This window comes from Scardinius erythrophthalmus (assembly GCF_964197995.2).
Source record: "Scardinius erythrophthalmus genome assembly, chromosome: 20".
NCBI classification, from domain to species: Eukaryota; Metazoa; Chordata; class Actinopteri; order Cypriniformes; family Leuciscidae; genus Scardinius; species Scardinius erythrophthalmus.
The window spans coordinates 22,790,352-22,862,440 of record NC_138240.1 but is presented as its reverse complement, the minus strand read 5'-3'; positions in this window follow the sequence as shown (position 1 = coordinate 22,862,440).

Below are 72,089 nucleotides of genomic sequence, written 5' to 3'. Positions count from 1 at the left end.
AAGTTATTAGCAAAATAAAAGTGAAACTTTGGACAGGTGGTGGCGCTAGAGGGAATGACTTAGAAACACCAAAATTGGTGTATTTAATGTTGAGACGGTCCTCTATCAGAATGTCAAACCAAAACAACTTTCCCGCAATCGGTTCTATGGGCTGCCATAGACTCCCATGGCGGAAGAATAATAATAATAATAATAATAAATATAGCTGCAAGCAGCAATTACCGGGGCCAAGCAGAATAAGACGACAAGACATGCCAACATGTCTGAAAGTGTCAGACCAACTGCAACAATGAGCAATTAAAGACATTTAAAGAGGATTTTAGGCGAAATGGCTGAAAAATCATGTAAAAAGTGATTCAAAATATGATTTAATGGATTGTCACTTTTGACCAAAAGGTGGCGCTGTTACGAAATTGATGTGGTGTGGTCAGAGTAAGGAGACAGTGACACATACAAAGTTTTGTGTCAATATGTCGAGGCATTGCAGATATAAAGCCTGAATAGTCATTTTGGCATCATGCCTCAACTTTGCTGCTGTGCTATACGAAAACGGTTTCATCAATCGACACGAAATCCATAACTTTTTGTCGGCACAGTCTGGAGATGATACGATTCGATTTTGGTGAAAATCGGACAAACGGTCTAGGAGGAGTTAGAAAAAGTAGGTTTTGAATGAAAATCAAGATGGCGGACAGGAAGTTTGGCCAAATAAGGAAAACTTGGTATCTATGTTCTCGGCTTGACCCAAGGAATCTATTAAGACCCGTGGCATTTCAATAGCCAGATTTATTCAAAAGTTATTAGCCTTTTTGGAAATTTTGTTATAACTTTTGACCACGAGGTGGCGCTGTCTTGAAATATTTTGGTTGCCTTCAGGGGATGGTGCTGATGACACAATCTGAGTTTCGTAATATTACACCAATGCATTTGTTTAGTATAGCATTTTATTTCACAAAACTGTATTGAAGTCAATGGGAATTTCATATTTTGTTCAATTATAGCGCCACCAAGAGGCTCAGTCCCACAATTTTTTTTACGTGTCCTCAGAGTGAGCCCATACATATGTGTGTCAATTTTGGTGAAAATATCTCAATTCGCTTCGGAGTTATAGACATTTATATGAAAAAACACGAAAAAAATGACTGACACATGACTTTGATTGGAAATTAGTACCCCTAAACATCAATATTTTCGCATTTGGGCATTGGCGTATAGCTATCGACCTATGTTTCCAAACTTCTGACGGTGGTTTCGTCTCGATCGGACTAGCGGTTTCAAAGATATAGCCAAATGTTTTTTAAGCGCTAAATCACAACGCTACACAAACCGTAAGGCGAAACCTAGCATGTTTGGTATCGTAGGACTCGGCAACGATTCAGGAGTCTAAAAAGATGAGTTTCGTGAAAATAAGTCGACCACACCCAAAGTTATAAGCATTTGAAAAAAAAAATTCACCACTAGGTGGCGCTGTTTCGAAACTTCTCAGGCTCATTCAGGGCATTGTGCTGATGACCCATACCACATTTCGTAACAATCCGTTCATGCGTTCATAAAATACAGAATTTTAGCACAAAATTCAAAATGGCCGACAGCCAAAATGACCGATATGGTCAAATTGGATATCAGTCGACTCGGCATGTTGCCCTGAATCTAACGAGACCAATTGTATGATTTTTGGACAAACTGTTCAGAAGTTATAAGCAAAAATAGCCATTTTTCATATCTCCGGACCAGTAGGTGGCGCTGCGCCGAAACACAGCATGTAGCCTCAGGTCATGCTTGTGAGTACAAGTACCAAGTTTGGTCTGAATACGATAAACCGTTGCGGAGATACGGCCTTACGACTGTTTTTGCTAGCGCTACGTAAAATGTATTTGTGCGTTTATTGAAAACGGTTTGACGAATCCATTTGAATTCCATAACTTTTTGTCAGCACTACCTGAAGATGATCTGGTTCAATTTTCGTGCAAATCGGACAAACCGTCTAGGACGAGTTCGAAAAAGTAGCTTTTTTTGAAAATTCAAGATGGCGGCCATATTTTTATGACGGCAAATGACGTCATAGGGTGCAATCGAATCGCCATGAGCTCAGGAATCAGAGGAAAAAAGAATTTCGCTGATTGGCCTTACGGTTCAAAAGTTATTAGCAAAATAAAAGTGAAACTTTGGACAGGTGGTGGCGCTAGAGGGAATGACTTAGAAACACCAAAATTGGTGTATTTAATGTTGAGACGGTCCTCTATCAGAATGTCAAACCAAAACAACTTTCCCGCAATCGGTTCTATGGGCTGCCATAGACTCCCATGGCGGAAGAATAATAATAATAATAATAATAATAATAATAATAAGAAACGGAACAGATACAATAGGTGCCTCCGCACCTTCGGTGCTTGGCCCCTAATAATAATAATAAGAAACGGAACAGATACAATAGGTGCCTCCGCACCTTCGGTGCTTGGCCCCTAATAATAATAATAATAAATATAGCTGCAAGCAGCCATTACCGGGGCCAAGCAGAATAAGACGACAAGACATGCCAACATGGCTGAAGGTGTCAGACCATCTGCAACAATGAGCAATTAAATACATTTAAAGAGGATTTTAGGCGAAATGGCTGAAAAATCATATAAAAAGTCATTCAAAATATGATTTAATGGATTATCACTTTCGACCAATAGGTGGCGCAGTTACAAATGTGATGTGATGTGGTCAGAGTGAAGTGACAATGACACATACAAAGTTTGGTGTCAATATGTCAAGGCATTGCAGAGATAAAGCCTGAATAGTGCTTTTAGCATCATGCCTCAAGTTTGCTGCTATGCTATACGAAAACGGTTTCGTCTATAGACACGAAATCCATAACTTTTAGTCAGCACAGTCTGGAGATGATACGATTCGATTTTGGTGAAAATCGGACAAACGGTGTGGGAGGAGTTCGAAAAAGTAGGTTTTGAATGAAAATCAAGATGGCGGACAGGAAGTTTGGCCAGATAAGGAAAACTTGGTATCTATGTTCTCGGCTTGACCCAAGGAATCTATTAAGACCAGTGGCATTTCAGTAGCCAGATTTATTCAAAAGTTATTAGCCTTTTTGGAAATGTTGTTATAACTTTTGACCACTAGGTGGCACTGTCTTGAAATATTTTGGGTACCTTCAGGGAATGGTGCTGATGGCACATTTTGAGTTTCGTAATATTACACCAATGCATTTGTTTAGTATAGCATTTTATTTCACAAAACTGTATTGAAGTCAATGGGAATTTCATGTTTTGTTCTATTATAGCGCTACCAAGAGGCTGAGTCCCACCATTTTTTTTACATGTCCTCAGAGTGAGCTCGTACATATGTGTGTCGATTTTGGTGAAAATATCTCAATTCGCTTCGGAGTTATAGACATTTATATGAAAAAACACGTAAAAAATGACTGACACATGACTTTGATTGGAATTTACTACCCCTAAACATCAATATTTTCGCATTTGGGCATTGGCGTATAGCTATCGACCTATGTTTCCAAACTTCTGAAGGTGGTTTCGTCTCGATCGGACTAGCGGTTTCGAAGATATAGCCAAATGTTTTTTAAGCGCTAAATCACAACGCTACACAAACCGTAAGGCAAAACCTAGCATGTTTGGTATCGTGGGACTCGGCAACGATTCAGGACTCTAATGAGATGAGTCTCGTGAAAATAAGTCGACCACACCCAAAGTTATAAGCATTTGGAAGCATTTGGGAAAAAAAATTCACCACTAGGTGGCACTGTTTCGAAACTTCTCAGGCTCCTTCAGGGCATCGTGCTGATGATCCATTCCGAGTTTTGTAACGATACGTTCACGCGTTCATAAAATACAGCATTTTAGCACATAATTCAAAATGGCCGACAGCCAAAATGGCTGATCGGGGAAAATTGGATATCAGTCGACTCAGCATGATGCCCTGAATCTAACGAGACCACTTTTATGATTTTTGGACAACCCATTCAGAAGTTATAAGCAAAAATAGCCATTTTTCATATCTCCGGACCAGTAGGTGGCACTGTGCCGAAACGCAGCATGTTGCCTCAGGTCATGCTTGTGAAGAGATGTACCAAGTTTGGTCTGAATATGATAAAGTGTTGAGGAGATACTGGCTTGTGTCTGTTTTCGCAAGCGCTACGTAAAATTTGTTTGCGCGGTATTCGAGAACGGTTTGATGAATCAACACGAATTCCATAACTTTTTGTCGGCATGGTCTGAAGATGATCTGATTCAATTTTCGTGGAAATTGGAGCAACGGCCTAGGAGGAGTTTGAAAAAGTAGGTTTTTCGGAAAATTCAAAATGGCGGAACAATTATTATGACGAAAAATGACGTCATATGGTGCAATCGAATCGCCCTGAGCTCAGAAATCAGAGGAAAAAAGAATTTTGTTTCTAGCCCGTGTGGTTCAAAAGTTATTAGCATAAACATGAGTGAAATTTTGGACAGTTGGTGGCGCTAGAATGAATGACTTAGACACACCAAAATTGGTGTATTTAATGTTGGGACTGTCCTCTATCAGAATGTCAAACCATTACAACTTTCCCGCGATCGGTTCTATGGGCTGCCATAGACTCCCAGTCGGAAGAAGGAAGAATAATAATAATAATAATAATAATAAGAACGGGAACGAAAACAATAGGTGCCTCCGCACCTTCGGTGCTTGGCCCCTAATAATAATAATAATAAGAACGCGAACGAAAACAATAGGTGCCTCCGCACCTTCGGTGCTTGGCCCCTAATAATAATAATAAGAAACGGAACAGATACAATAGGTGCCTCCGCACCTTCGGTGCTTGGCGCCTAATAATAATAATAAGAACGCGAACGAAAACAATAGGTGCCTCCGCACCTTCGGTGCTTGGCCCCTAATAATAAATATAGCTGCAAGCAGCCATTACCGGGGCCAAGCTGAATAAGACGACAAGACATGCCGACATGTCTGAAAGTGTCAGACCAACTGCAACAATGAGCAATTAAAGACATTTAAAGAGGATTTTAGGCAAAATGCCTGAAAAATCATAGAAACAATAAATAAAAATATGATTTGATGGATTATCACTTTCGACCAATAGGTGGCGCAGTTACAAAAGTGATGTGATGTGGTCAGAGTGAAGTGACAATGACGCATACAAAGTTTGGTGTCAATATGTCAAGGCATTGCAGAGATAAAGCCTGAATAGTGCTTTTAGCATCATGCCTCAACTTTGCTGCTACGCTATACGAAAACGGTTTCGTCTATTGACACGAAATCCATAACTTTTATTCAGCATAGTCTGGAGATGATACGATTCGATTTTGGTGAAAATTGGACAAACGGTCTAGGAGGAGTTCGAAAAAGTAGGTTTTGACTGAAAATCAAGATGGCGGACAGGAAGTTTGGCCAAATAAGGAAAACTTGGTATCTATGTTCTCGGCTTGACCGAAGGAATCTATTAAGACCAGTGGCATTTCAAAAGCCAGATTTATTCAAAATTTATTAGCCTTTTTGGAAATTTTGTCATAACATTTGATCACTAGGTGGCGCTCTCTCGAAATATTTTGGGTACCTTCAGGGGATGGTGCTGATGGCACATTCTGAGTTTCGTAATATTACACCAATGCATTTGTTTAGTATAGCATTTTAATTCACAAAACTGTATTGAAGTCAATGGGAATTTCATGTTTTGTTCTTTTATATCGCCACCAAGAGGCTCAGTCCCACCATTTTTTTAATGTGTCCTCAGAGTGAGCCCATGCATATTTGTGTCAATTTTGGTGAAAATATCTCAATTCGCTTTGGAGTTATAGACATTTATATGAAAAAACACGTAAAAAATGACTGACACATGACTTTGATTGGATTTTACTACCCCTTACTATCAATATTTTCGTATTTGGGCATTGGCGTATAGCTATCGACCTATGTTTCCAAACTTCTGAAGGTGGTTTCGTCTCGATCGGACAAGCGGTTTCAAAGATATAGCCAAATGTTTTTTAAGCGCTAAATCACAACGCTACACAAACCATAAGGCAAAACCTAACATGTTTGGTATCGTTGGACTCGGCAACGATTCAGGAGTCTAAAGAGATGAGTCCTGTGAAAATAAGTTGACCACACCCAAAGTTAGAAGCATTTGGAAGTATTTGGGGAAAAAAATTCACCACTAGATGGCACTGTTTCGAAACTTCTCAGGCTCCTTCAGGACATCATGCTGATGACCCATACCGAGTTTCGTAACGATACGTTCATGCATTCCTAAAATACAGCATTTTAGCACATAATTCAAAATGGCCGACAGCCAAAATGGCTGATCGGGGAAAATTGGATATCAGTCGACTCAGCATGACGCCCTGAATCTAACGAGACCACTTTTATGATTTTTGGACAAACTGTTCAGAAGTTATAAGCAAAAATAGCCATTTTTCATATCTCCGGACCAGTAGGTGGCGCTGCGCCGAAACGCAGCATGTAGCCTCAGGTCATGCTTGTGATGACATGTACCAAGTTTGGTCTGAATATGATAAAGTGTTGAGGAGATACTGGCTTGTGTCTATTTCCGCAAGCGCTACATAAAATTTGTTTGCGCGGTATTCGAGAACGGTTCGACGAATCAACACGAATTCCATAACTTTTTGTCGGCATGGTCTGAAGATGATCTGATTCAATTTTCGTGGAAATTGGAGCGACGGCCTAGGAGGAGTTCGAAAAAGTAGCTTTTTCGGAAAATTCAAAATGGCGGAAAAATTATAATGACGGAAAATGATGCCATAGGGTGCAATCGAATCGCCATGAGCTCACGAATCAGAGGAAAAAAGAATTTTGTTTCTAGCCATTGTGGTTCAAAAGTTATTAGCAGAAACATGAGTGAAACTTTGGACAGTTGGTGGCGCTAGAGGGAATGACTTAGACACACCAAAATTGGTATATTTAATGTTGGGACTGTCCTCTATCAGAATGTCAAACCATTACAACTTTCCCACAATCGGTTCTATGGGCTGCCATAGACTCCCAGTCGGAACAATGAAGAATAATAATAATAATAATAATAATAATAAGAACGCGAACGAAAACAATAGGTGCCTCCGCACCTTCGGTGCTTGGCCCCTAATAATAAGAAACGGAACAGATACAATAGGTGCCTCCGCACCTTCGGTGCTTGGCCCCTAAATAGCTGCAAGCAGCAATTACCGGGGCCAAGCAGAATAAGACGACAAGACATGCCAACATGTCTGAAAGTGTCAGACCAACTGCAACAATGAGCAATTAAAGACATTTAAAGAGGATTTTAGGCGAAATGGCTGAAAAATCATGTAAAAAGTGATTCAAAATATGATTTAATGGATTGTCACTTTTGACCAAAAGGTGGCGCTGTTACGAAATTGATGTGGTGTGGTCAGAGTAAGGAGACAGTGACACATACAAAGTTTTGTGTCAATATGTCGAGGCATTGCAGATATAAAGCCTGAATAGTCATTTTGGCATCATGCCTCAACTTTGCTGCTGTGCTATACAAAAACGGTTTCATCAATCGACACGAAATCCATAACTTTTTGTCGGCACAGTCTGGAGATGATACGATTCGATTTTGGTGAAAATCGGACAAACGGTCTAGGAGGAGTTAGAAAAAGTAGGTTTTGAATGAAAATCAAGATGGCGGACAGGAAGTTTGGCCAAATAAGGAAAACTTGGTATCTATGTTCTCGGCTTGACCCAAGGAATCTATTAAGATCCGTGGCATTTCAATAGCCAGATTTATTCAAAAGTTATTAGCCTTTTTGGAAATTTTGTTATAACTTTTGACCACTAGGTGGCGCTGTCTTGAAATATTTTGGTTGCCTTCAGGGGATGGTGCTGATGACACAATCTGAGTTTCGTAATATTACACCAATGCATTTGTTTAGTATAGCATTTTATTTCACAAAACTGTATTGAAGTCAATGGGAATTTCATATTTTGTTCAATTATAGCGCCACCAAGAGGCTCAGTCCCACAATTTTTTTTACGTGTCCTCAGAGTGAGCCCATACATATGTGTGTCAATTTTGGTGAAAATATCTCAATTCGCTTCGGAGTTATAGACATTTATATGAAAAAACACGAAAAAAATGACTGACACATGACTTTGATTGGAAATTAGTACCCCTAAACATCAATATTTTCGCATTTGGGCATTGGCGTATAGCTATCGACCTATGTTTCCAAACTTCTGACGGTGGTTTCGTCTCGATTGGACTAGCGGTTTCAAAGATATAGCCAAATGTTTTTTAAGCGCTAAATCACAACGCTACACAAACCGTAAGGCGAAACCTAGCATGTTTGGTATCGTAGGACTCGGCAACGATTCAGGAGTCTAAAAAGATGAGTTTCGTGAAAATAAGTCGACCACACCCAAAGTTATAAGCATTTGAAAAAAAAAATTCACCACTAGGTGGCGCTGTTTCGAAACTTCTCAGGCTCATTCAGGGCATTGTGCTGATGACCCATACCACATTTCGTAACAATCCGTTCATGCGTTCATAAAATACAGAATTTTAGCACAAAATTCAAAATGGCCGACAGCCAAAATGACCGATATGGTCAAATTGGATATCAGTCGACTCGGCATGTTGCCCTGAATCTAACGAGACCAATTGTATGATTTTTGGACAAACTGTTCAGAAGTTATAAGAAAAAATAGCCATTTTTCATATCTCCGGACCAGTAGGTGGCGCTGCGCCGAAACACAGCATGTAGCCTCAGGTCATGCTTGTGAGTACAAGTACCAAGTTTGGTCTGAATACGATAAACCGTTGCGGAGATACGGCCTTACGACTGTTTTTGCTAGCGCTACGTAAAATGTATTTGTGCGTTTATTGAAAACGGTTTGACGAATCCATTTGAATTCCATAACTTTTTGTCAGCACTACCTGAAGATGATCTGGTTCAATTTTCGTGCAAATCGGACAAACCGTCTAGGACGAGTTCGAAAAAGTAGCTTTTTTTGAAAATTCAAGATGGCGGCCATATTTTTATGACGGCAAATGACGTCATAGGGTGCAATCGAATCGCCATGAGCTCAGGAATCAGAGGAAAAAAGAATTTCGCTGATTGGCCTTACGGTTCAAAAGTTATTAGCAAAATAAAACTGAAACTTTGGACAGGTGGTGGCGCTAGAGGGAATGACTTAGAAACACCAAAATTGGTGTATTTAATGTTGAGACGGTCCTCTATCAGAATGTCAAACCAAAACAACTTTCCCGCAATCGGTTCTATGGGCTGCCATAGACTCCCATGGCGGAAGAATAATAATAATAATAATAATAATAAATATAGCTGCAAGCAGCAATTACCGGGGCCAAGCAGAATAAGACGACAAGACATGCCAACATGTCTGAAAGTGTCAGACCAACTGCAACAATGAGCAATTAAAGACATTTAAAGAGGATTTTAGGCGAAATGGCTGAAAAATCATGTAAAAAGTGATTCAAAATATGATTTAATGGATTGTCACTTTTGACCAAAAGGTGGCGCTGTTACGAAATTGATGTGGTGTGGTCAGAGTAAGGAGACAGTGACACATACAAAGTTTTGTGTCAATATGTCGAGGCATTGCAGATATAAAGCCTGAATAGTCATTTTGGCATCATGCCTCAACTTTGCTGCTGTGCTATACGAAAACGGTTTCATCAATCAACACGAAATCCATAACTTTTTGTCGGCACAATCTGGAGATGATACGATTCGATTTTGGTGAAAATCGGACAAACGGTCTAGGAGGAGTTCGAAAAAGTAGGTTTTGAATGAAAATCAAGATGGCGGACAGGAAGTTTGGCCAAATAAGGAAAACTTGGTATCTATGTTCTCGGCTTGACCCAAGGAATCTATTAAGACCCGTGGCATTTCAATAGCCAGATTTATTCAAAAGTTATTAGCCTTTTTGGAAATTTTGTTATAACTTTTGACCACTAGGTGGCGCTGTCTTGAAATATTTTGGTTGCCTTCAGGGGATGGTGCTGATGACACAATCTGAGTTTCGTAATATTACACCAATGCATTTGTTTAGTATAGCATTTTATTTCACAAAACTGTATTGAAGTCAATGGGAATTTCATATTTTGTTCAATTATAGCGCCACCAAGAGGCTCAGTCCCACCATTTTTTTTACGTGTCCTCAGAGTGAGCCCATACATATGTGTGTCAATTTTGGTGAAAATATCTCAATTCGCTTCGGAGTTATAGACATTTATATGAAAAAACACGAAAAAAATGACTGACACATGACTTTGATTGGAAATTAGTACCCCTAAACATCAATATTTTCGCATTTGGGCATTGGCGTATAGCTATCGACCTATGTTTCCAAACTTCTGACGGTGGTTTCGTCTCGATCGGACTAGCGGTTTCGAAGATATAGCCAAATGTTTTTTAAGCGCTAAATCACAACGCTACACAAACCGTAAGGCAAAACCTAGCATGTTTGGTATCGTAGGACTCGGCAACGATTCAGGAGTCTAAAAAGATGAGTTTCGTGAAAATAAGTCGACCACACCCAAAGTTATAAGCATTTGAAAAAAAAAATTCACCACTAGGTGGCGCTGTTTCGAAACTTCTCAGGCTCATTCAGGGCATTGTGCTGATGACCCATACCACGTTTCGTAACAATCCGTTCATGCGTTCATAAAATACAGAATTTTAGCACAAAATTCAAAATGGCCGACAGCCAAAATGACCGATATGGTCAAATTGGATATCAGTCGACTCGGCATGTTGCCCTGAATCTAACGAGACCAATTGTATGATTTTTGGACAAACTGTTCAGAAGTAATAAGCAAAAATAGCCATTTTTCATATCTCCGGACCAGTAGGTGGCGCTGCGCCGAAACACAGCATGTAGCCTCAGGTCATGCTTGTGAGTACATGTACCAAGTTTGGTCTGAATACGATAAACCGTTGCGGAGATACGGCCTTACGACTGTTTTTGCTAGCGCTACGTAAAATATATTTGTGCGTTTATTGAAAACGGTTTGACGAATCCATTTGAATTCCATAACTTTTTGTCAGCACTACCTGAAGATGATCTGGTTCAATTTTCGTGCAAATCGGACAAACCGTCTAGGACGAGTTCGAAAAAGTAGCTTTTTTTGAAAATTCAAGATGGCGGCCATATTTTTATGACGGCAAATGACGTCATAGGGTGCTATCGAATCGCCATGAGCTCAGGAATCAGAGGAGAAAAGAATTTCGCTGATTGGCCTTACGGTTCAAAAGTTATTAGCAAAATAAAAGTGAAACTTTGGACAGGTGGTGGCGCTAGAGGGAATGACTTAGAAACACCAAAATTGGTGTATTTAATGTTGAGACGGTCCTCTATCAGAATGTCAAACCAAAACAACTTTCCCGCAATCGGTTCTATGGGCTGCCATAGACTCCCATGGCGGAAGAATAATAATAATAAATATAGCTGCAAGCAGCAATTACCGGGGCCAAGCAGAATAAGACGACAAGACATGCCAACATGTCTGAAAGTGTCAGACCAACTGCAACAATGAGCAATTAAAGACATTTAAAGAGGATTTTAGGCGAAATGGCTGAAAAATCATGTAAAAAGTGATTCAAAATATGATTTAATGGATTGTCACTTTTGACCAAAAGGTGGCGCTGTTACGAAATTGATGTGGTGTGGTCAGAGTAAGGAGACAGTGACACATACAAAGTTTTGTGTCAATATGTCGAGGCATTGCAGATATAAAGCCTGAATAGTCATTTTGGCATCATGCCTCAACTTTGCTGCTGTGCTATACGAAAACGGTTTCATCAATCGACACGAAATCCATAACTTTTTGTCGGCACAGTCTGGAGATGATACGATTCGATTTTGGTGAAAATCGGACAAACGGTCTAGGAGGAGTTCGAAAAAGTAGGTTTTGAATGAAAATCAAGATGGCGGACAGGAAGTTTGGCCAAATAAGGAAAACTTGGTATCTATGTTCTCGGCTTGACCCAAGGAATCTATTAAGACCCGTGGCATTTCAATAGCCAGATTTATTCAAAAGTTATTAGCCTTTTTGGAAATTTTGTTATAACTTTTGACCACTAGGTGGCGCTGTCTTGAAATATTTTGGTTGCCTTCAGGGGATGGTGCTGATGACACAATCTGAGTTTCGTAATATTACACCAATGCATTTGTTTAGTATAGCATTTTATTTCACAAAACTGTATTGAAGTCAATGGGAATTTCATATTTTGTTCAATTATAGCGCCACCAAGAGGCTCAGTCCCACAATTTTTTTTACGTGTCCTCAGAGTGAGCCCATACATATGTGTGTCAATTTTGGTGAAAATATCTCAATTCGCTTCGGAGTTATAGACATTTATATGAAAAAACACGAAAAAAATGACTGACACATGACTTTGATTGGAAATTAGTACCCCTAAACATCAATATTTTCGCATTTGGGCATTGGCGTATAGCTATCGACCTATGTTTCCAAACTTCTGACGGTGGTTTCGTCTCGATCGGACTAGCGGTTTCAAAGATATAGCCAAATGTTTTTTAAGCGCTAAATCACAACGCTACACAAACCGTAAGGCGAAACCTAGCATGTTTGGTATCGTAGGACTCGGCAACGATTCAGGAGTCTAAAAAGATGAGTTTCGTGAAAATAAGTCGACCACACCCAAAGTTATAAGCATTTGAAAAAAAAAATTCACCACTAGGTGGCGCTGTTTCGAAACTTCTCAGGCTCATTCAGGGCATTGTGCTGATGACCCATACCACATTTCGTAACAATCCGTTCATGCGTTCATAAAATACAGAATTTTAGCACAAAATTCAAAATGGCCGACAGCCAAAATGACCGATATGGTCAAATTGGATATCAGTCGACTCGGCATGTTGCCCTGAATCTAACGAGACCAATTGTATGATTTTTGGACAAACTGTTCAGAAGTTATAAGCAAAAATAGCCATTTTTCATATCTCCGGACCAGTAGGTGGCGCTGCGCCGAAACACAGCATGTAGCCTCAGGTCATGCTTGTGAGTACAAGTACCAAGTTTGGTCTGAATACGATAAACCGTTGCGGAGATACGGCCTTACGACTGTTTTTGCTAGCGCTACGTAAAATGTATTTGTGCGTTTATTGAAAACGGTTTGACGAATCCATTTGAATTCCATAACTTTTTGTCAGCACTACCTGAAGATGATCTGGTTCAATTTTCGTGCAAATCGGACAAACCGTCTAGGACGAGTTCGAAAAAGTAGCTTTTTTTGAAAATTCAAGATGGCGGCCATATTTTTATGACGGCAAATGACGTCATAGGGTGCAATCGAATCGCCATGAGCTCAGGAATCAGAGGAAAAAAGAATTTCGCTGATTGGCCTTACGGTTCAAAAGTTATTAGCAAAATAAAAGTGAAACTTTGGACAGGTGGTGGCGCTAGAGGGAATGACTTAGAAACACCAAAATTGGTGTATTTAATGTTGAGACGGTCCTCTATCAGAATGTCAAACCAAAACAACTTTCCCGCAATCGGTTCTATGGGCTGCCATAGACTCCCATGGCGGAAGAATAATAATAATAATAATAATAATAATAATAAGAAACGGAACAGATACAATAGGTGCCTCCGCACCTTCGGTGCTTGGCCCCTAATAAATATAGCTGCAAGCAGCAATTACCGGGGCCAAGCAGAATAAGACGACAAGACATTTCGACATGTCTGAAAGTGTCAGACCAACTGCAACAATGAGCAATTAAAGACATTTAAAGAGGATTTTAGACAAAATGGCTGAAAAATCATAGAAACAGTAATTAAAAATATGATTTAATGGATTATCACTTTCGACAAATAGGTGGCACAGTTACAAAACTGATGTGATGTGGTCAGAGTGAGGAGACAATGACACATACAAAGTTTGGTGTCAATATGTCAAGGCATTGCAGAGATAAAGCCTGAATAGTGCTATTAGCATCATGCCTCAAATTTGCTGCTGCGCTATACGAAAACGGTTTCGTGAATTGACACGAAATCCATAACTTTTAGTCGGCACAGTCTGGGGATGATACGATTCGATTTTGGTGAAAATCGGACAAACGGTGTGGGAGGAGTTCGAAAAAGTAGATTTTGAATGAAAATAGCATTTTATCTCACAAAACTGTATTGAAGTCAATGGGAATTTCATGTTTTGTTCTATTATAGCGCCACCAAGAGGCTCAGTCCCACAATTTTTTTTTACGTGTCCTCAGAGTGAGCCCATACATATGTGTGTCAGTTTTGGTGAAAATATCTCAATTTGCTTTAGAGTTATAAACATTTATATGAAAAAACACGTAAAAAATGACTGACACATGACTTTGTTTGAATTTTACTACCCCTAAACATCAATATTTTCGCATTTGGGCATTGGCGTATAGCTATCGACCTATGTTTCCAAACTTCTGACGGTGGTTTCGTCTCGATCGGACAAGCGGTTTCGAAGATATAGCCTAATGTTTTTTAAGCGCTAAATCACAACGCTACACAAACCGTAAGGCGAAACCTAGCATGTTTGGTATCGTAGGACTCGGCAAGGTTTCAGGAGTCTAATTAGATGAGTCTTGTGAAAATAAGTCGACCAAACCCAAAGTTATAAGCGTTTGAAAAAAAAATTTCACCACTAGGTGGCGCTGTTTCGAAACTTCTCACGCTCCTTCAGGACATCGTGCTGATGACCCATGCCAAGTTTTGTAACAATCCGTTAATGCGTTCCTAAAATACAGCATTTTAGCACATAATTCAAAATGGCCGACAGTCAAAATGGCCGATATGGTAAAATTGGATATCAGTCGACTCAGCATGTTGCCCTGAATCTAACGAGACCAATTTTATGATTTTTGGACAAACAGTTCAGAAGTTATAAGCAAAAATAGCCATTTTTCATATCTCCGGACCAGTAGGTGGCGCTGCGCCGAAACGCAGCATGTAGCCTCAGGTCATGCTTGTGATGACATGTACCAAGTTTGGTCTGAATACGATAAACCGTTGCGGAGATACAGCCTTACGACTGTTTTTGCAGGTGCTACGTAAAATTTGTTCGAGCGTTTATCGAAAACGGTTTGACGAATCAATTTGAATTCCATAACTTTTTGTCAGCACTCCCTGAAGATGATCTGGTTCAATTTTCGTGCAAATCGGACAAACCGTCTAGGACGAGTTCGAAAAAGTAGGTTTTTCGAATGATTCAAAATGGCGGCCATATTTTTATTACGGAAAATTAAGTAATAGGATGCAATCGAATCGGCATGAGCTCAGGAATCAGATGAAAAAAGAATTTTGTTGATTGGCCTTACGGTTCAAAAGTTATTAGCAAGATAAAAGTGAAACTTTGGACAGGTGGTGGCGCTAGAGGGAATGACTTAGAAACACAAAAATTGGTGTATTTAATGTTGGGACTGTCCTCTATCAGAATGTCAAACCAAAACAACTTTCCCGCAATCGGTTCTATGGGCTGCCATAGACTCCAAGAGCGGAAGAAGAAGAAGAAGAAGAATAATAATAAATATAGCTGCAAGCAGCAATTACCGGGGCCAAGCAGAATAAGACGACAAGACATGCCAACATGTCTGAAAGTGTCAGACCAACTGCAACAATGAGCAATTAAAGACATTTAAAGAGGATTTTAGGCGAAATGGCTGAAAAATCATGTAAAAAGTGATTCAAAATATGATTTAATGGATTGTCACTTTTGACCAAAAGGTGGCGCTGTTACGAAATTGATGTGGTGTGGTCAGAGTAAGGAGACAGTGACACATACAAAGTTTTGTGTCAATATGTCGAGGCATTGCAGATATAAAGCCTGAATAGTCATTTTGGCATCATGCCTCAACTTTGCTGCTGTGCTATACGAAAACGGTTTCATCAATCGACACGAAATCCATAACTTTTTGTCGGCACAGTCTGGAGATGATACGATTCGATTTTGGTGAAAATCGGACAAACGGTCTAGGAGGAGTTCGAAAAAGTAGGTTTTGAATGAAAATCAAGATGGCGGACAGGAAGTTTGGCCAAATAAGGAAAACTTGGTATCTATGTTCTCGGCTTGACCCAAGGAATCTATTAAGACCCGTGGCATTTCAATAGCCAGATTTATTCAAAAGTTATTAGCCTTTTTGGAAATTTTGTTATAACTTTTGACCACTAGGTGGCGCTGTCTTGAAATATTTTGGTTGCCTTCAGGGGATGGTGCTGATGACACAATCTGAGTTTCGTAATATTACACCAATGCATTTGTTTAGTATAGCATTTTATTTCACAAAACTGTATTGAAGTCAATGGGAATTTCATATTTTGTTCAATTATAGCGCCACCAAGAGGCTCAGTCCCACAATTTTTTTTACGTGTCCTCAGAGTGAGCCCATACATATGTGTGTCAATTTTGGTGAAAATATCTCAATTCGCTTCGGAGTTATAGACATTTATATGAAAAAACACGAAAAAAATGACTGACACATGACTTTGATTGGAAATTAGTACCCCTAAACATCAATATTTTCGCATTTGGGCATTGGCGTATAGCTATCGACCTATGTTTCCAAACTTCTGACGGTGGTTTCGTCTCGATCGGACTAGCGGTTTCAAAGATATAGCCAAATGTTTTTTAAGCGCTAAATCACAACGCTACACAAACCGTAAGGCGAAACCTAGCATGTTTGGTATCGTAGGACTCGGCAACGATTCAGGAGTCTAAAAAGATGAGTTTCGTGAAAATAAGTCGACCACACCCAAAGTTATAAGCATTTGAAAAAAAAAATTCACCACTAGGTGGCGCTGTTTCGAAACTTCTCAGGCTCATTCAGGGCATTGTGCTGATGACCCATACCACATTTCGTAACAATCCGTTCATGCGTTCATAAAATACAGAATTTTAGCACAAAATTCAAAATGGCCGACAGCCAAAATGACCGATATGGTCAAATTGGATATCAGTCGACTCGGCATGTTGCCCTGAATCTAACGAGACCAATTGTATGATTTTTGGACAAACTGTTCAGAAGTTATAAGCAAAAATAGCCATTTTTCATATCTCCGGACCAGTAGGTGGCGCTGCGCCGAAACACAGCATGTAGCCTCAGGTCATACTTGTGAGTACAAGTACCAAGTTTGGTCTGAATACGATAAACCGTTGCGGAGATACGGCCTTACGACTGTTTTTGCTAGCGCTACGTAAAATGTATTTGTGCGTTTATTGAAAACGGTTTGACGAATCCATTTGAATTCCATAACTTTTTGTCAGCACTACCTGAAGATGATCTGGTTCAATTTTCGTGCAAATCGGACAAACCGTCTAGGACGAGTTCGAAAAAGTAGCTTTTTTTGAAAATTCAAGATGGCGGCCATATTTTTATGACGGCAAATGACGTCATAGGGTGCAATCGAATCGCCATGAGCTCAGGAATCAGAGGAAAAAAGAATTTCGCTGATTGGCCTTACGGTTCAAAAGTTATTAGCAAAATAAAAGTGAAACTTTGGACAGGTGGTGGCGCTAGAGGGAATGACTTAGAAACACCAAAATTGGTGTATTTAATGTTGAGACGGTCCTCTATCAGAATGTCAAACCAAAACAACTTTCCCGCAATCGGTTCTATGGGCTGCCATAGACTCCCATGGCGGAAGAATAATAATAATAAATATAGCTGCAAGCAGCCATTACCGGGGCCAAGCAGAATAAGACGACAAGACATGCCGACATGTCTGAAAGTGTCAGACCAACTGCAACAATGAGCAATTAAAGACATTTAAAGAGGATTTTAGGCAAAATGCCTGAAAAATCATAGAAACAATAATTAAAAATATGATTTGATGGATTATCACTTTCGACCAATAGGTGGCGCAGTTACAAAACTGATGTGATGTGGTCAGAGTGAAGTTACAATGACACATACAAAGTTTGGTGTCAATATGTCAAGGCATTGCAGAGATAAAGCCTTAATTAATGCTATTAGCATCATGCCTCAACTTTGCTGCTGCGCTATACGAAAACGGTTTCGTCTATCGACACGAAATCCATAACTTTTAGTCGGCACGGTCTGGAGATGATACGATTCGATTTTGGTGAAAATCGGACAAACGGTCTAGGAGGAGTTCGAAAAAGTAGGTTTTGAATGAAAATCAAGATGGCGGACAAGAAGTTTGACCAAATAAGGAAAATTTGGTATCTATGTTCTCGGCTTGACCCAAGGAATCTATTAAGACCAGTGGCATTTACATAGGCCGATGTATTCAAAAGTTATTAGCAGTTTTGGAAATGTTGTTATAACTTTTGACCACTAGGTGGCGCTGTCTCTAAATATTTTGGGTACCTTCAGGGGATGGTGCTGATGGCACATTCTGAGTTTCGTAATATTACACCAATGCATTTGTTTAGTATAGCATTTTATTTCACAAAACTGCATTGAAGTCAATGGGAATTTCATGTTTTGTTCTATTATAGCGCCACCAAGAGGCTCAGTCCCACCATTTTTTTTATGTGTCCTCAGAGTGAGCCCATACATATATGAGTCGATTTTGGTGCAAAAATCTCAATTTGCTTCGGAGTTATAGACATTTATATGAAAAAACACGAAAAAAATGACTGACACATGACTTTGATTGAATATTACTACCCCTAAACATCAATATTTTCGCATTTGGGCATTGGCGTATAGCTATCGACCTATGTTTCCAAACTTCTGACGGTGGTTTCGTCTCGATCGGACAAGCGGTTTCGAAGATATAGCCAAATGTTTTTTAAGCGCTAAATCACAACGCTACACAAACCGTTAGGCGAAACCTAACATGTTTGGTATCGTTGGACTCGGCAACGATTCAGGAGTCCAATGAGATGAGTTTCGTGAAAATAAGTCGATCACACCCAAAGTTATAAGCTTTTGAAAAAAAAAATTCACCACTAGGTGGCACTGTTACGAAACTTCTCACACTCCTTCAGGACATCGTGTTGATGACCCATACCAAGTTTCGTAACAATCCGTTCATGCGTTGTTAAAATAGAGCATTTTAGCACAAAATTCAAAATGGCCGACAGCCAAAATGACCGATATGGTCAAATTGGATATCAGTCGACTCGGCATGTTGCCCTGAATCTAACGAGACCAATTTTATGATTTTTGGACAAACTGTTCAGAAGTTATAAGAAAAAATAGCCATTTTTCATATCTCCGGACCAGTAGGTGGCGCTGCGCTGAAACACAGCATGTAGCCTCAGGTCATGCTTGTGAGTACAAGTACCAAGTTTGGTCTGAATACGATAAACCGTTGCGGAGATACGGCCTTACGACTGTTTTTGCTAGCGCTACGTAAAATGTATTCGTGCGTTTATCGAAAACGGTTTGACGAATCCATTTGAATTCCATAACTTTTTGTCAGCACTACCTGAAGATGATCTGGTTCAATTTTCGTGCAAATCGGACAAACCGTCTAGGACGAGTTCGAAAAAGTAGCTTTTTTTGAAAATTCAAGATGGTGGCCATATTTTTATGACGGCAAATGACGTCATAGGGTGCAATCGAATCGCCATGAGCTCAGGAATCAGAGGAAAAAAGAATTTCGCTGATTGGCCTTACGGTTCAAATGTTATTAGCAAAATAAAAGTGAAACTTTGGACAGGTGGTGGCGCTAGAGGGAATGACTTAGAAACACCAAAATTGGTGTATTTAATGTTGAGACGGTCCTCTATCAGAATGTCAAACCAAAACAACTTTCCCGCAATCGGTTCTATGGGCTGCCATAGACTCCCATGGCGGAAGAATAATAATAATAATAATAATAATAATAATAATAAGAAACGGAACAGATACAATAGGTGCCTCCGCACCTTCGGTGCTTGGCCCCTAAATATAGCTGCAAGCAGCAATTACCGGGGCCAAGCAGAATAAGACGACAAGACATGCCAACATGTCTGAAAGTGTCAGACCAACTGCAACAATGAGCAATTAAAGACATTTAAAGAGGATTTTAGGCGAAATGGCTGAAAAATCATGTAAAAAGTGATTCAAAATATGATTTAATGGATTGTCACTTTTGACCAAAAGGTGGCGCTGTTACGAAATTGATGTGGTGTGGTCAGAGTAAGGAGACAGTGACACATACAAAGTTTTGTGTCAATATGTCGAGGCATTGCAGATATAAAGCCTGAATAGTCATTTTGGCATCATGCCTCAACTTTGCTGCTGTGCTATACGAAAACGGTTTCATCAATCGACACGAAATCCATAACTTTTTGTCGGCACAGTCTGGAGATGATACGATTCGATTTTGGTGAAAATCGGACAAACGGTCTAGGAGGAGTTCGAAAAAGTAGGTTTTGAATGAAAATCAAGATGGCGGACAGGAAGTTTGGCCAAATAAGGAAAACTTGGTATCTATGTTCTCGGCTTGACCCAAGGAATCTATTAAGACCCGTGCCATTTCAATAGCCAGATTTATTCAAAAGTTATTAGCCTTTTTGGAAATGTTGTAATAACTTTTGACCACTAGGTGGCGCTGTCTTGAAATATTTTGGTTGCCTTCAGGGGATGGTGCTGATGACACAATCTGAGTTTCGTAATATTACACCAATGCATTTGTTTAGTATAGCATTTTATTTCACAAAACTGTATTGAAGTCAATGGGAATTTCATATTTTGTTCAATTATAGCGCCACCAAGAGGCTCAGTCCCACAATTTTTTTTACGTGTCCTCAGAGTGAGCCCATACATATGTGTGTCAATTTTGGTGAAAATATCTCAATTCGCTTCGGAGTTATAGACATTTATATGAAAAAACACGAAAAAAATGACTGACACATGACTTTGATTGGAAATTAGTACCCCTAAACATCAATATTTTCGCATTTGGGCATTGGCGTATAGCTATCGACCTATGTTTCCAAACTTCTGACGGTGGTTTCGTCTCGATCGGACTAGCGGTTTCAAAGATATAGCCAAATGTTTTTTAAGCGCTAAATCACAACGCTACACAAACCGTAAGGCGAAACCTAGCATGTTTGGTATCGTAGGACTCGGCAACGATTCAGGAGTCTAAAAAGATGAGTTTCCTGAAAATAAGTTGACCACACCCAAAGCTATAAGCATTTGAAAAAAAAAAATCACCACTAGGTGGCGCTGTTTCGAAACTTCTCAGGCTCATTCAGGGCATCGTGCTGATGACCCATACCACGTTTCGTAACAATCCGTTCATGCGTTCATAAAATACAGAATTTTAGCACAAAATTCAAAATGGCCGACAGCCAAAATGACCGATATGGCAAAATTGGATATCAGTCGACTCGGCATGTTGCCCTGAATCTAACGAGACCAATTGTATGATTTTTGGACAAACTGTTCAGAAGTTATAAGCAAAAATAGGCATTTTTCATATCTCCGGACCAGTAGGTGGCGCTGCGCCGAAACACAGCATGTAGCCTCAGGTCATGCTTGTGAGTACAAGTACCAAGTTTGGTCTGAATACGATAAACCGTTGCGGAGATACGGCCTTACGACTGTTTTTGCTAGCGCTACGTAAAATGTATTTGTGCGTTTATTGAAAACGGTTTGACGAATCCATTTGAATTCCATAACTTTTTGTCAGCACTACCTGAAGATGATCTGGTTCAATTTTCGTGCAAATCGGACAAACCGTCTAGGACGAGTTCGAAAAAGTAGCTTTTTTTGAAAATTCAAGATGGCGGCCATATTTTTATGACGGCAAATGACGTCATAGGGTGCAATCGAATCGCCATGAGCTCAGGAATCAGAGGAAAAAAGAATTTCGCTGATTGGCCTTACGGTTCAAAAGTTATTAGCAAAATAAAAGTGAAACTTTGGACAGGTGGTGGCGCTAGAGGGAATGACTTAGAAACACCAAAATTGGTGTATTTAATGTTGAGACGGTCCTCTATCAGAATGTCAAACCAAAACAACTTTCCCGCAATCGGTTCTATGGGCTGCCATAGACTCCCATGGCGGAAGAATAATAATAATAATAATAATAAATATAGCTGCAAGCAGCAATTATCGGGGCCAAGCGCAAGCAGATGACAGGATATGCCAACATGGCTGAAGGTGTCAGACCAACTGCAACAATGAGCAATTAAAGACATTTAGAGAGGATTTTAGGCGAAATGGCTGAAAAATCATGTAAAAAGTAATTCAGAATATGATTTAATGGATTGTCACTTTTGACCAAAAGGTGGCGCTGTTGCGAAATTGATGTGGTGTGGTCAGAGTAAGTAGACAGTGACACATACAAAGTTTTGTGTCAATATGTCGAGGCATTGCAGATATAAAGCCTGAATAGTCATTTTGGCATCATGCCTCAACTTTGCTGCTGTGCTATACGAAAACGGTTTCATCAATCGACACGAAATCCATAACTTTTTGTCGGCACAGTCTGGAGATGATACGATTCGATTTTGGTGAAAATCGGACAAACGGTCTAGGAGGAGTTCGAAAAAGTAGGTTTTGAATGAAAATCAAGATGGCGGACAGGAAGTTTGGCCAAATAAGGAAAACTTGGTATCTATGTTCTCGGCTTGACCCAGGGAATCTAATAAGACCAGTGGCATTTCAATAGCCAGATTTATTCAAAAGTTATTAGCCTTTTTGGAAATTTTGTTATAACTTTTGACCACTAGGTGGCGCTGTCTTGAAATATTTTGGTTGCCTTCAGGGGATGGTGCTGATGACACAATCTGAGTTTCGTAATATTACACCAATGCATTTGTTTAGTATAGCATTTTATTTCACAAAACTGTATTGAAGTCAATGGGAATTTCATATTTTGTTCAATTATAGCGCCACCAAGAGGCTCAGTCCCACAATTTTTTTTACGTGTCCTCAGAGTGAGCCCATACATATGTGTGTCAATTTTGGTGAAAATATCTCAATTCGCTTCGGAGTTATAGACATTTATATGAAAAAACACGAAAAAAATGACTGACACATGACTTTGATTGGAAATTAGTACCCCTAAACATCAATATTTTCGCATTTGGGCATTGGCGTATAGCTATCGACCTATGTTTCCAAACTTCTGACGGTGGTTTCGTCTCGATCGGACTAGCGGTTTCAAAGATATAGCCAAATGTTTTTTAAGCGCTAAATCACAACGCTACACAAACCGTAAGGCGAAACCTAGCATGTTTGGTATCGTAGGACTCGGCAACGATTCAGGAGTCTAAAAAGATGAGTTTCGTGAAAATAAGTCGACCACACCCAAAGTTATAAGCATTTGAAAAAAAAAATTCACCACTAGGTGGCGCTGTTTCGAAACTTCTCAGGCTCATTCAGGGCATTGTGCTGATGACCCATACCACATTTCGTAACAATCCGTTCATGCGTTCATAAAATACAGAATTTTAGCACAAAATTCAAAATGGCCGACAGCCAAAATGACCGATATGGTCAAATTGGATATCAGTCGACTCGGCATGTTGCCCTGAATCTAACGAGACCAATTGTATGATTTTTGGACAAACTGTTCAGAAGTTATAAGCAAAAATAGCCATTTTTCATATCTCCGGACCAGTAGGTGGCGCTGCGCCGAAACACAGCATGTAGCCTCAGGTCATGCTTGTGAGTACAAGTACCAAGTTTGGTCTGAATACGATAAACCGTTGCGGAGATACGGCCTTACGACTGTTTTTGCTAGCGCTACGTAAAATGTATTTGTGCGTTTATTGAAAACCGTTTGACGAATCCATTTGAATTCCATAACTTTTTGTCAGCACTACCTGAAGATGATCTGGTTCAATTTTCGTGCAAATCGGACAAACCGTCTAGGACGAGTTCGAAAAAGTAGCTTTTTTTGAAAATTCAAGATGGCGGCCATATTTTTATGACGGCAAATGACGTCATAGGGTGCAATCGAATCGCCATGAGCTCAGGAATCAGAGGAAAAAAGAATTTCGCTGATTGGCCTTACGGTTCAAAAGTTATTAGCAAAATAAAAGTGAAACTTTGGACAGGTGGTGGCGCTAGAGGGAATGACTTAGAAACACCAAAATTGGTGTATTTAATGTTGAGACGGTCCTCTATCAGAATGTCAAACCAAAACAACTTTCCCGCAATCGGTTCTATGGGCTGCCATAGACTCCCATGGCGGAAGAATAATAATAATAATAATAATAATAATAATAATAAGAAACGGAACAGATACAATAGGTGCCTCCGCACCTTCGGTGCTTGGCCCCTAATAATAATAATAAGAAACGGAACAGATACAATAGGTGCCTCCGCACCTTCGGTGCTTGGCCCCTAATAATAATAATAATAATAATAAGAAACGGAACAGATACAATAGGTGCCTCCGCACCTTCGGTGCTTGGCCCCTAAATATAGCTGCAAGCAGCAATTACCGGGGCCAAGCAGAATAAGACGACAAGACATGCCAACATGTCTGAAAGTGTCAGACCAACTGCAACAATGAGCAATTAAAGACATTTAAAGAGGATTTTAGGCGAAATGGCTGAAAAATCATGTAAAAAGTGATTCAAAATATGATTTAATGGATTGTCACTTTTGACCAAAAGGTGGCGCTGTTACGAAATTGATGTGGTGTGGTCAGAGTAAGGAGACAGTGACACATACAAAGTTTTGTGTCAATATGTCGAGGCATTGCAGATATAAAGCCTGAATAGTCATTTTGGCATCATGCCTCAACTTTGCTGCTGTGCTATACGAAAACGGTTTCATCAATCGACACGAAATCCATAACTTTTTGTCGGCACAGTCTGGAGATGATACGATTCGATTTTGGTGAAAATCGGACAAACGGTCTAGGAGGAGTTAGAAAAAGTAGGTTTTGAATGAAAATCAAGATGGCGGACAGGAAGTTTGGCCAAATAAGGAAAACTTGGTATCTATGTTCTCGGCTTGACCCAAGGAATCTATTAAGACCCGTGGCATTTCAATAGCCAGATTTATTCAAAAGTTATTAGCCTTTTTGGAAATTTTGTTATAACTTTTGACCACTAGGTGGCGCTGTCTTGAAATATTTTGGTTGCCTTCAGGGGATGGTGCTGATGACACAATCTGAGTTTCGTAATATTACACCAATGCATTTGTTTAGTATAGCATTTTATTTCACAAAACTGTATTGAAGTCAATGGGAATTTCATATTTTGTTCAATTATAGCGCCACCAAGAGGCTCAGTCCCACAATTTTTTTTACGTGTCCTCAGAGTGAGCCCATACATATGTGTGTCAATTTTGGTGAAAATATCTCAATTCGCTTCGGAGTTATAGACATTTATATGAAAAAACACGAAAAAAATGACTGACACATGACTTTGATTGGAAATTAGTACCCCTAAACATCAATATTTTCGCATTTGGGCATTGGCGTACAGCTATCGACCTATGTTTCCAAACTTCTGACGGTGGTTTCGTCTCGATCGGACTAGCGGTTTCAAAGATATAGCCAAATGTTTTTTAAGCGCTAAATCACAACGCTACACAAACCGTAAGGCGAAACCTAGCATGTTTGGTATCGTAGGACTCGGCAACGATTCAGGAGTCTAAAAAGATGAGTTTCGTGAAAATAAGTCGACCACACCCAAAGTTATAAGCATTTGAAAAAAAAAATTCACCACTAGGTGGCGCTGTTTCGAAACTTCTCAGGCTCATTCAGGGCATTGTGCTGATGACCCATACCACATTTCGTAACAATCCGTTCATGCGTTCATAAAATACAGAATTTTAGCACAAAATTCAAAATGGCCGACAGCCAAAATGACCGATATGGTCAAATTGGATATCAGTCGACTCGGCATGTTGCCCTGAATCTAACGAGACCAATTGTATGATTTTTGGACAAACTGTTCAGAAGTTATAAGCAAAAATAGCCATTTTTCATATCTCCGGACCAGTAGGTGGCGCTGCGCCGAAACACAGCATGTAGCCTCAGGTCATGCTTGTGAGTACAAGTACCAAGTTTGGTCTGAATACGATAAACCGTTGCGGAGATACGGCCTTACGACTGTTTTTGCTAGCGCTACGTAAAATGTATTTGTGCGTTTATTGAAAACGGTTTGACGAATCCATTTGAATTCCATAACTTTTTGTCAGCACTACCTGAAGATGATCTGGTTCAATTTTCGTGCAAATCGGACAAACCGTCTAGGACGAGTTCGAAAAAGTAGCTTTTTTTGAAAATTCAAGATGGCGGCCATATTTTTATGACGGCAAATGACGTCATAGGGTGCAATCGAATCGCCATGAGCTCAGGAATCAGAGGAAAAAAGAATTTCGCTGATTGGCCTTACGGTTCAAAAGTTATTAGCAAAATAAAAGTGAAACTTTGGACAGGTGGTGGCGCTAGAGGGAATGACTTAGAAACACCAAAATTGGTGTATTTAATGTTGAGACGGTCCTCTATCAGAATGTCAAACCAAAACAACTTTCCCGCAATCGGTTCTATGGGCTGCCATAGACTCCCATGGCGGAAGAATAATAATAATAATAATAATAATAATAATAATAAGAAACGGAACAGATACAATAGGTGCCTCCGCACCTTCGGTGCTTGGCCCCTAATAAATATAGCTGCAAGCAGCAATTACCGGGGCCAAGCAGAATAAGACGACAAGACATGCCAACATGTCTGAAAGTGTCAGACCAACTGCAACAATGAGCAATTAAAGACATTTAAAGAGGATTTTAGGCGAAATGGCTGAAAAATCACATAAATTGTCATTCAAAATATGATTTAATGGATTGTTACTTTTGACCAAAAGGTGGCGCTGTTACGAAATTGATGTGGTGTGGTCAGAGTAAGGAGACAGTGACACATACAAAGTTTTGTGTCAATATGTCGAGGCATTGCAGATATAAAGCCTGAATAGTCATTTTGGCATCATGCCTCAACTTTGCTGCTGTGCTATACGAAAACGGTTTCATCAATCGACACGAAATCCATAACTTTTTGTCGGCACAGTCTGGAGATGATACGATTCGATTTTGGTGAAAATCGGACAAACGGTCTAGGAGGAGTTCGAAAAAGTAGGTTTTGAATGAAAATCAAGATGGCGGACAGGAAGTTTGGCCAAATAAGGAAAACTTGGTATCTATGTTCTCGGCTTGACCCAAGGAATCTATTAAGAACCGTGGAATTTCAATAGCCAGATTTATTCAAAAGTTATTAGCCTTTTTGGAAATTTTGTTATAACTTTTGACCACTAGGTGGCGCTGTCTTGAAATATTTTGGTTGCCTTCAGGGGATGGTGCTGATGACACAATCTGAGTTTCGTAATATTACACCAATGCATTTGTTTAGTATAGCATTGTATTTCACAAAACTGTATTGAAGTCAATGGGAATTTCATATTTTGTTCAATTATAGCGCCACCAAGAGGCTCAGTCCCACAATTTTTTTTACGTGTCCTCAGAGTGAGCCCATACATATGTGTGTCAATTTTGGTGAAAATATCTCAATTCGCTTCGGAGTTATAGACATTTATATGAAAAAACACGAAAAAAATGACTGACACATGACTTTGATTGGAAATTAGTACCCCTAAACATCAATATTTTCGCATTTGGGCATTGGCGTATAGCTATCAACCTATGTTTCCAAACTTCTGACGGTGGTTTCGTCTCGATTGGACTAGCGGTTTCAAAGATATAGCCAAATGTTTTTTAAGCGCTAAATCACAACGCTACACAAACCGTAAGGCGAAACCTAGCATGTTTGGTATCGTAGGACTCGGCAACGATTCAGGAGTCTAAAAAGATGAGTTTCGTGAAAATAAGTCGACCACACCCAAAGTTATAAGCATTTGAAAAAAAAAATTCACCACTAGGTGGCGCTGTTTCGAAACTTCTCAGGCTCATTCAGGGCATTGTGCTGATGACCCATACCACGTTTCGTAACAATCCGTTCATGCGTTCATAAAATACAGAATTTTAGCACAAAATTCAAAATGGCCGACAGCCAAAATGACCGATATGGTCAAATTGGATATCAGTCGACTCAGCATGTTGCCCTGAATCTAACGAGACCAATTGTATGATTTTTGGACAAACTGTTCAGAAGTTATAAGCAAAAATAGCCATTTTTCATATCTCCGGACCAGTAGGTGGCGCTGCGCCGAAACACAGCATGTAGCCTCAGGTCATGATTGTGAGAACAAGTACCAAGTTTGGTCTGAATACGATAAACCGATGCGGAGATACGGCCTTACGACTGTTTTTGCTAGCGCTACGTAAAATGTATTTGTGCGTTTATCGAAAACGGTTTGACGAATCCATTTGAATTCCATAACTTTTTGTCAGCACTACCTGAAGATGATCTGGTTCAATTTTCGTGCAAATCGGACAAACCGTCTAGGACGAGTTCGAAAAAGTAGCTTTTTTTGAAAATTCAAGATGGCGGCCATATTTTTATGACGGCAAATGACGTCATAGGATGCAATCGAATCGCCATGAGCTCAGGAATCAGAGGAAAAAAGAATTTCGCTGATTGGCCTTATGGTTCAAAAGTTATTAGCAAAATAAAAGTGAAACTTTGGACAGGTGGTGGCGCTAGAGGGAATGACTTAGAAACACCAAAATTGGTGTATTTAATGTTGAGACGGTCCTCTATCAGAATGTCAAACCAAAACAACTTTCCCGCAATCGGTTCTATGGGCTGCCATAGACTCCCATGGCGGAAGAATAATAATAATAATAATAATAATAATAAATATAGCTGCAAGCAGCAATTACCGGGGCCAAGCAGAATAAGACGACAAGACATGCCAACATGTCTGAAAGTGTCAGACCAACTGCAACAATGAGCAATTAAAGACATTTAAAGAGGATTTTAGGCGAAATGGCTGAAAAATCATGTAAAAAGTGATTCAAAATATGATTTAATGGATTGTCACTTTTGACCAAAAGGTGGCGCTGTTACGAAATTGATGTGGTGTGGTCAGAGTAAGGAGACAGTGACACATACAAAGTTTTGTGTCAATATGTCGAGGCATTGCAGATATAAAGCCTGAATAGTCATTTTGGCATCATGCCTCAACTTTGCTGCTGTGCTATACAAAAACGGTTTCATCAATCGACACGAAATCCATAACTTTTTGTCGGCACAGTCTGGAGATGATACGATTCGATTTTGGTGAAAATCGGACAAACGGTCTAGGAGGAGTTAGAAAAAGTAGGTTTTGAATGAAAATCAAGATGGCGGACAGGAAGTTTGGCCAAATAAGGAAAACTTGGTATCTATGTTCTCGGCTTGACCCAAGGAATCTATTAAGACCCGTGGCATTTCAATAGCCAGATTTATTCAAAAGTTATTAGCCTTTTTGGAAATTTTGTTATAACTTTTGACCACTAGGTGGCGCTGTCTTGAAATATTTTGGGTGCCTTCAGGGGATGGTGCTGATGACACAATCTGAGTTTCGTAATATTACACCAATGCATTTGTTTAGTATAGCATTTTATTTCACAAAACTGTATTGAAGTCAATGGGAATTTCATATTTTGTTCAATTATAGCGCCACCAAGAGGCTCAGTCCCACAATTTTTTTTACGTGTCCTCAGAGTGAGCCCATACATATGTGTGTCAATTTTGGTGAAAATATCTCAATTCACTTCGGAGTTATAGACATTTATATGAAAAAACACGAAAAAAATGACTGACACATGACTTTGATTGGAAATTAGTACCCCTAAACATCAATATTTTCGCATTTGGGCATTGGCGTATAGCTATCGACCTATGTTTCCAAACTTCTGACGGTGGTTTCGTCTCGATCGGACTAGCGGTTTCAAAGATATAGCCAAATGTTTTTTAAGCGCTAAATCACAACGCTACACAAACCGTAAGGCAAAACCTAGCATGTTTGGTATCGTAGGACTCGGCAACGATTCAGGAGTCTAAAAAGATGAGTTTCGTGAAAATAAGTCGACCACACCCAAAGTTATAAGCATTTGAAAAAAAAAATTCACCACTAGGTGGCGCTGTTTCGAAACTTCTCAGGCTCATTCAGGGCATTGTGCTGATGACCCATACCACGTTTCGTAACAATCCGTTCATGCGTTCATAAAATACAGAATTTTAGCACAAAATTCAAAATGGCCGACAGCCAAAATGACCGATATGGTCAAATTTGATATCAGTCGACTCGGCATGTTGCCCTGAATCTAACGAGACCAATTGTATGATTTTTGGACAAACTGTTCAGAAGTTATAAGCAAAAATAGCCATTTTTCATATCTCCGGACCAGTAGGTGGCGCTGCGCCGAAACACAGCATGTAGCCTCAGGTCATGCTTGTGAGTACAAGTACCAAGTTTGGTCTGAATACGATAAACCGTTGCGGAGATACGGCCTTACGACTGTTTTTGCTAGCGCTACGTAAAATGTATTTGTGCGTTTATTGAAAACGGTTTGACGAATCCATTTGAATTCCATAACTTTTTGTCAGCACTACCTGAAGATGATCTGGTTCAATTTTCGTGCAAATCGGACAAACCGTCTAGGACGAGTTCGAAAAAGTAGCTTTTTTTGAAAATTCAAGATGGCGGCCATATTTTTATGACGGCAAATGACGTCATAGGGTGCAATCGAATCGCCATGAGCTCAGGAATCAGAGGAAAAAAGAATTTCGCTGATTGGCCTTACGGTTCAAAAGTTATTAGCAAAATAAAAGTGAAACTTTGGACAGGTGGTGGCGCTAGAGGGAATGACTTAGAAACACCAAAATTGGTGTATTTAATGTTGAGACGGTCCTCTATCAGAATGTCAAACCAAAACAACTTTCCCGCAATCGGTTCTATGGGCTGCCATAGACTCCCATGGCGGAAGAATAATAATAATAAATATAGCTGCAAGCAGCAATTACCGGGGCCAAGCAGAATAAGACGACAAGACATGCCAACATGTCTGAAAGTGTCAGACCAACTGCAACAATGAGCAATTAAAGACATTTAAAGAGGATTTTAGGCGAAATGGCTGAAAAATCATGTAAAAAGTGATTCAAAATATGATTTAATGGATTGTCACTTTTGACCAAAAGGTGGCGCTGTTACGAAATTGATGTGGTGTGGTCAGAGTAAGGAGACAGTGACACATACAAAGTTTTGTGTCAATATGTCGAGGCATTGCAGATATAAAGCCTGAATAGTCATTTTGGCATCATGCCTCAACTTTGCTGCTGTGCTATACGAAAACGGTTTCATCAATCGACACGAAATCCATAACTTTTTGTCGGCACAGTCTGGAGATGATACGATTCGATTTTGGTGAAAATCGGACAAACGGTCTAGGAGGAGTTCGAAAAAGTAGGTTTTGAATGAAAATCAAGATGGCGGACAGGAAGTTTGGCCAAATAAGGAAAACTTGGTATCTATGTTCTCGGCTTGACCCAAGGAATCTATTAAGACCCGTGGCATTTCAATAGCCAGATTTATTCAAAAGTTATTAGCCTTTTTGGAAATTTTGTTATAACTTTTGACCACTAGGTGGCGCTGTCTTAAAATATTTTGGTTGCCTTCAGGGGATGGTGCTGATGACACAATCTGAGTTTCGTAATATTACACCAATGCATTTGTTTAGTATAGCATTTTATTTCACAAAACTGTATTGAAGTCAATGGGAATTTCATATTTTGTTCAATTATAGCGCCACCAAGAGGCTCAGTCCCACAATTTTTTTTACGTGTCCTCAGAGTGAGCCCATACATATGTGTGTCAATTTTGGTGAAAATATCTCAATTCGCTTCGGAGTTATAGACATTTATATGAAAAAACACGAAAAAAATGACTGACACATGACTTTGATTGGAAATTAGTACCCCTAAACATCAATATTTTCGCATTTGGGCATTGGTGTATAGCTATCGACCTATGTTTCCAAACTTCTGACGGTGGTTTCGTCTCGATCGGACTAGCGGTTTCAAAGATATAGCCAAATGTTTTTTAAGCGCTAAATCACAACGCTACACAAACCGTAAGGCAAAACCTAGCATGTTTGGTATCGTAGGACTCGGCAACGATTCAGGAGTCTAAAAAGATGAGTTTCGTGAAAATAAGTCGACCACACCCAAAGTTATAAGCATTTGAAAAAAAAAATTCACCACTAGGTGGCGCTGTTTCGAAACTTCTCAGGCTCATTCAGGGCATTGTGCTGATGACCCATACCACGTTTCGTAACAATCTGTTCATGCGTTCATAAAATACAGAATTTTAGCACAAAATTCAAAATGGCCGACAGCCAAAATGACCGATATGGTCAAATTGGATATCAGTCGACTCGGCATGTTGCCCTGAATCTAACGAGACCAATTGTATGATTTTTGGACAAACTGTTCAGAAGTTATAAGCAAAAATAGCCATTTTTCATATCTCCGGACCAGTAGGTGGCGCTGCGCCGAAACACAGCATGTAGCCTCAGGTCATGCTTGTGAGTACAAGTACCAAGTTTGGTCTGAATACGATAAACCGTTGCGGAGATACGGCCTTACGACTGTTTTTGCTAGCGCTACGTAAAATGTATTTGTGCGTTTATTGAAAACGGTTTGACGAATCCATTTGAATTCCATAACTTTTTGTCAGCACTACCTGAAGATGATCTGGTTCAATTTTCGTGCAAATCGGACAAACCGTCTAGGACGAGTTCGAAAAAGTAGCTTTTTTTGAAAATTCAAGATGGCGGCCATATTTTTATGACGGCAAATGACGTCATAGGGTGCAATCGAATCGCCATGAGCTCAGGAATCAGAGGAAAAAAGAATTTCGCTGATTGGCCTTACGGTTCAAAAGTTATTAGCAAAATAAAAGTGAAACTTTGGACAGGTGGTGGCGCTAGAGGGAATGACTTAGAAACACCAAAATTGGTGTATTTAATGTTGAGACGGTCCTCTATCAGAATGTCAAACCAAAACAACTTTCCCGCAATCGGTTCTATGGGCTGCCATAGACTCCCATGGCGGAAGAATAATAATAATAATAATAATAATAAATATAGCTGCAAGCAGCCATTACCGGGGCCAAGCAGAATAAGACGACAAGACATGCCGACATGTCTGAAAGTGTCAGACCAACTGCAACAATGAGCAATTAAAGACATTTAAAGAGGATTTTAGGCAAAATGCCTGAAAAATCATAGAAACAATAATTAAAAATATGATTTGATGGATTATCACTTTCGACCAATAGGTGGCGCAGTTACAAAACTGATGTGATGTGGTCAGAGTGAAGTTACAATGACACATACAAAGTTTGGTGTCAATATGTCAAGGCATTGCAGAGATAAAGCCTTAATTAATGCTATTAGCATCATGCCTCAACTTTGCTGCTGCGCTATACGAAAACGGTTTCGTCTATCGACACGAAATCCATAACTTTTAGTCGGCACGGTCTGGAGATGATACGATTCGATTTTGGTGAAAATCGGACAAACGGTCTAGGAGGAGTTCGAAAAAGTAGGTTTTGAATGAAAATCAAGATGGCGGACAAGAAGTTTGACCAAATAAGGAAAATTTGGTATCTATGTTCTCGGCTTGACCCAAGGAATCTATTAAGACCAGTGACATTTACATAGGCCGATGTATTCAAAAGTTATTAGCAGTTTTGGAAATGTTGTTATAACTTTTGACCACTAGGTGGCGCTGTCTCTAAATATTTTGGGTACCTTCAGGGGATGGTGCTGATGGCACATTCTGAGTTTCGTAATATTACACCAATGCATTTGTTTAGTATAGCATTTTATTTCACAAAACTGCATTGAAGTCAATGGGAATTTCATGTTTTGTTCTATTATAGCGCCACCAAGAGGCTCAGTCCCACCATTTTTTTAATGTGTCCTCAGAGTGAGCCCATACATATATGTGTCGATTTTGGTGCAAAAATCTCAATTTGCTTCGGAGTTATAGACATTTATATGAAAAAACACGAAAAAAATGACTGACACATGACTTTGATTGAATATTACTACCCCTAAACATCAATATTTTCGCATTTGGGCATTGGCGTATAGCTATCGACCTATGTTTCCAAACTTCTGACGGTGGTTTCGTCTCGATCGGACTAGCGGTTTCAAAGATATAGCCAAATGTTTTTTAAGCGCTAAATCACAACGCTACACAAACCGTAAGGCGAAACCTAGCATGTTTGGTATCGTAGGACTCGGCAACGATTCAGGAGTCTAAAAAGATGAGTTTCGTGAAAATAAGTCGACCACACCCAAAGTTATAAGCATTTGAAAAAAAAAATTCACCACTAGGTGGCGCTGTTTCGAAACTTCTCAGGCTCATTCAGGGCATCGTGCTGATGACCCATACCACATTTCGTAACAATCCGTTCATGCGTTCATAAAATACAGAATTTTAGCACAAAATTCAAAATGGCCGACAGCCAAAATGACCGATATGGTCAAATTGGATATCAGTCGACTCGGCATGTTGCCCTGAATCTAACGAGACCAATTGTATGATTTTTGGACAAACTGTTCAGAAGTTATAAGCAAAAATAGCCATTTTTCATATCTCCGGACCAGTAGGTGGCGCTGCGCCGAAACGCAGCATGTAGCCTCAGGTCATGCTTGTGAGTACAAGTACCAAGTTTGGTCTGAATACGATAAACCGTTGCGGAGATACGGCCTTACGACTGTTTTTGCTAGCGCTACGTAAAATGTATTTGTGCGTTTATTGAAAACGGTTTGACGAATCCATTTGAATTCCATAACTTTTGGTCAGCACTACCTGAAGATGATCTGGTTCAATTTTCGTGCAAATCGGACAAACCGTCTAGGACGAGTTCGAAAAAGTAGCTTTTTTTGAAAATTCAAGATGGCGGCCATATTTTTATGACGGCAAATGACGTCATAGGGTGCAATCGAATCGCCATGAGCTCAGGAATCAGAGGAAAAAAGAATTTCGCTAATTGGCCTTACGGTTCAAAAGTTATTAGCAAAATAAAAGTGAAACTTTGGACAGGTGGTGGCGCTAGAGGGAATGACTTAGAAACACCAAAATTGGTGTATTTAATGTTGAGACGGTCCTCTATCAGAATGTCAAACCAAAACAACTTTCCCGCAATCGGTTCTATGGGCTGCCATAGACTCCCATGGCGGAAGAATAATAATAATAAATATAGCTGCAAGCAGCAATTACCGGGGCCAAGCAGAATAAGACGACAAGACATGCCAACATGTCTGAAAGTGTCAGACCAACTGCAACAATGAGCAATTAAAGACATTTAAAGAGGATTTTAGGCGAAATGGCTGAAAAATCATGTAAAAAGTGATTCAAAATATGATTTAATGGATTGTCACTTTTGACCAAAAGGTGGCGCTGTTACGAAATTGATGTGGTGTGGTCAGAGTAAGGAGACAGTGACACATACAAAGTTTTGTGTCAATATGTCGAGGCATTGCAGATATAAAGCCTGAATAGTCATTTTGGCATCATGCCTCAACTTTGCTGCTGTGCTATACAAAAACGGTTTCATCAATCGACACGAAATCCATAACTTTTTGTCGGCACAGTCTGGAGATGATACGATTCGATTTTGGTGAAAATCGGACAAACGGTCTAGGAGGAGTTAGAAAAAGTAGGTTTTGAATGAAAATCAAGATGGCGGACAGGAAGTTTGGCCAAATAAGGAAAACTTGGTATCTATGTTCTCGGCTTGACCCAAGGAATCTATTAAGACCCGTGGCATTTCAATAGCCAGATTTATTCAAAAGTTATTAGCCTTTTTGGAAATTTTGTTATAACTTTTGACCACTAGGTGGCGCTGTCTTGAAATATTTTGGTTGCCTTCAGGGGATGGTGCTGATGACACAATCTGAGTTTCGTAATATTACACCAATGCATTTGTTTAGTATAGCATTTTATTTCACAAAACTGTATTGAAGTCAATGGGAATTTCATATTTTGTTCAATTATAGCGCCACCAAGAGGCTCAGTCCCACAATTTTTTTTACGTGTCCTCAGAGTGAGCCCATACATATGTGTGTCAATTTTGGTGAAAATATCTCAATTCGCTTCGGAGTTATAGACATTTATATGAAAAAACACGAAAAAAATGACTGACACATGACTTTGATTGGAAATTAGTACCCCTAAACATCAATATTTTCGCATTTGGGCATTGGCGTATAGCTATCGACCTATGTTTCCAAACTTCTGACGGTGGTTTCGTCTCGATCGGACTAGCGGTTTCAAAGATATAGCCAAATGTTTTTTAAGCGCTAAATCACAACGCTACACAAACCGTAAGGCGAAACCTAGCATGTTTGGTATCGTAGGACTCGGCAACGATTCAGGAGTCTAAAAAGATGAGTTTCGTGAAAATAAGTCGACCACACCCAAAGTTATAAGCATTTGAAAAAAAAAATTCACCACTAGGTGGCGCTGTTTCGAAACTTCTCAGGCTCATTCAGGGCATTGTGCTGATGACCCATACCACATTTCGTAACAATCCGTTCATGCGTTCATAAAATACAGAATTTTAGCACAAAATTCAAAATGGCCGACAGCCAAAATGACCGATATGGTCAAATTGGATATCAGTCGACTCGGCATGTTGCCCTGAATCTAACGAGACCAATTGTATGATTTTTGGACAAACTGTTCAGAAGTTATAAGCAAAAATAGCCATTTTTCATATCTCCGGACCAGTAGGTGGCGCTGCGCCGAAACACAGCATGTAGCCTCAGGTCATGCTTGTGAGTACAAGTACCAAGTTTGGTCTGAATACGATAAACCGTTGCGGAGATACGGCCTTACGACTGTTTTTGCTAGCGCTACGTAAAATGTATTTGTGCGTTTATTGAAAACGGTTTGACGAATCCATTTGAATTCCATAACTTTTTGTCAGCACTACCTGAAGATGATCTGGTTCAATTTTCGTGCAAATCGGACAAACCGTCTAGGACGAGTTCGAAAAAGTAGCTTTTTTTGAAAATTCAAGATGGCGGCCATATTTTTATGACGGCAAATGACGTCATAGGGTGCAATCGAATCGCCATGAGCTCAGGAATCAGAGGAAAAAAGAATTTCGCTGATTGGCCTTACGGTTCAAAAGTTATTAGCAAAATAAAAGTGAAACTTTGGACAGGTGGTGGCGCTAGAGGGAATGACTTAGAAACACCAAAATTGGTGTATTTAATGTTGAGACGGTCCTCTATCAGAATGTCAAACCAAAACAACTTTCCCGCAATCGGTTCTATGGGCTGCCATAGACTCCCATGGCGGAAGAATAATAATAATAATAATAATAATAATAATAATAAGAAACGGAACAGATACAATAGGTGCCTCCGCACCTTCGGTGCTTGGCCCCTAATAATAATAATAATAATAATAAGAAACGGAACAGATACAATAGGTGCCTCCGCACCTTCGGTGCTTGGCCCCTAATAAATATAGCTGCAAGCAGCCATTACCGGGGCCAAGCAGAATAAGACGACAAGACATGCCGACATGTCTGAAAGTGTCAGACCAACTGCAACAATGAGCAATTAAAGACATTTAAAGAGGATTTTAGGCAAAATGCCTGAAAAATCATAGAAACAATAATTAAAAATATGATTTGATGGATTATCACTTTCGACCAATAGGTGGCGCAGTTACAAAACTGATGTGATGTGGTCAGAGTGAAGTTACAATGACACATACAAAGTTTGGTGTCAATATGTCAAGGCATTGCAGAGATAAAGCCTTAATTAATGCTATTAGCATCATGCCTCAACTTTGCTGCTGCGCTATACGAAAACGGTTTCGTCTATCGACACGAAATCCATAACTTTTAGTCGGCACGGTCTGGAGATGATACGATTCGATTTTGGTGAAAATCGGACAAACGGTCTAGGAGGAGTTCGAAAAAGTAGGTTTTGAATGAAAATCAAGATGGCGGACAAGAAGTTTGACCAAATAAGGAAAATTTGGTATCTATGTTCTCGGCTTGACCCAAGGAATCTATTAAGACCAGTGACATTTACATAGGCCGATGTATTCAAAAGTTATTAGCAGTTTTGGAAATGTTGTTATAACTTTTGACCACTAGGTGGCGCTGTCTCTAAATATTTTGGGTACCTTCAGGGGATGGTGCTGATGGCACATTCTGAGTTTCGTAATATTACACCAATGCATTTGTTTAGTATAGCATTTTATTTCACAAAACTGCATTGAAGTCAATGGGAATTTCATGTTTTGTTCTATTATAGCGCCACCAAGAGGCTCAGTCCCACCATTTTTTTAATGTGTCCTCAGAGTGAGCCCATACATATATGTGTCGATTTTGGTGCAAAAATCTCAATTTGCTTCGGAGTTATAGACATTTATATGAAAAAACACGAAAAAAATGACTGACACATGAATTTGATTGAATATTACTACCCCTAAACATCAATATTTTCGCATTTGGGCATTGGCGTATAGCTATCGACCTATGTTTCCAAACTTCTGACGGTGGTTTCGTCTCGATCGGACTAGCGGTTTCAAAGATATAGCCAAATGTTTTTTAAGCGCTAAATCACAACGCTACACAAACCGTAAGGCGAAACCTAGCATGTTTGGTATCGTAGGACTCGGCAACGATTCAGGAGTCTAAAAAGATGAGTTTCGTGAAAATAAGTCGACCACACCCAAAGTTATAAGCATTTGAAAAAAAAAATTCACCACTAGGTGGCGCTGTTTCGAAACTTCTCAGGCTCATTCAGGGCATCGTGCTGATGACCCATACCACATTTCGTAACAATCCGTTCATGCGTTCATAAAATACAGAATTTTAGCACAAAATTCAAAATGGCCGACAGCCAAAATGACCGATATGGTCAAATTGGATATCAGTCGACTCGGCATGTTGCCCTGAATCTAACGAGACCAATTGTATGATTTTTGGACAAACTGTTCAGAAGTTATAAGCAAAAATAGCCATTTTTCATATCTCCGGACCAGTAGGTGGCGCTGCGCCGAAACGCAGCATGTAGCCTCAGGTCATGCTTGTGAGTACAAGTACCAAGTTTGGTCTGAATACGATAAACCGTTGCGGAGATACGGCCTTACGACTGTTTTTGCTAGCGCTACGTAAAATGTATTTGTGCGTTTATTGAAAACGGTTTGACGAATCCATTTGAATTCCATAACTTTTGGTCAGCACTACCTGAAGATGATCTGGTTCAATTTTCGTGCAAATCGGACAAACCGTCTAGGACGAGTTCGAAAAAGTAGCTTTTTTTGAAAATTCAAGATGGCGGCCATATTTTTATGACGGCAAATGACGTCATAGGGTGCAATCGAATCGCCATGAGCTCAGGAATCAGAGGAAAAAAGAATTTCGCTAATTGGCCTTACGGTTCAAAAGTTATTAGCAAAATAAAAGTGAAACTTTGGACAGGTGGTGGCGCTAGAGGGAATGACTTAGAAACACCAAAATTGGTGTATTTAATGTTGAGACGGTCCTCTATCAGAATGTCAAACCAAAACAACTTTCCCGCAATCGGTTCTATGGGCTGCCATAGACTCCCATGGCGGAAGAATAATAATAATAATAATAATAATAATAATAATAAGAAACGGAACAGATACAATAGGTGCCTCCGCACCTTCGGTGCTTGGCCCCTAATAATAAGAAACGGAACAGATACAATAGGTGCCTCCGCACCTTCGGTGCTTGGCCCCTAATAAATATAGCTGCAAGCAGCCATTACCGGGGCCAAGCAGAATAAGACGACAAGACATGCCGACATGTCTGAAAGTGTCAGACCAACTGCAACAATGAGCAATTAAAGACATTTAAAGAGGATTTTAGGCAAAATGCCTGAAAAATCATAGAAACAATAATTAAAAATATGATTTGATGGATTATCACTTTCGACCAATAGGTGGCGCAGTTACAAAACTGATGTGATGTGGTCAGAGTGAAGTTACAATGACACATACAAAGTTTGGTGTCAATATGTCAAGGCATTGCAGAGATAAAGCCTTAATTAATGCTATTAGCATCATGCCTCAACTTTGCTGCTGCGCTATACGAAAACGGTTTCGTCTATCGACACGAAATCCATAACTTTTAGTCGGCACGGTCTGGAGATGATACGATTCGATTTTGGTGAAAATCGGACAAACGGTCTAGGAGGAGTTCGAAAAAGTAGGTTTTGAATGAAAATCAAGATGGCGGACAAGAAGTTTGACCAAATAAGGAAAATTTGGTATCTATGTTCTCGGCTTGACCCAAGGAATCTATTAAGACCAGTGACATTTACATAGGCCGATGTATTCAAAAGTTATTAGCAGTTTTGGAAATGTTGTTATAACTTTTGACCACTAGGTGGCGCTGTCTCTAAATATTTTGGGTACCTTCAGGGGATGGTGCTGATGGCACATTCTGAGTTTCGTAATATTACACCAATGCATTTGTTTAGTATAGCATTTTATTTCACAAAACTGCATTGAAGTCAATGGGAATTTCATGTTTTGTTCTATTATAGCGCCACCAAGAGGCTCAGTCCCACCATTTTTTTAATGTGTCCTCAGAGTGAGCCCATACATATATGTGTCGATTTTGGTGCAAAAATCTCAATTTGCTTCGGAGTTATAGACATTTATATGAAAAAACACGAAAAAAATGACTGACACATGACTTTGATTGAATATTACTACCCCTAAACATCAATATTTTCGCATTTGGGCATTGGCGTATAGCTATCGACCTATGTTTCCAAACTTCTGACGGTGGTTTCGTCTCGATCGGACTAGCGGTTTCAAAGATATAGCCAAATGTTTTTTAAGCGCTAAATCACAACGCTACACAAACCGTAAGGCGAAACCTAGCATGTTTGGTATCGTAGGACTCGGCAACGATTCAGGAGTCTAAAAAGATGAGTTTCGTGAAAATAAGTCGACCACACCCAAAGTTATAAGCATTTGAAAAAAAAAATTCACCACTAGGTGGCGCTGTTTCGAAACTTCTCAGGCTCATTCAGGGCATCGTGCTGATGACCCATACCACATTTCGTAACAATCCGTTCATGCGTTCATAAAATACAGAATTTTAGCACAAAATTCAAAATGGCCGACAGCCAAAATGACCGATATGGTCAAATTGGATATCAGTCGACTCGGCATGTTGCCCTGAATCTAACGAGACCAATTGTATGATTTTTGGACAAACTGTTCAGAAGTTATAAGCAAAAATAGCCATTTTTCATATCTCCGGACCAGTAGGTGGCGCTGCGCCGAAACGCAGCATGTAGCCTCAGGTCATGCTTGTGAGTACAAGTACCAAGTTTGGTCTGAATACGATAAACCGTTGCGGAGATACGGCCTTACGACTGTTTTTGCTAGCGCTACGTAAAATGTATTTGTGCGTTTATTGAAAACGGTTTGACGAATCCATTTGAATTCCATAACTTTTGGTCAGCACTACCTGAAGATGATCTGGTTCAATTTTCGTGCAAATCGGACAAACCGTCTAGGACGAGTTCGAAAAAGTAGCTTTTTTTGAAAATTCAAGATGGCGGCCATATTTTTATGACGGCAAATGACGTCATAGGGTGCAATCGAATCGCCATGAGCTCAGGAATCAGAGGAAAAAAGAATTTCGCTAATTGGCCTTACGGTTCAAAAGTTATTAGCAAAATAAAAGTGAAACTTTGGACAGGTGGTGGCGCTAGAGGGAATGACTTAGAAACACCAAAATTGGTGTATTTAATGTTGAGACGGTCCTCTATCAGAATGTCAAACCAAAACAACTTTCCCGCAATCGGTTCTATGGGCTGCCATAGACTCCCATGGCGGAATAATAATAATAATAATAATAATAATAATAAATATAGCTGCAAGCAGCCATTACCGGGGCCAAGCTGAATAAGACGACAAGACATGCCGACATGTCTGAAAGTGTCAGACCAACTGCAACAATGAGCAATTAAAGACATTTAAAGAGGATTTTAGGCAAAATGCCTGAAAAATCATAGAAACAATAAATAAAAATATGATTTGATGGATTATCACTTTCGACCAATAGGTGGCGCAGTTACAAAACTGATGTGATGTGGTCAGAGTGAAGTTACAATGACACATACAAAGTTTGGTGTCAATATGTCAAGGCATTGCAGAGATAAAGCCTTAATTAATGCTATTAGCATCATGCCTCAACTTTGCTGCTGCGCTATACGAAAACGGTTTCGTCTATCGACACGAAATCCATAACTTTTAGTCGGCACGGTCTGGAGATGATACGATTCGATTTTGGTGAAAATCGGACAAACGGTCTAGGAGGAGTTCGAAAAAGTAGGTTTTGAATGAAAATCAAGATGGCGGACAAGAAGTTTGACCAAATAAGGAAAATTTGGTATCTATGTTCTCAGCTTGACCCAAGGAATCTATTAAGACCAGTGGCATTTACATAGGCCGATGTATTCAAAAGTTATTAGCAGTTTTGGAAATGTTGTTATAACTTTTGACCACTAGGTGGCGCTGTCTCTAAATATTTTGGGTACCTTCAGGGGATGGTGCTGATGGCACATTCTGAGTTTCGTAATATTACACCAATGCATTTGTTTAGTATAGCATTTTATTTCACAAAACTGCATTGAAGTCAATGGGAATTTCATGTTTTGTTCTATTATAGCGCCACCAAGAGGCTCAGTCCCACCATTTTTTTTATGTGTCCTCAGAGTGAGCCCATACATATATGTGTCGATTTTGGTGCAAAAATCTCAATTTGCTTCGGAGTTATAGACATTTATATGAAAAAACACGAAAAAAATGACTGACACATGACTTTGATTGGAAATTAGTACCCCTAAACATCAATATTTTCGCATTTGGGCATTGGCGTATAGCTATCGACCTATGTTTCCAAACTTCTGACGGTGGTTTCGTCTCGATCGGACTAGCGGTTTCAAAGATATAGCCAAATGTTTTTTAAGCGCTAAATCACAACGCTACACAAACCGTAAGGCAAAACCTAGCATGTTTGGTATCGTAGGACTCGGCAATGATTCAGGAGTCTAAAAAGATGAGTTTCGTGAAAATAAGTCGACCACACCCAAAGTTATAAGCATTTGAAAAAAAAAATTCACCACTAGGTGGCGCTGTTTCGAAACTTCTCAGGCTCATTCAGGGCATTGTGCTGATGACCCATACCACGTTTCGTAACAATCCGTTCATGCGTTCATAAAATACAGAATTTTAGCACAAAATTCAAAATGGCCGACAGCCAAAATGACCGATATGGTCAAATTGGATATCAGTCGACTCGGCATGTTGCCCTGAATCTAACAAGACCAATTGTATGATTTTTGGACAAACTGTTCAGAAGTTATAAGCAAAAATAGCCATTTTTCATATCTCCGGACCAGTAGGTGGCGCTGCGCCGAAACACAGCATGTAGCCTCAGGTCATGCTTGTGAGTACAAGTACCAAGTTTGGTCTGAATACGATAAACCGTTGCGGAGATACGGCCTTACGACTGTTTTTGCTAGCGCTACGTAAAATGTATTCGTGCGTTTATCGAAAACGGTTTGACGAATCCATTTGAATTCCATAACTTTTTGTCAGCACTACCTGAAGATGATCTGGTTCAATTTTCGTGCAAATCGGACAAACCGTCTAGGACGAGTTCGAAAAAGTAGCTTTTTTTGAAAATTCAAGATGGTGGCCATATTTTTATGACGGCAAATGACGTCATAGGGTGCAATCGAATCGCCATGAGCTCAGGAATCAGTGGAAAAAAGAATTTCGCTGATTGGCCTTACGGTTCAAAAGTTATTAGCAAAATAAAAGTGAAATTTTGGACAGGTGGTGGCGCTAGAGGGAATGACTTAGAAACACCAAAATTGGTGTATTTAATGTTGAGACGGTCCTCTATCAGAATGTCAAACCAAAACAACTTTCCCGCAATCGGTTCTATGGGCTGCCATAGACTCCCAGTCGGAAGAAGGAAGAATAATAATAATTAAAGCTGCAAGCAGCGATGAAAGGGCCCTCGCACCCGTGCCATCAACACTCGGTGGCTTTAGGAAGACAGAGCATGGTTGGGAAATGTACATTTAAGGAGGTATATATAGTAAGAGTATGTCAAAGTCAGTTACAAAATGTTTTGTATAATGGTGATAATAGCATGCTTCATGACTCAGCTAAGTGTTGCTAGCATGTTTAGTGTGTTTCTAGCATGCTTAGTACACAATAATTATGTGGTTAGTACTGCATTACTGTGTTAACCATGTCAGTTTCTGTTGCCAGTAGGTGGCGTTATGACTATAACTGAATATGAGCTTGGATGTGTGTTCAGGACAGAACTCTTATCAAACGTGTGAAGTTTGGTGCAAATTGGACATTGCCTTCTTGAGTAACAACAAAGTCATGTTTCATTGAATTAGCATGCTTTAGCACTTAGCTAAGCATTGCTAGCATGTTTTAACATGTTTCTAGCATGTTTAGAACTCAATGGCATTTTTAACATGTTGCTAGAACGGCATCAACGTGTTAAACATGTCACTTCCTGTTGCCAGTTGGTGGCGCTATTACTATAATTGAACATTCTCATGTAGATGTGTTCAGGCCATGACTCTTATCAAAAGTGTGAAGTTTGGGGCAGATTGGACATTCCATGCCTGAGTTACAGCAAATTCCTATTTAATTGCAATAATAGCATGCTTTAGCACTTGGCTAAGAGTTTGCTAGCATGTTTTAGCATGTTTCTAGTATGTTGTTAGCATGTTTAACACTTGCTGGCACTTTTTTATATGTTATTAGGAGTCCATAACAGTGTTAAACATGTCACTTCCTGTTGCCAGCAGGTGGCGCTATGACTGTAACTGAATATAAGCATGGTCATGTGTTCAGTACAGAACGCTTATCAAAAGTGTGAAGTTTGGGGCAGATTGGACATTCCATGCCTGAGTTACAGCAAATTCATATTTAATTGCAGTAATATCATTCTTTAGCACTTAGCTAAGTGTTTGCTAGTATGTTTTAGCATGTCTATAGTATGTTGGTAGGATGTTTAGCACCTACTGGCATTTTTTTATATGTTATTAGGAGTCAAGAACAGTGTTAAACGTCACTTCCTGTTGCCAGCAGGTGGCGCTATGACTATAACTAAATATGAGCATGGACATGTGTTCAAGAGATAACTCTTATCAAACGTGTGACGTTTGGGGTAGATTGTACATTGCCTTCTTGAGTAACAACAAAGTCCTGTTTCATTGAATTAGCATGCTTTAGCACTTAGCTAAGTATTGCTAGTATGTTTTAACATGTTTCTAGCATGTTTAGAAGTCAATGGCATTTTTAACATGTTGCTAGAATGGCATCAACGTGTTAAACATGACACTTCCTGTTACCAGTAGGTGGCGCTATTACTATAACTGAATATTCTCATGTAGATATGTTCAGGACAGAACGCTTATCAAAAGTGTGAAGTTTGGGGCAGATTGGACATTCCATGCCTGAGTTACAGCAAATTCCTATTTAATTGCAATAATAGCATGCTTTAGCACTTAGCTAAGAGTTTGCTAGCATGTTTTAGCATGCTTCTAGTATGTTGTTAGCATGTTTAGCACTTGCTGGCACTTTTTTATATGTTATTAGGAGTCCATAACAGTGTTAAACATGTCACTTCCTGTTGCCAGCAGGTGGCGCTATGACTATAACTGAATATGAGCATGGTCATGTGTTCAGGACAGAACGTTTATTAAAAGTGTGAAGTTTGGCGCAGATTGGACATTGCCTTCTTGAGTAACAACAACATCCTGTTTCATTGAATTAGCATGCTTTAGCACTTAGCTAAGTATTGCTAGTATGTTTTAACATGTTTCTAGCATGTTTAGAAGTCAATGGCATTTTTAACATGTTGCTAGAATGGCATCAACGTGTTAAACATGACACTTCCTGTTACCAGTAGGTGGCGCTATTACTATAACTGAATATTCTCATGTAGATATGTTCAGGACAGAACGCTTATCAAAAGTGTGAAGTTTGGGGCAGATTGGACATTCCATGCCTGAGTTACAGCAAATTCCTATTTAATTGCAATAATAGCATGCTTTAGCACTTAGCTAAGAGTTTGCTAGCATGTTTTAGCATGCTTCTAGTATGTTGTTAGCATGTTTAGCACTTGCTGGCACTTTTTTATATGTTATTAGGAGTCCATAACAGTGTTAAACATGTCACTTCCTGTTGCCAGCAGGTGGCGCTATGACTATAACTGAATATGAGCATGGTCATGTGTTCAGGACAGAACTCTTATCAAACGTATGAAGTTTGGGGCAGATTGGACATTCCATGCCTGAGTTACAGCAACTTCCTGTTTCATGGCGAAACATCAAAATTTGTCAGGCCGCCGAGGACCCGCCCTTCGACGAAAACTCAAGATCTTCGCAATTTAACGTCGCAAAGGCCTTAAGATTACACTCACCAAATTTGAAGATGATCAGATTAAAACTGTAGGAGGAGTTTGTTAAAGTATGAGGCCTGAAAATGTCAAAAACTGCACAAAAATCTGGGAGGAAGTTCAAAATGGCTGACTTCCTGTTGGGTTTAGGGCTATGCTCCAAGAGACTTTTTTGTAGGCATTAGGTCATTACATGTATGTACCGAATTTCGTGCACGTACGTGGAACGTTGCGGGAGGCGTACTCCGTTGAACTTTTATAGGTGGCGCTATCGAGCCGTTTTGCCCCGTCCAATTCTGAAACCTATATCAGATGTAAATTTTCGCCAGTTCTGACGCGTGTGCAAAGTTTCGTGAGTTTTCGCGCATGTTTAGGCCCTCAAAAATGCAATTCAATGCGGAGAAGAAGAATAATAATAATAATAATAATAATAAACAGAGCAATTCCAAGAGGGTCCTCACACCATCGGTGCTCGGGCCCTAATTACAGTAATATCATTCTTTAGCACTTAGCTAAGTGTTTGCTAGTATGTTTTAGCATGTCTCTAGTATGTTGGTAGGATGTTTAGCACCTACTGGCATTTTTTTATATGTTATTAGGAGTCAAGAACAATGTTAAACGTCACTTCCTGTTGCCAGCAGGTGGCGCTATGACTATAACTAAATATGAGCATGGACATGTGTTCAAGAGATAACTCTTATCAAACGTGTGAAGTTTGGGGTAGATTGTACATTGCCTTCTTGAGTAACAACAAAGTCCTGTTTCATTGAATTAGCATGCTTTAGCACTTAGCTAAGTATTGCTAGCATGTTTTAACATGTTTCTAGCATGTTTAGAACTCAATGGCATTTTTAACATGTTGCTAGAACGGCATCAACGTGTTAAACATGTCACTTCCTGTTGCCAGTAGGTGGCGCTATAACTATAACTGAATTTGAGCATAGACATGTGTTCAGGCCATGATTCTTATCAAACGTGTGAAGTTTGGGGCAGATTGGACATTCCATGCCTGAGTTACAGCAAATTCCTATTTAATTGCAGTAATAGCATGCTTTAGCACTTAGCTAAGTGTTTGCTAGCATGTTTCTAGTATGTTGCTAACCTGTTTAGCACTTGCTGGCTCTTTTTTATATGTTATTAGGAGACCACAACAGTGTTAAACATGTCATTTCCTGTTGACAGCAGGTGGCGCTATTACTATAACTGAATATTCTCATGTAGATGTGTTCAGGCCATGACTCTTATCAAACGTGTGAAGTTTGGGGCAGATTGGACATTCCATGCCTGTGTAACAGCAAATTCCTATTTAATTGCAGCAATAGCCTGCTTTAGCACTTAGCTAAGAGTTTGCTAGCATGTTTTAGCATGTTTCTAGTATGTTGTTAGCATGTTTAGCACTTGCTGGCACTTTTTTTATATGTTTTTATATGTCCACAACAGTGTTTAACATGTCACTTCCTGTTGCCAGCAGGTGGCACTATGACTGTAACTGAATATGAGCATGGTCATGTGTTCAGGACAGAACGTTTATTAAAAGTGTGAAGTTTGGCGCAGATTGGACATTGCCTTCTTGAGTAACAACAACATCCTGTTTCATTGAATTAGCATGCTTTACCACTTAGCTAAGTATTGCTAGCATGTTTTAACATAAGCTAGCATGTTTTAACATGTTTCTAGCATGTTTAGACCTCAATGGCATTTTTAACATGTTGCTAGAATGGCATCAACGTGTTAAACATGACACTTCCTGTTGCCAGTAGGTGGCGCTATTACTATAACTGAATATTCTCATGTAGATGTGTTCAGGACAGAACGCTTATCAAAAGTGTGAAGTTTGGGGCAGATTGGATATTCCATTCCTGAGTTACAGCAAATTCCTATTTAATTGCAATAATATGCATGCTTTAGCACTTAGCTAAGAGTTTGCTAGCATGTTTTAGCATGCTTCTAGTATGTTGTTAGCATGTTTAGCACTTGCTGGCACTTTTTTATATGTTATTAGGAGTCCATAACAGTGTTAAACATGTCACTTCCTGTTGCCAGCAGGTGGCGCTATGACTATAACTGAATATGAGCATGGCCATGTGTTCAGGGCAGAACTCTTATCAAACGTGTGAAGTTTGGGGCAGATTGGACATTCCATGCCTGAGTTACAGCAACTTCCTGTTTCATGGCGAAACATCGAAATTTGTAAGGCCGCCGAGGACCCGCCCTTTGACGAAAACTCAAGATCTTCGCAATTTAACGTCGCAAAGGCCTTAAGATTACACTCACCAAATTTGAAGATGATCAGATTAAAACTGTAGGAGGAGTTCGTTAAAGTACGAGGCCTGAAAATGGCAAAAACTGCACAAAAATCTGAGAGGAAGTTCAAAATGGCTGACTTCCTGTTGTGTTTAGGGCTATGCTCCAAGAGACTTTTTTGTAGGTATTAGGTCATTACATGTATGTACCGAATTTCGTGCACGTACGTGGAATGTTGCGGGAGGCGCACTCCGTTGAACTTTTATAGGTGGCGCTATCGAGCCATTTGCCCCGTCCAATTCTGAAACCTATGTCAGATGTAAATTTTCGCCAGTTCTGACGCGTGTGCAAAGTTTCGTGAGTTTTCGAGCATGTTTAGGCCCTCAAAAATGCAATTCAATGCGGAGAAGAATAATAATAATAATAATAATAATAATAATAAACAGAGCAATTCCAAGAGGGTCCTCACACCATCGGTGCTCGGGCCCTAATAAACAGAGCAATTCCAAGAGGGTCCTCACACCATCGGTGCTCGGGCCCTAATAATAATAATAAATAGCTGCAAGCAGCAATTACCGGGGCCAAGCAGAATAAGACGACAAGACATGCCAACATGTCTGAAAGTGTCAGACCAACTGCAACAATGAGCAATTATAGACTTTAAAGAGGATTTTATGCAAAATGCCTGAAAAATCATAGAAACAATAATTAAAAATATGATTTTATGGATTATCACTTTCGACCAATAGGTGGCGCAGTTACAAAACTGATGTGATGTGGTCAGAGTGAAGTGACAATGACACATACAAAGTTTGGTGTCAATATGTCAAGGCATTGCAGAGATAAAGCCTGAATAGTGCTATTAGCATCATGCCTCAACTTTGCTGCTGCGCTATACGAAAACGGTTTCGTCTATCGACACGAAATCCATAACTTTTAGTCGGCACGGTCTGGAGATGATACGATTCGATTTTGGTGAAAATCGGACAAACGGTCTAGGAGGAGTTCGAAAAAGTAGGTTTTGACTGAACATCAAGATGGCGGACAGGAAGTTCGGCCAAATAAGGAAAACTTGGTATCTATGTTCTCGGCTTGACCCAAGGAATCTATTAAGACCAGTGGCATTTCAATAGACAGATTTATTCAAAAGTTATTAGCCTTTTTGGAAATTTTGTTATAACTTTTGACCACTAGGTGGCGCTGTCTTGAAATATTTTGGTTGCCTTCAGGGGATGGTGCTGATGACACAATCTGAGTTTCGTAATATTACACCAATGCATTTGTTTAGTATAGCATTTTATTTCACAAAACTGTATTGAAGTCAATGGGAATTTCATATTTTGTTCAATTATAGCGCCACCAAGAGGCTCAGTCCCACAATTTTTTTTACGTGTCCTCAGAGTGAGCCCATACATATGTGTGTCAATTTTGGTGAAAATATCTCAATTCGCTTCGGAGTTATAGACATTTATATGAAAAAACACGAAAAAAATGACTGACACATGACTTTGATTGGAAATTAGTACCCCTAAACATCAATATTTTCGCATTTGGGCATTGGCGTATAGCTATCGACCTATGTTTCCAAACTTCTGACGGTGGTTTCGTCTCGATCGGACTAGCGGTTTCAAAGATATAGCCAAATGTTTTTTAAGCGCTAAATCACAACGCTACACAAACCGTAAGGCGAAACCTAGCATGTTTGGTATCGTAGGACTCGGCAACGATTCAGGAGTCTAAAAAGATGAGTTTCGTGAAAATAAGTCGACCACACCCAAAGTTATAAGCATTTGAAAAAAAAAATTCACCACTAGGTGGCGCTGTTTCGAAACTTCTCAGGCTCATTCAGGGCATTGTGCTGATGACCCATACCACGTTTCGTAACAATCCGTTCATGCGTTCATAAAATACAGAATTTTAGCACAAAATTCAAAATGGCCGACAGCCAAAATGACCGATATGGTCAAATTGGATATCAGTCGACTCGGCATGTTGCCCTGAATCTAACGAGACCAATTGTATGATTTTTGGACAAACTGTTCAGAAGTTATAAGCAAAAATAGCCATTTTTCATATCTCCGGACCAGTAGGTGGCGCTGCGCCGAAACACAGCATGTAGCCTCAGGTCATGCTTGTGAGTACAAGTACCAAGTTTGGTCTGAATACGATAAACCGTTGCGGAGATACGGCCTTACGACTGTTTTTGCTAGCGCTACGTAAAATGTATTTGTGCGTTTATCGAAAACGGTTTGACGAATCCATTTGAATTCCATAACTTTTTGTCAGCACTACCTGAAGATGATCTGGTTCAATTTTCGTGCAAATCGGACAAACCGTCTAGGACGAGTTCGAAAAAGTAGCTTTTTTTGAAAATTCAAGATGGCGGCCATATTTTTATGACGGAAATGACGTCATAGGGTGCAATCGAATCGCCATGAGCTCAGGAATCAGTGGAAAAAAGAATTTCGCTGATTGGCCTTACGGTTCAAAAGTTATTAGCAAAATAAAAGTGAAACTTTGGACAGGTGGTGGCGCTAGAGGGAATGACTTAGAAACACCAAAATTGGTGTATTTAATGTTGAGACGGTCCTCTATCAGAATGTCAAACCAAAACAACTTTCCCGCAATCGGTTCTATGGGCTGCCATAGACTCCCAGTCGGAAGAAGGAAGAATAATAATAATAAATATAGCTGCAAGCAGCCATTACCGGGGCCAAGCAGAATAAGACGACAAGACATGCCGACATGTCTGAAAGTGTCAGACCAACTGCAACAATGAGCAATTAAAGACATTTAAAGAGGATTTTAGGCAAAATGCCTGAAAAATCATAGAAACAATAATTAAAAATATGATTTGATGGATTATCACTTTCGACCAATAGGTGGCGCAGTTACAAAACTGATGTGATGTGGTCAGAGTGAAGTTACAATGACACATACAAAGTTTGGTGTCAATATGTCAAGGCATTGCAGAGATAAAGCCTTAATTAATGCTATTAGCATCATGCCTCAACTTTGCTGCTGCGCTATACGAAAACGGTTTCGTCTATCGACACGAAATCCATAACTTTTAGTCGGCACGGTCTGGAGATGATACGATTCGATTTTGGTGAAAATCGGACAAACGGTCTAGGAGGAGTTCGAAAAAGTAGGTTTTGAATGAAAATCAAGATGGCGGACAAGAAGTTTGACCAAATAAGGAAAATTTGGTATCTATGTTCTCGGCTTGACCCAAGGAATCTATTAAGACCAGTGACATTTACATAGGCCGATGTATTCAAAAGTTATTAGCAGTTTTGGAAATGTTGTTATAACTTTTGACCACTAGGTGGCGCTGTCTCTAAATATTTTGGGTACCTTCAGGGGATGGTGCTGATGGCACATTCTGAGTTTCGTAATATTACACCAATGCATTTGTTTAGTATAGCATTTTATTTCACAAAACTGCATTGAAGTCAATGGGAATTTCATGTTTTGTTCTATTATAGCGCCACCAAGAGGCTCAGTCCCACCATTTTTTTAATGTGTCCTCAGAGTGAGCCCATACATATATGTGTCGATTTTGGTGCAAAAATCTCAATTTGCTTCGGAGTTATAGACATTTATATGAAAAAACACGAAAAAAATGACTGACACATGACTTTGATTGAATATTACTACCCCTAAACATCAATATTTTCGCATTTGGGCATTGGCGTATAGCTATCGACCTATGTTTCCAAACTTCTGACGGTGGTTTCGTCTCGATCGGACTAGCGGTTTCAAAGATATAGCCAAATGTTTTTTAAGCGCTAAATCACAACGCTACACAAACCGTAAGGCGAAACCTAGCATGTTTGGTATCGTAGGACTCGGCAACGATTCAGGAGTCTAAAAAGATGAGTTTCGTGAAAATAAGTCGACCACACCCAAAGTTATAAGCATTTGAAAAAAAAAATTCACCACTAGGTGGCGCTGTTTCGAAACTTCTCAGGCTCATTCAGGGCATCGTGCTGATGACCCATACCACATTTCGTAACAATCCGTTCATGCGTTCATAAAATACAGAATTTTAGCACAAAATTCAAAATGGCCGACAGCCAAAATGACCGATATGGTCAAATTGGATATCAGTCGACTCGGCATGTTGCCCTGAATCTAACGAGACCAATTGTATGATTTTTGGACAAACTGTTCAGAAGTTATAAGCAAAAATAGCCATTTTTCATATCTCCGGACCAGTAGGTGGCGCTGCGCCGAAACGCAGCATGTAGCCTCAGGTCATGCTTGTGAGTACAAGTACCAAGTTTGGTCTGAATACGATAAACCGTTGCGGAGATACGGCCTTACGACTGTTTTTGCTAGCGCTACGTAAAATGTATTTGTGCGTTTATTGAAAACGGTTTGACGAATCCATTTGAATTCCATAACTTTTGGTCAGCACTACCTGAAGATGATCTGGTTCAATTTTCGTGCAAATCGGACAAACCGTCTAGGACGAGTTCGAAAAAGTAGCTTTTTTTGAAAATTCAAGATGGCGGCCATATTTTTATGACGGCAAATGACGTCATAGGGTGCAATCGAATCGCCATGAGCTCAGGAATCAGAGGAAAAAAGAATTTCGCTAATTGGCCTTACGGTTCAAAAGTTATTAGCAAAATAAAAGTGAAACTTTGGACAGGTGGTGGCGCTAGAGGGAATGACTTAGAAACACCAAAATTGGTGTATTTAATGTTGAGACGGTCCTCTATCAGAATGTCAAACCAAAACAACTTTCCCGCAATCGGTTCTATGGGCTGCCATAGACTCCCATGGCGGAAGAATAATAATAATAATAATAATAATAATAATAAGAAGAAACGGAACAGATACAATAGGTGCCTCCGCACCTTCGGTGCTTGGCCCCTAATAATAAGAAACGGAACAGATACAATAGGTGCCTCCGCACCTTCGGTGCTTGGCCCCTAATAATAATAATAATAAGAAACGGAACAGATACAATAGGTGCCTCCGCACCTTCGGTGCTTGGCCCCTAATAATAAATATAGCTGCAAGCAGCCATTACCGGGGCCAAGCAGAATAAGACGACAAGACATGCCAACATGTCTGAAAGTGTCAGACCAACTGCAACAATGAGCAATAAAGACATTTAAAGAGGATTTTAGGCAAAATGCCTGAAAAATCATAGAAACAATAATTAAAAATATGATTTGATGGATTATCACTTTCGACCAATAGGTGGCGCAGTTACAAAACTGATGTGATGTGGTCAGAATGAAGTTACAATGACACATACAAAGTTTGGTGTCAATATTTCAAGGCATTGCAGAGATAAAGCCTTAATTAGTGCTATTAGCATCATGTCTCAACTTTGCTGCTGCGCTATACGAAAACGGTTTCGTCTATCGACACGAAATCCATAACTTTTAGTCGGCACAGTCTGGAGATGATACGATTCGATTTTGGTGAAAATCGGACAAACGGTCTAGGAGGAGTTCGAAAAAGTAGGTTTTGAATGAAAATCAAGATGGCGGACAAGAAGTTTGACCAAATAAGGAAAATTTGGTATATATGTTCTCGGCTTGATCCAAGGAATCTATTAAGACCAGTGGTATTTACATAGGCCGATGTATTCAAAAGTTATTAGCAGTTTTGGAAATGCTATTATAACTTTTGACCACTAGGTGACGCTGTCTCTAAATATTTTGGGTACCTTCAGGGGATGGTGCTGATGGCACATTCTGAGTTTCGTAATATTACACCAATGCATTTGTTAAGTATAGCATTTTATTTCACAAAACTGCATTGAAGTCAATGGGAATTTCATGTTTTGTTCTATTATAGCGCCACCAAGAGGCTCAGTCCCACCATTTTTTTTATGTGTCCTCAGAGTGAGCCCATACATATATGTGTCGATTTTGGTGCAAAAATCTCAATTTGCTTCGGAGTTATAGACATTTATATGAAAAAACACGAAAAAAATGACTGACACATGACTTTGATTGGAAATTAGTACCCCTAAACATCAATATTTTCGCATTTGGGCATTGGCGTATAGCTATCGACCTATGTTTCCAAACTTCTGACGGTGGTTTCGTCTCGATCGGACTAGCGGTTTCAAAGATATAGCCAAATGTTTTTTAAGCGCTAAATCACAACGCTACACAAACCGTAAGGCAAAACCTAGCATGTTTGGTATCGTAGGACTCGGCAACGATTCAGGAGTCTAAAAAGATGAGTTTCGTGAAAATAAGTCGACCACACCCAAAGTTATAAGCATTTGAAAAAAAAAATTCACCACTAGGTGGCGCTGTTTCGAAACTTCTCAGGCTCATTCAGGGCATTGTGCTGATGACCCATACCACGTTTCGTAACAATCCGTTCATGCGTTCATAAAATACAGAATTTTAGCACAAAATTCAAAATGGCCGACAGCCAAAATGACCGATATGGTCAAATTGGATATCAGTCGACTCGGCATGTTGCCCTGAATCTAACGAGACCAATTGTATGATTTTTGGACAAACTGTTCAGAAGTAATAAGCAAAAATAGCCATTTTTCATATCTCCGGACCAGTAGGTGGCGCTGCGCCGAAACACAGCATGTAGCCTCAGGTCATGCTTGTGAGTACATGTACCAAGTTTGGTCTGAATACGATAAACCGTTGCGGAGATACGGCCTTACGACTGTTTTTGCTAGCGCTACGTAAAATGTATTTGTGCGTTTATTGAAAACGGTTTGACGAATCCATTTGAATTCCATAACTTTTTGTCAGCACTACCTGAAGATGATCTGGTTCAATTTTCGTGCAAATCGGACAAACCGTCTAGGACGAGTTCGAAAAAGTAGCTTTTTTTGAAAATTCAAGATGGCGGCCATATTTTTATGACGGCAAATGACGTCATAGGGTGCTATCGAATCGCCATGAGCTCAGGAATCAGAGGAGAAAAGAATTTCGCTGATTGGCCTTACGGTTCAAAAGTTATTAGCAAAATAAAAGTGAAACTTTGGACAGGTGGTGGCGCTAGAGGGAATGACTTAGAAACACCAAAATTGGTGTATTTAATGTTGAGACGGTCCTCTATCAGAATGTCAAACCAAAACAACTTTCCCGCAATCGGTTCTATGGGCTGCCATAGACTCCCATGGCGGAAGAATAATAATAATAAATATAGCTGCAAGCAGCCATTACCGGGGCCAAGCAGAATAAGACGACAAGACATGCCGACATGTCTGAAAGTGTCAGACCAACTGCAACAATGAGCAATTAAAGACATTTAAAGAGGATTTTAGGCAAAATGCCTGAAAAATCATAGAAACAATAATTAAAAATATGATTTGATGGATTATCACTTTCGACCAATAGGTGGCGCAGTTACAAAACTGATGTGATGTGGTCAGAGTGAAGTTACAATGACACATACAAAGTTTGGTGTCAATATGTCAAGGCATTGCAGAGATAAAGCCTTAATTAATGCTATTAGCATCATGCCTCAACTTTGCTGCTGCGCTATACGAAAACGGTTTCGTCTATCGACACGAAATCCATAACTTTTAGTCGGCACGGTCTGGAGATGATACGATTCGATTTTGGTGAAAATCGGACAAACGGTCTAGGAGGAGTTCGAAAAAGTAGGTTTTGAATGAAAATCAAGATGGCGGACAAGAAGTTTGACCAAATAAGGAAAATTTGGTATCTATGTTCTCGGCTTGACCCAAGGAATCTATTAAGACCAGTGACATTTACATAGGCCGATGTATTCAAAAGTTATTAGCAGTTTTGGAAATGTTGTTATAACTTTTGACCACTAGGTGGCGCTGTCTCTAAATATTTTGGGTACCTTCAGGGGATGGTGCTGATGGCACATTCTGAGTTTCGTAATATTACACCAATGCATTTGTTTAGTATAGCATTTTATTTCACAAAACTGCATTGAAGTCAATGGGAATTTCATGTTTTGTTCTATTATAGCGCCACCAAGAGGCTCAGTCCCACCATTTTTTTAATGTGTCCTCAGAGTGAGCCCATACATATATGTGTCGATTTTGGTGCAAAAATCTCAATTTGCTTCGGAGTTATAGACATTTATATGAAAAAACACGAAAAAAATGACTGACACATGACTTTGATTGAATATTACTACCCCTAAACATCAATATTTTCGCATTTGGGCATTGGCGTATAGCTATCGACCTATGTTTCCAAACTTCTGACGGTGGTTTCGTCTCGATCGGACTAGCGGTTTCAAAGATATAGCCAAATGTTTTTTAAGCGCTAAATCACAACGCTACACAAACCGTAAGGCGAAACCTAGCATGTTTGGTATCGTAGGACTCGGCAACGATTCAGGAGTCTAAAAAGATGAGTTTCGTGAAAATAAGTCGACCACACCCAAAGTTATAAGCATTTGAAAAAAAAAATTCACCACTAGGTGGCGCTGTTTCGAAACTTCTCAGGCTCATTCAGGGCATCGTGCTGATGACCCATACCACATTTCGTAACAATCCGTTCATGCGTTCATAAAATACAGAATTTTAGCACAAAATTCAAAATGGCCGACAGCCAAAATGACCGATATGGTCAAATTGGATATCAGTCGACTCGGCATGTTGCCCTGAATCTAACGAGACCAATTGTATGATTTTTGGACAAACTGTTCAGAAGTTATAAGCAAAAATAGCCATTTTTCATATCTCCGGACCAGTAGGTGGCGCTGCGCCGAAACGCAGCATGTAGCCTCAGGTCATGCTTGTGAGTACAAGTACCAAGTTTGGTCTGAATACGATAAACCGTTGCGGAGATACGGCCTTACGACTGTTTTTGCTAGCGCTACGTAAAATGTATTTGTGCGTTTATTGAAAACGGTTTGACGAATCCATTTGAATTCCATAACTTTTGGTCAGCACTACCTGAAGATGATCTGGTTCAATTTTCGTGCAAATCGGACAAACCGTCTAGGACGAGTTCGAAAAAGTAGCTTTTTTTGAAAATTCAAGATGGCGGCCATATTTTTATGACGGCAAATGACGTCATAGGGTGCAATCGAATCGCCATGAGCTCAGGAATCAGAGGAAAAAAGAATTTCGCTAATTGGCCTTACGGTTCAAAAGTTATTAGCAAAATAAAAGTGAAACTTTGGACAGGTGGTGGCGCTAGAGGGAATGACTTAGAAACACCAAAATTGGTGTATTTAATGTTGAGACGGTCCTCTATCAGAATGTCAAACCAAAACAACTTTCCCGCAATCGGTTCTATGGGCTGCCATAGACTCCCATGGCGGAAGAATAATAATAATAATAATAATAATAATAATAATAAGAAACGGAACAGATACAATAGGTGCCTCCGCACCTTCGGTGCTTGGCCCCTAATAATAATAAGAAACGGAACAGATACAATAGGTGCCTCCGCACCTTCGGTGCTTGGCCCCTAAATATAGCTGCAAGCAGCCATTACCGGGGCCAAGCTGAATAAGACGACAAGACATGCCGACATGTCTGAAAGTGTCAGACCAACTGCAACAATGAGCAATTAAAGACATTTAAAGAGGATTTTAGGCAAAATGCCTGAAAAATCATAGAAACAATAAATAAAAATATGATTTGATGGATTATCACTTTCGACCAATAGGTGGCGCAGTTACAAAACTGATGTGATGTGGTCAGAGTGAAGTTACAATGACACATACAAAGTTTGGTGTCAATATGTCAAGGCATTGCAGAGATAAAGCCTTAATTAATGCTATTAGCATCATGCCTCAACTTTGCTGCTGCGCTATACGAAAACGGTTTCGTCTATCGACACGAAATCCATAACTTTTAGTCGGCACGGTCTGGAGATGATACGATTCGATTTTGGTGAAAATCGGACAAACGGTCTAGGAGGAGTTCGAAAAAGTAGGTTTTGAATGAAAATCAAGATGGCGGACAAGAAGTTTGACCAAATAAGGAAAATTTGGTATCTATGTTCTCAGCTTGACCCAAGGAATCTATTAAGACCAGTGGCATTTACATAGGCCGATGTATTCAAAAGTTATTAGCAGTTTTGGAAATGTTGTTATAACTTTTGACCACTAGGTGGCGCTGTCTCTAAATATTTTGGGTACCTTCAGGGGATGGTGCTGATGGCACATTCTGAGTTTCGTAATATTACACCAATGCATTTGTTTAGTATAGCATTTTATTTCACAAAACTGCATTGAAGTCAATGGGAATTTCATGTTTTGTTCTATTATAGCGCCACCAAGAGGCTCAGTCCCACCATTTTTTTTATGTGTCCTCAGAGTGAGCCCATACATATATGTGTCGATTTTGGTGCAAAAATCTCAATTTGCTTCGGAGTTATAGACATTTATATGAAAAAACACGAAAAAAATGACTGACACATGACTTTGATTGGAAATTAGTACCCCTAAACATCAATATTTTCGCATTTGGGCATTGGCGTATAGCTATCGACCTATGTTTCCAAACTTCTGACGGTGGTTTCGTCTCGATCGGACTAGCGGTTTCAAAGATATAGCCAAATGTTTTTTAAGCGCTAAATCACAACGCTACACAAACCGTAAGGCGAAACCTAGCATGTTTGGTATCGTAGGACTCGGCAACGATTCAGGAGTCTAAAAAGATGAGTTTCGTGAAAATAAGTCGACCACACCCAAAGTTATAAGCATTTGAAAAAAAAAATTCACCACTAGGTGGCGCTGTTTCGAAACTTCTCAGGCTCATTCAGGGCATTGTGCTGATGACCCATACCACGTTTCGTAACAATCCGTTCATGCGTTCATAAAATACAGAATTTTAGCACAAAATTCAAAATGGCCGACAGCCAAAATGACCGATATGGTCAAATTGGATATCAGTCGACTCGGCATGTTGCCCTGAATCTAACGAGACCAATTTTATGATTTTTGGACAAACTGTTCAGAAGTTATAAGCAAAAATAGCCATTTTTCATATCTCCGGACCAGTAGGTGGCGCTGCGCCGAAACACAGCATGTAGCCTCAGGTCATGCTTGTGAGTACAAGTACCAAGTTTGGTCTGAATACGATAAACCGTTGCGGAGATACGGCCTTACGACTGTTTTTGCTAGCGCTACGTAAAATGTATTTGTGCGTTTATCGAAAACGGTTTGACGAATCCATTTGAATTCCATAACTTTTTGTCAGCACTACCTGAAGATGATCTGGTTCAATTTTCGTGCAAATCGGACAAACCGTCTAGGACGAGTTCGAAAAAGTAGCTTTTTTTGAAAATTCAAGATGGCGGCCATATTTTTATGACGGAAAATGACGTCATAGGGTGCAATCGAATCGCCATGAGCTCAGGAATCAGAGGAAAAAAGAATTTCGCTGATTGGCCTTACGGTTCAAAAGTTATTAGCAAAATAAAAGTGAAACTTTGGACAGGTGGTGGCGCTAGAGGGAATGACTTAGAAACACCAAAATTGGTGTATTTAATGTTGAGACGGTCCTCTATCAGAATGTCAAACCAAAACAACTTTCCCGCAATCGGTTCTATGGGCTGCCATAGACTCCCATGGCGGAAGAATAATAATAATAATAATAAATATAGCTGCAAGCAGCAATTACCGGGGCCAAGCAGAATAAGACGACAAGACATGCCAACATGTCTGAAAGTGTCAGACCAACTGCAACAATGAGCAATTAAAGACATTTAAAGAGGATTTTAGGCGAAATGGCTGAAAAATCATGTAAAAAGTGATTCAAAATATGATTTAATGGATTGTCACTTTTGACCAAAAGGTGGCGCTGTTACGAAATTGATGTGGTGTGGTCAGAGTAAGGAGACAGTGACACATACAAAGTTTTGTGTCAATATGTCGAGGCATTGCAGATATAAAGCCTGAATAGTCATTTTGGCATCATGCCTCAACTTTGCTGCTGTGCTATACGAAAACGGTTTCATCAATCGACACGAAATCCATAACTTTTTGTCGGCACAGTCTGGAGATGATACGATTCGATTTTGGTGAAAATCGGACAAACGGTCTAGGAGGAGTTAGAAAAAGTAGGTTTTGAATGAAAATCAAGATGGCGGACAGGAAGTTTGGCCAAATAAGGAAAACTTGGTATCTATGTTCTCGGCTTGACCCAAGGAATCTATTAAGACCCGTGGCATTTCAATAGCCAGATTTATTCAAAAGTTATTAGCCTTTTTGGAAATTTTGTTATAACTTTTGACCACTAGGTGGCGCTGTCTTGAAATATTTTGGTTGCCTTCAGGGGATGGTGCTGATGACACAATCTGAGTTTCGTAATATTACACCAATGCATTTGTTTAGTATAGCATTTTATTTCACAAAACTGTATTGAAGTCAATGGGAATTTCATATTTTGTTCAATTATAGCACCACCAAGAGGCTCAGTCCCACAATTTTTTTTACGTGTCCTCAGAGTGAGCCCATACATATGTGTGTCAATTTTGGTGAAAATATCTCAATTCGCTTCGGAGTTATAGACATTTATATGAAAAAACACGAAAAAAATGACTGACACATGACTTTGATTGGAAATTAGTACCCCTAAACATCAATATTTTCGCATTTGGGCATTGGCGTATAGCTATCGACCTATGTTTCCAAACTTCTGACGGTGGTTTCGTCTCGATCGGACTAGCGGTTTCAAAGATATAGCCAAATGTTTTTTAAGCGCTAAATCACAACGCTACACAAACCGTAAGGCGAAACCTAGCATGTTTGGTATCGTAGGACTCGGCAATGATTCAGGAGTCTAAAAAGATGAGTTTCGTGAAAATAAGTCGACCACACCCAAAGTTATAAGCATTTGAAAAAAAAAATTCACCACTAGGTGGCGCTGTTTCGAAACTTCTCAGGCTCATTCAGGGCATTGTGCTGATGACCCATACCACGTTTCGTAACAATCCGTTCATGCGTTCATAAAATACAGAATTTTAGCACAAAATTCAAAATGGCCGACAGCCAAAATGACCGATATGGTCAAATTGGATATCAGTCGACTCGGCATGTTGCCCTGAATCTAACGAGACCAATTGTATGATTTTTGGACAAACTGTTCAGAAGTTATAAGCAAAAATAGCCATTTTTCATATCTCCGGACCAGTAGGTGGCGCTGCGCCGAAACACAGCATGTAGCCTCAGGTCATGCTTGTGAGTACAAGTACCAAGTTTGGTCTGAATACGATAAACCGTTGCGGAGATACGGCCTTACGACTGTTTTTGCTAGCGCTACGTAAAATGTATTTGTGCGTTTATTGAAAACGGTTTGACGAATCCATTTGAATTCCATAACTTTTTGTCAGCACTACCTGAAGATGATCTGGTTCAATTTTCGTGCAAATCGGACAAACCGTCTAGGACGAGTTCGAAAAAGTAGCTTTTTTTGAAAATTCAAGATGGCGGCCATATTTTTATGACGGCAAATGACGTCATAGGGTGCAATCGAATCGCCATGAGCTCAGGAATCAGAGGAAAAAAGAATTTCGCTGATTGGCCTTACGGTTCAAAAGTTATTAGCAAAATAAAAGTGAAACTTTGGACAGGTGGTGGCGCTAGAGGGAATGACTTAGAAACACCAAAATTGGTGTATTTAATGTTGAGACGGTCCTCTATCAGAATGTCAAACCAAAACAACTTTCCCGCAATCGGTTCTATGGGCTGCCATAGACTCCCATGGCGGAAGAATAATAATAATAATAATAATAATAATAAATATAGCTGCAAGCAGCAATTACCGGGGCCAAGCAGAATAAGACGACAAGACATGCCAACATGTCTGAAAGTGTCAGACCAACTGCAACAATGAGCAATTAAAGACATTTAAAGAGGATTTTAGGCGAAATGGCTGAAAAATCATGTAAAAAGTGATTCAAAATATGATTTAATGGATTGTCACTTTTGACCAAAAGGTGGCGCTGTAACGAAATTGATGTGGTGTGGTCAGAGTAAGGAGACAGTGACACATACAAAGTTTTGTGTCAATATGTCGAGGCATTGCAGATATAAAGCCTGAATAGTCATTTTGGCATCATGCCTCAACTTTGCTGCTGTGCTATACGAAAACGGTTTCATCAATCGACACGAAATCCATAACTTTTTGTCGGCACAGTCTGGAGATGATACGATTCGATTTTGGTGAAAATCGGACAAACGGTCTAGGAGGAGTTCGAAAAAGTAGGTTTTGAATGAAAATCAAGATGGCGGACAGGAAGTTTGGCCAAATAAGGAAAACTTGGTATCTATGTTCTCGGCTTGACCCAAGGAATCTATTAAGACCAGTGGCATTTCAATAGCCAGATGTATTCAAAAGTTATTAGCCTTTTTGGAAATTTTGTTATAACTTTTGACCACTAGGTGGCGCTGTCTTGAAATATTTTGGTTGCCTTCAGGGGATGGTGCTGATGACACAATCTGAGTTTCGTAATATTACACCAATGCATTTGTTTAGTATAGCATTTTATTTCACAAAACTGTATTGAAGTCAATGGGAATTTCATATTTTGTTCAATTATAGCGCCACCAAGAGGCTCAGTCCCACAATTTTTTTTACGTGTCCTCAGAGTGAGCCCATACATATGTGTGTCAATTTTGGTGAAAATATCTCAATTCGCTTCGGAGTTATAGACATTTATATGAAAAAACACGAAAAAAATGACTGACACATGACTTTGATTGGAAATTAGTACCCCTAAACATCAATATTTTCGCATTTGGGCATTGGCGTATAGCTATCGACCTATGTTTCCAAACTTCTGACGGTGGTTTCGTCTCGATCGGACTAGCGGTTTCAAAGATATAGCCAAATGTTTTTTAAGCGCTAAATCACAACGCTACACAAACCGTAAGGCGAAACCTAGCATGTTTGGTATCGTAGGACTCGGCAACGATTCAGGAGTCTAAAAAGATGAGATTCGTGAAAATAAGTCGACCACACCCAAAGTTATAAGCATTTGAAAAAAAAATTCACCACTAGGTGGCGCTGTTTCGAAACTTCTCAGGCTCATTCAGGGCATTGTGCTGATGACCCATACCACGTTTCGTAACAATCCGTTCATGCGTTCATAAAATACAGAATTTTAGCACAAAATTCAAAATGGCCGACAGCCAAAATGACCGATATGGTCAAATTGGATATCAGTCGACTCGGCATGTTGCCCTGAATCTAACGAGACCAATTGTATGATTTTTGGACAAACTGTTCAGAAGTTATAAGCAAAAATAGCCATTTTTCATATCTCCGGACCAGTAGGTGGCGCTGCGCCGAAACACAGCATGTAGCCTCAGGTCATGCTTGTGAGTACAAGTACCAAGTTTGGTCTGAATACGATAAACCGTTGCGGAGATACGGCCTTACGACTGTTTTTGCTAGCGCTACGTAAAATGTATTTGTGCGTTTATTGAAAACGGTTTGACGAATCCATTTGAATTCCATAACTTTTTGTCAGCACTACCTGAAGATGATCTGGTTCAATTTTCGTGCAAATCGGACAAACCGTCTAGGACGAGTTCGAAAAAGTAGCTTTTTTTGAAAATTCAAGATGGCGAACATATTTTTATGACGGCAAATGACGTCATAGGGTGCAATCGAATCGCCATGAGCTCAGGAATCAGAGGAAAAAAGAATTTCGCTGATTGGCCTTACGGTTCAAAAGTTATTAGCAAAATAAAAGTGAAACTTTGGACAGGTGGTGGCGCTAGAGGGAATGACTTAGAAACACCAAAATTGGTGTATTTAATGTTGAGACGGTCCTCTATCAGAATGTCAAACCAAAACAACTTTCCCGCAATCGGTTCTATGGGCTGCCATAGACTCCCATGGCGGAAGAATAATAATAATAATAATAATAAGAAACGGAACAGATACAATAGGTGCCTCCGCACCTTCGGTGCTTGGCCCCTAATAATAAGAAACGGAACAGATACAATAGGTGCCTCCGCACCTTCGGTGCTTGGCCCCTAATAATAATAAATATAGCTGCAAGCAGCAATTACCGGGGCCAAGCAGAATAAGACGACAAGACATGCCAACATGTCTGAAAGTGTCAGACCAACTGCAACAATGAGCAATTAAAGACATTTAAAGAGGATTTTAGGCGAAATGGCTGAAAAATCATGTAAAAAGTGATTCAAAATATGATTTAATGGATTGTCACTTTTGACCAAAAGGTGGCGCTGTTACGAAATTGATGTGGTGTGGTCAGAGTAAGGAGACAGTGACACATACAAAGTTTTGTGTCAATATGTCGAGGCATTGCAGATATAAAGCCTGAATAGTCATTTTGGCATCATGCCTCAACTTTGCTGCTGTGCTATACGAAAACGGTTTCATCAATCGACACGAAATCCATAACTTTTTGTCGGCACAGTCTGGAGATGATACGATTCGATTTTGGTGAAAATCGGACAAACGGTCTAGGAGGAGTTCGAAAAAGTAGGTTTTGAATGAAAATCAAGATGGCGGACAGGAAGTTTGGCCAAATAAGGAAAACTTGGTATCTATGTTCTCGGCTTGACCCAAGGAATCTATTAAGACCCGTGGCATTTCAATAGCCAGATTTATTTAAAAGTTATTAGCCTTTTTGGAAATTTTGTTATAACTTTTGACCACTAGGTGGCGCTGTCTTAAAATATTTTGGTTGCCTTCAGGGGATGGTGCTGATGACACAATCTGAGTTTCGTAATATTACACCAATGCATTTGTTTAGTATAGCATTTTATTTCACAAAACTGTATTGAAGTCAATGGGAATTTCATATTTTGTTCAATTATAGCGCCACCAAGAGGCTCAGTCCCACAATTTTTTTTACGTGTCCTCAGAGTGAGCCCATACATATGTGTGTCAATTTTGGTGAAAATATCTCAATTCGCTTCGGAGTTATAGACATTTATATGAAAAAACACGAAAAAAATGACTGACACATGACTTTGATTGGAAATTAGTACCCCTAAACATCAATATTTTCGCATTTGGGCATTGGCGTATAGCTATCGACCTATGTTTCCAAACTTCTGACGGTGGTTTCGTCTCGATCGGACTAGCGGTTTCAAAGATATAGCCAAATGTTTTTTAAGCGCTAAATCACAACGCTACACAAACCGTAAGGCAAAACCTAGCATGTTTGGTATCGTAGGACTCGGCAACGATTCAGGAGTCTAAAAAGATGAGTTTCGTGAAAATAAGTCGACCACACCCAAAGTTATAAGCATTTGAAAAAAAAAATTCACCACTAGGTGGCGCTGTTTCGAAACTTCTCAGGCTCATTCAGGGCATTGTGCTGATGACCCATACCACGTTTCGTAACAATCTGTTCATGCGTTCATAAAATACAGAATTTTAGCACAAAATTCAAAATGGCCGACAGCCAAAATGACCGATATGGTCAAATTGGATATCAGTCGACTCGGCATGTTGCCCTGAATCTAACGAGACCAATTGTATGATTTTTGGACAAACTGTTCAGAAGTTATAAGCAAAAATAGCCATTTTTCATAACTCCGGACCAGTAGGTGGCGCTGCGCCGAAACACAGCATGTAGCCTCAGGTCATGCTTGTGAGTACAAGTACCAAGTTTGGTCTGAATATGATAAACCGTTGCGGAGATACGGCCTTACGACTGTTTTTGCTAGCGCTACGTAAAATGTATTTGTGCGTTTATTGAAAACGGTTTGACGAATCCATTTGAATTCCATAACTTTTTGTCAGCACTACCTGAAGATGATCTGGTTCAATTTTCGTGCAAATCGGACAAACCGTCTAGGACGAGTTCGAAAAAGTAGCTTTTTTTGAAAATTCAAGATGGCGGCCATATTTTTATGACGTCAAATGACGTCATAGGGTGCAATCGAATCGCCATGAGCTCAGGAATCAGAGGAAAAAAGAATTTCGCTGATTGGCCTTACGGTTCAAAAGTTATTAGCAAAATAAAAGTGAAACTTTGGACAGGTGGTGGCGCTAGAGGGAATGACTTAGAAACACCAAAATTGGTGTATTTAATGTTGAGACGGTCCTCTATCAGAATGTCAAACCAAAACAACTTTCCCGCAATCGGTTCTATGGGCTGCCATAGACTCCCATGGCGGAAGAATAATAATAATAATAATAATAATAAATATAGCTGCAAGCAGCAATTACCGGGGCCAAGCAGAATAAGACGACAAGACATGCCAACATGTCTGAAAGTGTCAGACCAACTGCAACAATGAGCAATTAAAGACATTTAAAGAGGATTTTAGGCGAAATGGCTGAAAAATCATGTAAAAAGTGATTCAAAATATGATTTAATGGATTGTCACTTTTGACCAAAAGGTGGCGCTGTTACGAAATTGATGTGGTGTGGTCAGAGTAAGTAGACAGTGACACATACAAAGTTTTGTGTCAATATGTCGAGGCATTGCAGATATAAAGCCTGAATAGTCATTTTGGCATCATGCCTCAACTTTGCTGCTGTGCTATACGAAAACGGTTTCATCAATCGACACGAAATCCATAACTTTTTGTCGGCACAGTCTGGAGATGATACGATTCGATTTTAGTGAAAATCGGACAAACGGTCTAGGAGGAGTTCGAAAAAGTAGGTTTTGAATGAAAATCAAGATGGCGGACAGGAAGTTTGGCCAAATAAGGAAAACTTGGTATCTATGTTCTCGGCTTGACCCAAGGAATCTATTAAGACCCGTGGCATTTCAATAGCCAGATTTATTCAAAAGTTATTAGCCTTTTTGGAAATTTTGTTATAACTTTTGACCACTAGGTGGCGCTGTCTTGAAATATTTTGGTTGCCTTCAGGGGATGGTGCTGATGACACAATCTGAGTTTCGTAATATTACACCAATGCATTTGTTTAGTATAGCATTTTATTTCACAAAACTGTATTGAAGTCAATGGGAATTTCATATTTTGTTCAATTATAGCGCCACCAAGAGGCTCAGTCCCACAATTTTTTTTACGTGTCCTCAGAGTGAGCCCATACATATGTGTGTCAATTTTGGTGAAAATATCTCAATTCGCTTCGGAGTTATAGACATTTATATGAAAAAACACGAAAAAAATGACTGACACATGACTTTGATTGGAAATTAGTACCCCTAAACATCAATATTTTCGCATTTGGGCATTAGCGTATAGCTATCGACCTATGTTTCCAAACTTCTGACGGTGGTTTCGTCTCGATCGGACTAGCGGTTTCAAAGATATAGCCAAATGTTTTTTAAGCGCTAAATCACAACGCTACACAAACCGTAAGGCGAAACCTAGCATGTTTGGTATCGTAGGACTCGGCAACGATTCAGGAGTCTAAAAAGATGAGTTTCGTGAAAATAAGTCGACCACACCCAAAGTTATAAGCATTTGGAAAAAAAAATTCACCACTAGGTGGCGCTGTTTCGAAACTTCTCAGGCTCATTCAGGGCATTGTGCTGATGACCCATACCACGTTTCGTAACAATCCGTTCATGCGTTCATAAAATACAGAATTTTAGCACAAAATTCAAAATGGCCGACAGCCAAAATGACCGATATGGTCAAATTGGATATCAGTCGACTCGGCATGTTGCCCTGAATCTAACGAGACCAATTTTATGATTTTTGGACAAACTGTTCAGAAGTTATAAGCAAAAATAGCCATTTTTCATATCTCCGGACCAGTAGATGGCACTGCACCGAAACACAGCATGTAGCCTCAGGTCATGCTTGTGAGTACAAGTACCAAGTTTGGTCTGAATACGATAAACCGTTGCGGAGATATGGCCTTACGACTGTTTTTGCTGGCGCTACGTAAAATGTATTCGTGCGTTTATCGAAAACGGTTTGACGAATCAATTTGAATTCCATAACTTTTTGTCAGCACTACCTTAAGATGATCTGGTTCAATTTTCGTGCAAATCGGACAAACCGTCTAGGACGAGTTCGAAAAAGTAGCTTTTTTTGAAAATTCAAGATGGCGGCCATATTTTTATGACGGAAAATGACGTCATAGGGTGCAATCGAATCGCCATGAGCTCAGGAATCAGAGGAAAAAAGAATTTCGCTGATTGGCCTTACGGTTCAAAAGTTATTAGCAAAATAAAAGTGAAACTTTGGACAGGTGGTGGCGCTAGAGGGAATGACTTAGAAACACCAAAATTGGTGTATTTAATGTTGAGACGGTCCTCTATCAGAATGTCAAACCAAAACAACTTTCCCGCAATCGGTTCTATGGGCTGCCATAGACTCCCATGGCGGAAGAATAATAATAATAATAATAATAATAAATATAGCTGCAAGCAGCAATTACCGGGGCCAAGCAGAATAAGACGACAAGACATGCCAACATGTCTGAAAGTGTCAGACCAACTGCAACAATGAGCAATTAAAGACATTTAAAGAGGATTTCAGGCGAAATGGCTGAAAAATCATGTAAAAAGTGATTCAAAATATGATTTAATGGATTGTCACTTTTGACCAAAAGGTGGCGCTGTTACGAAATTGATGTGGTGTGGTCAGAGTAAGGAGACAGTGACACATACAAAGTTTTGTGTCAATATGTCGAGGCATTGCAGATATAAAGCCTGAATAGTCATTTTGGCATCATGCCTCAACTTTGCTGCTGTGCTATACGAAAACAGTTTCATCAATCGACACGAAATCCATAACTTTTTGTCGGCACAGTCTGGAGATGATACGATTCGATTTTGGTGAAAATCGGACAAACGGTCTAGGAGGAGTTCGAAAAAGTAGGTTTTGAATGAAAATCAAGATGGCGGACAGGAAGTTTGGCCAAATAAGGAAAACTTGGTATCTATGTTCTCGGCTTGACCCAAGGAATCTATTAAGACCCGTGGCATTTCAATAGCCAGATTTATTCAAAAGTTATTAGCCTTTTTGGAAATTTTGTTATAACTTTTGACCACTAGGTGGCGCTGTCTTGAAATATTTTGGTTGCCTTCAGGGGATGGTGCTGATGACACAATCTGAGTTTCGTAATATTACACCAATGCATTTGTTTAGTATAGCATTTTATTTCACAAAACTGTATTGAAGTCAATGGGAATTTCATATTTTGTTCAATTATAGCGCCACCAAGAGGCTCAGTCCCACAATTTTTTTTATGTGTCCTCAGAGTGAGCCCATACATATATGTGTCGATTTTGGTGCAAATATCTCAATTTGCTTCGGAGTTATAGATATTTATATGAAAAAACACGTAAAAAATGACTGACACATGACTTTGATTGAATATTACTACCCCTAAACATCAATATTTTCGCATTTGGGCTTTGACACATAGTTAACAAGCTATGATTCCAAACTTCTGACGGTGGTTTCGTCTTGATCGGACAAACGGTTTCGAAGATATAGCCTAATGTTTTTTAAGCGCTAAATCACAACGCTACACAAACCGTAAGGCGAAACCTAGAATGTTTGGTATCGTTGGACTCGGCAACGATTCAGGAGTCTAATGAGATGAGTTTCGTGAAAATAAGTCGATCACTCCCAAAGTTATAAGCATTTGAAAAAAAAAATTCACCACTAGGTGGCGCTGTTTCGAAACTTCTCACACTCCTTCAGGACATCGTGTTGATGACCCATACCAAGTTTCGTAACAATCCGTTCATGCGTTGTTAAAATACAGCATTTTAGCACAAAATTCAAAATGGCCGACAGTCAAAATGGCCGATATGGCAAAATTGGATATCAGTCGACTCGGCATGTCGCCCTGAATCTATCAAGACCAATTTTATGATTTTTGGACAAGCTGTTCAGAAGTTATAAGCAAAAATAGCCATTTTTCATATCTCCAGACCAGTAGGTGGCGCTGCGCCGAAACGCAGCATGTAGCCTCAGGTCATGCTTGTGAGTACATGTACCAGGTTTGGTCTGAATACGATAAACCGTTGCGGAGATACAGCCTTACGACTGTTTTTGCTAGCGCTACGTAAAATGTATTCGTGCGTTTATCGAAAACGGTTTGACGAATCAATTTGAATTCCATAACTTTTGGTCAGCACTGCCTGAAGATGATCTGGTTCAATTTTCGTGCAAATCGGACAAACCGTCTAGGACGAGTTCGAAAAAGTAGCTTTTTCAGAAAATTCAAAATGGTGGCCATATTTATATGACGGAAAATGACGTCATAGGGTGCAAACGAATCGGCATGAGCTCAGAAATAAGAGGAAAAAATAATTTTGTTGATTGGCCTTACGGTTCAAAAGTTATTAGCAAAATAAAAGTGAAAATTTGGACAGGTGGTGGCGCTAGAGGGAATGACTTAGAAACACAAAAATTGGTGTATTTAATGTTGGGACTGTCCTCTATCAGAATGTCAAACCAAAACAACTTTCCCGCAATCGGTTCTATGGGCTGCCATAGACTCCCAGTCGGAAAAATGAAGAATAATAATAAGAACGGGAACAGATACAATAGGTGCCTCCGCACCTTCGGTGCTTGGCCCCTAATAAATATAGCTGCAAGCAGCCATTACCGGGGCCAAGCAGAATAAGACGACAAGACATGCCGACATGTCTGAAAGTGTCAGACCAACTGCAACAATGAGCAATTAAAGACATTTAAAGAGGATTTTAGGCAAAATGCCTGAAAAATCATAGAAACAATAATTAAAAATATGATTTGATGGATTATCACTTTCGACCAATAGGTGGCGCAGTTACAAAACTGATGTGATGTGGTCAGAGTGAAGTTACAATGACACATACAAAGTTTGGTGTCAATATGTCAAGGCATTGCAGAGATAAAGCCTTAATTAATGCTATTAGCATCATGCCTCAACTTTGCTGCTGCGCTATACGAAAACGGTTTCGTCTATCGACACGAAATCCATAACTTTTAGTCGGCACGGTCTGGAGATGATACGATTCGATTTTGGTGAAAATCGGACAAACGGTCTAGGAGGAGTTCGAAAAAGTAGGTTTTGAATGAAAATCAAGATGGCGGACAAGAAGTTTGACCAAATAAGGAAAATTTGGTATCTATGTTCTCGGCTTGACCCAAGGAATCTATTAAGACCAGTGACATTTACATAGGCCGATGTATTCAAAAGTTATTAGCAGTTTTGGAAATGTTGTTATAACTTTTGACCACTAGGTGGCGCTGTCTCTAAATATTTTGGGTACCTTCAGGGGATGGTGCTGATGGCACATTCTGAGTTTCGTAATATTACACCAATGCATTTGTTTAGTATAGCATTTTATTTCACAAAACTGCATTGAAGTCAATGGGAATTTCATGTTTTGTTCTATTATAGCGCCACCAAGAGGCTCAGTCCCACCATTTTTTTAATGTGTCCTCAGAGTGAGCCCATACATATATGTGTCGATTTTGGTGCAAAAATCTCAATTTGCTTCGGAGTTATAGACATTTATATGAAAAAACACGAAAAAAATGACTGACACATGACTTTGATTGAATATTACTACCCCTAAACATCAATATTTTCGCATTTGGGCATTGGCGTATAGCTATCGACCTATGTTTCCAAACTTCTGACGGTGGTTTCGTCTCGATCGGACTAGCGGTTTCAAAGATATAGCCAAATGTTT